Genomic DNA, 68154 nt, shown 5'->3' on the forward strand with positions numbered 1-68154 from the left:
GCGTGTGCTGGTCCTGGGGGGGCAGAAATAGGGCTGGGAGGTGGGGGCTGGGCGGTCACAGCAGCGGGGCAGGAGGGCACGATGGGTCGGGGGGCAGCGGGCGCATCCCAGCTACACCAGGCGTTTAGTTCGACGGTGGATGCAAAGTGCAGCCGCCTCCTCCCCTGAGCATTGCTGCCTTTCTCCGCTTTTGTGCAACAGCCTGCGGGCCCCCATCTCCAAACAGCCCCCCAGCCCGGCCCGGGACGGGGAACCGCAGCCCGTAGCCGGGCTGAGTGGAGGCGGAGGGGGGGAAACTCTGCACCCCGGGAGCGGCACAGCGGGGTGAGCCCAGGGTGGGTGTGGGCAACGCTCAGAGCGCTTCCGCCTGGCTGCGGAGAGCCCCACGTCCCCAGCTCGGCGACACAGAGACCGGCGGCAGTGGGGGTGCCGACCCCCTCCCTCCCCTCCAAGCCCACGCTCCCCTAAGCTGGGAGGCGGGGAGCAGAGGGTGGGGCCTCATTTTGGGTACCAACGCCCCCCCCCCCCCCTCGCCGTGCCGCTCCGGTTCTCCTCCCAGGCCAAAAATATTTGCATGCTTTTTCGAGCAGGACTTCCTGATTGCTCTCTATTGGCTGCAGGTAGAAAGCTGTGGGGAGACGGAGGCACGGACAGCCGGACAGATCTCATGCAGTGCTCTTCTTGAGCCTCTTCCTCCCACACTCCTCTTCCTCCTCCTCCTCCCTCCGCTGCCCGGCTCCTTTGGCTCGAGTCCTGCGCGGCACATGTAAAAGTTGAGCGAGAGCGTCCCGCTCCCCTCCGCTGCTCGAAGGGAACGGGCGAGGGGTAGAGGGCGAGAGCCGGGCTGGGAGAGCCCCCGGGCACGATCCTGAGCCCCGCTTGCTCCATGGTGCATTCGTGCCCGGGGAGGTGACGTCGGGAAGAAGAGACGCGGTGCCGACTCGAGGGCAACCATGAATGAGATGTCGAGTTTCCTGCACATCGGGGACATCGTCTCCCTGTACGCCGAGGGCTCCGTCAATGGTTTCATCAGCACTTTGGGGTGAGTGAGCCCTGTCCCGGCACTGCGCGTTTGCTTCTGGGGGGAACGGGGAAGGGAAGGCAGTGCCGAGGCTGGACTGGGTGGGAAGAAGGGATTGAAACCCCTTTACAGGTGTTGGACGTGGGGAGGGCAGGATATGGAATCCTCTTTGCCTTTGTTGGTTGCTGTTAGGGCGTGATTTGGCCCTGCAGCTCACAGCAGCCGTTGGCAGAAGTTGTTTTCCCATCTTTGGAGGGTTAAGGTGGGCTTGAACAGCAGGAGGGTCCGTGGGGCTGTGCATAAGGCTGATCGGGATGGTTTGGTGCGGATGGCAGAAGGAGGGTTCCCAGCCTGGCCTCGTGTGGCCACAGGCTGCTGTCCTGGCATCAGGCAATGATGGATTTGCTGCTCATCTCGAGGACTGGGTGCTTGGGGGAGCAGGGCATGGCAGAGCTTTCTCCTTGCAGCCCCCAGGCACGCTAGAACAGAAGGGGATCTTGCAACCCGACCTCAGGGACCTGTCCCTTGTCCCTGCTGCTTTTGTGTTAAAATAACTTTGGGGCAAAGCCCCTGGGCTGCACATAGCAGGGACCCAAACCTCTCCTGCCTCCCTGAGCACCAAGCCTGACGCTGCTTCTAGGACGGGAGTCTGTGCTAGTACTTGCCCCACAGTACATGTAGGAGAGGCTGAGATCAGGCAGGAATGCTGACTTGGATGGGATTCCTGGGGCAGGAGCTGCCCGGCTCTATAATCTGTGCTGAATGCACTTGCTCCCACATGCCTGTGTAGAACTGGAGACGTTCATACGTCGCCTACACGTGTACACATACCCACTGTGGGGCACACGCAGCCTCTCGGATGATGCCCGTTGGAGCCATGCCCTGGCCAGCAGCAGGAGGCTGCCCAAAGCTGTGCTGGTGGGCGCAGGCACAAAACCCCGTGCGTGCAGCTGTGTACGGTGCTGACGTCGGGTGTGGGATGCAGCAGCGTTGTGCTCAGCCCTCAGCCCGGGGTCCTGTTGGGGTTGGTCTCTGTGGTGGGGTCTGTGTGCTCGGTGCTCAGCGCCTTCCCATCCTGGTGGTGAGATTGGAGGTGGAGGAGCTCCAGCAGGGCCAGCACTGGTTATTAGCCCACGCAGCATGTCCCGATGGCTTGCAAGGAGCCAAACAAAGAGATGTTGAGATACTTTCAGGCTCCAATCCCTTTGTAGCTCTGGCTCACTTTTCTGCAGGGTGCTTCTCTAGTCCTGCTTACACACATCTGGAAGGCAGGCTGTGCTCCCAGGCCCCTCTGTGGTTTTTGCTGGACCCGCTTTTCCCAGGGCTCTGTTTTCTCTGGTTTATTTCCCACCCTCTGTTTTCCTGTTTGCCCCATGACTTGGGAGACCCAACCGCACCTTAAATCACTCCTGCGATAATGGACTGGGTGACTCACTGAGAGTGCTTCTCCCCAACCCTGCTGCTGCCTGCTTGGGACCTTATTTGGTTCATTTGCAAGGCAAATAGCTCTGCCAGCCCCAGCTGGGTGCTGCGTGCCCTGCTGAGCATCCTGCCAGAAGGGCTCCCTTCATCTTTCCTCCCCTATGGCAGAGGTTTTGGGGTGGGGGAGTCTGTAGTGGGATCTTTATGGGATGATGTAGAGTTTTCAGGTGCTCTGTTAGGGCGTGCACCCAATGTTCTGGTTCTGGGGCTTCCCTGTGCCAGCATCCTGGTGGGGAGGTGAGCTCTTCCCAAGTGCATTTCTTTGGGGTTTCTTGGATGATGTGGGTCTAAATGGCACCTAAATACAAACCCAGTGGTGCTTGCAGGTGCTGCTACAGGATGCACAGGGCTCTGTCTGCGTTTTGGATGCAGCAGTGTTTGGAGCCACCACAAGCTCTTCTTGGATGGATATGGCTGCAATGTCTGAAGCAGTGTCTAACTCTGCAGCCCATGCCTTGCATTAAGGCCAGTAAGCCCAGTGTTTTGCTGGTTCTGGTCAGAAGCAGTGAGTGGGAGAGTCTTTTGTCACCAGCCCAGGGCAATGCCCTGCTGCAGAATGGGACCAGCCAGCACATGAGGCTGCTCACTACTCAGTCCCACCATCTGTGGGATCTCACCAGGCTCTTAGCAGCCTTTTGAGCTGTGATGGTACCCTGGCAGGGGGGGATGTTGGGAGCCAGCAGCCCTGCTTCTCGTTGTCAGTGGGATGCTCTGGAAAGCAGCAGGGAAGCAGAATCAGGCTGCTTATCAACACTAAGCCTTAAGTTTTGTTAAAGTGGTTTCCTTTCTCCACGCATCCAGGGGGACTTGCTGGAGTGGTTGGGGCAGGAGCAGCCCCCCGGCTGACCTCCACCTCTGCTCCCAGCCCCACTCACAGTGGGGGCACAAAGCACTCCTCCCGCACCCGCAGTGGGTGTTTGCTCTGGAGGAGGAAAAACATCACACTGCAGGGTGGGGAGTGCTTGTGTGCTCACAGCAAGATGGGGGAACGCCGAGCCAAAATACCCAAACATGCTCAGATGTTGAAGACGGAACAAATAGGAGGAGGCTATTCGAGAAGCACGGGGCAGGAGCTGATCGAGGTCGCATCCCTTGGTTCAGTGCCCTGAGAGCAACGCGTTCATTTTGCGGAGCTGGGGGCAGTGGGACAGCTTGCTTTGAGGCAGGGAAGGGCTCTGCAGGGCTGCAGGTTTGGGGCATGGGAAGTTGCCCAGGAGGTGCATGGAGATGTGGGACCCAGAGTTGGCTCATCTGCCCTCTGAGCTTGCTTTGAGGCAGGGAAGGGCTCTGCAGGGCTGCCCAGGCTTCGCTGCTGCAGGTTGAGGGTGTCTGAGGAAACAAAAGCTTTGTGTTCAGAGGAAATCACAGGTACCTCCTGGGACTTTGTGCTAAGGGAGCAGGAAGTTTTGGAACTGGGTCTGGAATGGGGACGCAGCTGCTGTGGTGGAGTGCTCTGTGGGCATCATCTATACCAAGCAAATCAGTGCCAGGCCGGGGGGAGGGGTGGGAGACCTTGCTTTGGTTCCTGCTCCATTGGTGGATGTGGTGATGCTGTGTGCCCTGGGAAAACCACAGCCAGCGATGTTCCCATCTCGGCTTGTGCTCCTGCTGGGCCAGCACCAAATGGCAGGAGCCAACCAGGAGCAGTGAGATGCTGCTCGGGATTGAGCTGCCCTGTCCCTGCCATCCGAGGAGCTCAGGGACTGGCAGAGGTGGCAAACCCGCCCAGATGGTAGTTGGCTGTTTAGCATAAAACAACACCTTTGATAGCTGTAATTGCGATTGCAGGTGGATGTACAGGGTGGAGCAGCTGAGGGAAACACAGCTGGTGAAAGGGCAACTGCAGCCACACTGGGTCAGGACATGGGGAGGAGACACTCGCCAAGCCAACAGCAGCATCCTCGTGGTGCTGGGACAGTGGGGGCAAGGCTGCATTTTTGTGGCTCACTTGCTTTATTTTTGCTTCATTTGCACTGCCAGGATGGCCGCCCCGTGGGCATCGTGCCCATCCCAAGCCTGAGAGGCTGACCCAGCCCCGTGCCTGGTGGCAAGCTCTGCTCTCCTCCTCTTCCTCTCCTCCAGGACAGCCCCAGCCGGCCGCTGTCCCCGGGGGTGTCAGGAGTGTCCAGCAGCCGCAGATTGCAGTGCTGGAAGAGCTGCTTCCCCTGACCTCCAGCAAAAGGCTCTGCCTCGGGCTGGCTGGAGGCCAAGGAATCACTTTGTGCTCGGTTTGGAAGCATGCAGAAAGCCCTGCTGGAACTGCTGCAGGGCTTAAAGCTAACCAGATGCTCGCACGCGCTGCATGCATGCAGGGCTGCAGGATCACATCCCAGGGCGCCTTGAAGCTGCAAAGCACAAGGTTTGCAGCAGTGCCCTCAGCCTACAATGTCTTCCTCCAGGGGATCAGACACTGATGGCATTCTCTCATTAGCACCTGGGAAATGAAAGCCAGCAGCCCCGCTGTTCTGATAGCACAGGGAGCTCTGCGTGGCGCTGGGGGAAGCACGTCCCAGCAGCAACCCAGGTGACTCATGTCCACCGTGTCAGGATCCTTTCTGCTTTCAGCAATTCTTAACTGAATAATGCTAGTCCGGAGTATCACTTAAAGAAAAATAATACTTTGCATTCCTGCAGAGTGTGTAATTGGAGCATTAAAGACACAGAAACTGCTCTGAGGTCATTAACTAATTAAGACTTGCAGCTTGGCAGGTCGCTGTCTGCGCTGCTGCGTGGCACAGTGGTGGCACTTGGTGCAGAAGCTGCAGGAGATGGAGCTGGCACCTGTAGAAAGCTCCTGTGTTGAAAATGGGCTGCGTGGGTCAGATGCTTCCTTGGAGACCTTTAGACATGGTGGAGAACTTAGATATTGAACGTTTTTTTAAAGAGCAAAAATGAAGGCACCCTTCTGCTCCTGTAGGGGGTGGTGGAATTGAATCAGGCACTCACTGAGAGCTGTTGCTGCACTACGTAGCTCTCATTTGACTCAGGCAGTATGTGTGCCAGGCAGCACTGCAGAGTAATAGAAACCAAAAGAGCCTACAGCTGGCATTGGGCTGGCCTGAGGCTTTGCATATCTCCTGCGCAGTGAGATATGTGAGAGGATTTGTCCCCTCTTTGCCACCCTTCTCGCTGTCCCAAATGCCCACAGCAGCATGGGGACAGTCCCAGCTCCTTCCCAGTTGTTGTGGAAGCAAGGGGCCAGCTGGGGAGCCCAGCACCCCACCACAAGTGTGAGCCAAACCCTGCCTAGCAAAACACCCGATGTCCGTTTATCAAAACCTCATGCGTTTTGATTGTCCAAAATCTGGATCTTTTCTCATAGTTATTAAACTGCTGCTGCCACCAAAAATATTCGAGAGATTGATTTTCTTTCTTTACTTGAAAGCTAAATTGAATCCCCCACGAGCCCCAGAAGCTGCAGCTTCAGCAAACCTCTCTCCTGGCAGCACCACGACGCCCAGTGCTGCAGCACAAGGCCTGGCTGCATTTTGGGGTCCTAATAGAAGGTGAAAGCAGAGGTCCCGCTGTGCTCTGGGCCGTGCATTGGGACATTGGCTGCTGCTCCAGCTCCACTGCCAAGGACGCAGCAGCACCAGGGTCCCTGGGGTCCCAATCCATCAGCGCTTAGGCCAAATTCCTCTCTGCCGAGCGAAGGAGAGGAATTTTCCCCTCCTCCAGAGAGCAGCTGGAGCTGCAAGTGGGATTTTTCTTGTTGCAAGCCCTCTGCAGCACGACATGCTCAGCTCCAGCTGCACTTTGCTGTGTTTGTCAGCTGCATCGAGTCCCCAGGGCAGTGTGGTGCCACATGCCCACTGCACCTGTCCTGTCCCCAGCTCTGCATTCCCCCCTGATTGCGTAGTTGCTGCATTCCTGCACCGCTTCCCAGCAGCCCAGACTCAGGTGGGGGCACGCTGCTCATTTCCTCGCCCCAGGCACAGCGCGGTTTCTCTCCTTGCCTTACTTCCCAGGGGTTGGCAGAAAGCAGACGAGCGGGTCCAGCCTGTCCCACCACTGCAGTGTGTTCCCTTGGAAGCCTCAACCTCCTGCAGAACCCGATGCCTGCTGGCCCTCGGGCCTCTGGGGCCAAGCAGAGGGATGCCTGGTGTCTGCCCGGGCTTTGCTGGTCTCAGTGACATTGCAGCGATGTCCTGAAGTTGCAGGGAAGGTCCTCAGTGTGCAAAGCTGAGCCTGCAGGAGTCTGGGGAAATGAGGAGGGTGGCAGGGAGGAAGCACAGAGCTCTTTGTGTCTGATGGGTAGAGCCAGCACCTCCAATCAGATAATAATAATTTCAGGGGCCGTGCCACCTCCTGCAGCAGTTTGCAGCCTGTGCATCCATAGGGTTAGCTCCCAGCTGAGAAAGGAGAACCATTATGTGAAAGCTGAACTCATCACAGATTTCCAGACTGATGGCAGCACGAAGCTGTGGGCAGCATCCCCACCCCTGGCCCAGGCAGCAGCCTGCTTGTGCACAGTGCCCTCACCCCAAGGCAGATTTGGCTCTGCTGGGCACAGCAGGACCCACTCCTGCAGAGTGAGGGTGTCAGAGCCTCCAGTATGGATCGCTGAGCAAAGGCCCCAGGACGCAGCTCAGTGCTGTGCTGCTGTGTTTGCCCAAAGGGGCCATAAGGAAAAACCCATCAGTATCACCTGGGGGGTAGTGGTGAACAAGGAGCAATGAGATGCATTCAAGGCAGGCGCCAAGGAATGGCTGCTGGAGCTGAGCATCGTGCTGAATATTGGTAGAGTGCAAAGGGGTAGAAAACAGAAGACATGAGTTTTGATGCTTTGGAGCCAATGTGTGTTTGCTGCTTTGCTTGCTCGAGCCTTGCTGCTGCCTTTTCTCAAGCTCTGCTCCTGCTCTGTCCTGCAGGCTGGTGGATGACCGGTGTGTGGTGGAGCCGGCAGCTGGGGACCTGGACAACCCTCCCAAGAAGTTTCGAGGTGAGGTGGGGCCAGGTTGGGGCAGTCCTGTCACTGCTTGGGAACAACTGAGCATCCATGCCAGGGGTGGGGACTGCAGCCCCAGCTCGCCAAAGCTGGGAGGTGCTGCTTGCAAAGGACTTCAGGCAGCTTCTGTAGGCCACCACTTGGCCAAACCACTGACCATCCTCTCTTTGCTTCTGGGAGCATTTATGCTTCTCTTGGAACTGCTCCCAAGTAGGATGGTCCGTGGGACCCCACAGCCCTAAGGAGCAGAGGTGGCTGGAGGCTGTCCTCTGCAAAGGTGGGTCTGACTGTGCCTAAACACATCCTTAAGGATGTTGGCAGCATCACCTGGCTGCGAGCAGGGGACAGAGAGGGAAGAAAGGGCCCAGGAGGGAACAGAGAGAGTTGCAGTTGAAACAGATAAACTATTGCAAGGCAGGTCTGTTCTCACTCAGTACTAATTACATCTGCTGTGCCTGGCTGCACCTCAGAGTGAACCAAGGGATTAAGCCGCTCTTTTACAAGGCATGCAGGGCGAGATGGTGAATCCCTCCCCATCCTCAGTGGTCACGTTTTGGGCTGTCTCCTCGGGGCTGTGCTCACTGCTTCCTGTGCTGGCAACCCTGAGCAGGAGTGGGCCGTCATGGCCAGTCCAGGTGGAAAAGGAATGAGTCAGTGGAGGGCTGGGACAGATGGGAAGCTAAGACAGGCTGCTGGAGGGAGCAGCTCCTGCCTCCCCAGCTTTGCAAGCCCTGGGGCTGAGTGGTGATGCAATGTGACCCTGGGGCTGTGCAGGGAGCAAACTGCTGCACCAAGTGCTGCATCTACCTGGGAAATGCTATGCTTGTGCCTGGCTGCCCCATGCGAAATACAGGAGGAAGGTTGTGTCCCAAAATGCATCTCGGATGGGCTGAGTGCCCAGAGCGGATGGCGTGGCAGTTAGGGGATGAAACATTGCTATGCACTGAGAAACCCCCCAAGCCAGTGCTCACACTGCTGGATTTGAGGTTTGGTTTATGGCAGCCATTCATTTTACACCAGGTACCATAATTTCAGACCCCCTTTCTCAAAAAAAAGCAGCTCTTTAAATATTGGTTACCCACCCTGCATCCTGCCCCAGCCCCTTCCATGGGCGTCTTTACCTCCCTACAGCGGAGCGCCCTGCCGGTGCTGTCCCCTCTGCCGAGCAGTGACCTCCCTCTCCATAGGACCATTTGCCCCTCCTTTGTGCATGGAGCCAGCTCCCAGGACATCTGCCAGCCCCACAGCCCTGACACGCCCCACAGCTTCTCTGTTCTTGATGGACTTTCACCTGGGAAGAGCCGGGAGCCATGGCAAACCCCCAGTCCTTCCCCTGGTCCCAGCAGCCACAGCGTCTCCCTTCCTGGATGTGGGTGGGTGCTGAATCTCTTTTCCAGACTCAGGTCTGCTCTGGGTTCAGCCCTGCTCCATGCAAACCCTATCAGGATATCCAGCTGCTTGTTTTAATGGCCGGAAAGCGAGCGGTTTGCCTTCTCAATAGCTATCACTGCGAGGGAGGTAAAAACAACTGGCTGGTGCAGTTTCCCTGCTGCAGCAGCAAGAGGCTTAAGAGGGCTGTAATGGGCTGTTGCCATCCCCATATCCTGCGGCTGGACCCTGCCCTTCCCAGCTCAGCTCCCACACTGCTCAGTGGGTTTGGGGCATGGTGAAGGGCATGGGGCCTTTCTCCTACAGACCTACACGGTTTTTGGAAATGCCCAAGCCCATCGAGGAGCCTTTCATTGCTGTTTTCTTCCCCAGCCTTACATTCTGGTACATCAGGGAGAAGCAAATAGGATGTTTCAGTCCTGCACTCAGCAGGATTTAAGCCCACCATCCGTCTTGAAAAAGATCCTTGGTACTCAGTTTCAGGGTCCCAAAACTCCAAATTCCAACAAGAATTTCTTTGGAGCTTTCCTCTGTGCAGCCAACTCCGTGCCTCAGTTTCCCTCCTTGCAACACATTGCTAAGGGACAGGGAGGTCGAGCAGCTCCGCAGGCAGGGAGTGCAAGCAGCCAGGGGTTTGATTTGCTTCTGTCTCTTAATAGCTATGTTAGATCTCTTCCCTCCCTGCTCAGTTTCTCTTTTGCACCAGGTCCTTTTGCAACCTAATTAGCAATTTAATGAAAACAACTCAAGGTGCTGCAGATGGCCCTGTGGTGCTGCTGGGAGGCAGTGGGAGAATGCAGCCAGGCATTGCAGCAGCTGCGCTGAGTCCCCGATTAGAAGCCCAGCATCACAAAGCCTCCTTGGCACAGGACATGCCATTAGCAAACAGACCTGTGAAATGAAATGTGAAACTTGGCTTCTCACCAGCATCCCGAGCCGGTGAGAACTGTGCTCTGGGCTTGTTTGTTCGTCACTCCCAGGTAAATAAATACGTGCTTGCCAGCAAGCCGGGAGCAGGGCCAGAGATAGAAGTGATTTTTCCTTTTGTGTCTGAAGTTTCTGCGCTGCTATTTCAGGCGTAATTCGGATGACCCAGGCTGAGGGTCCCTTCCTGCCCCCATCCCCACACAGCTTCTAACCCGAATCAGGGCTCACAGTGCAGCTGCAGTCTCCTGATTTCCACAGAGAGCTGCTCTGTGCTTTGATTCACAAAGCCTGGTCCTGGACGTCTATCCTGACCACAGCATGGTGGGGAAAAGCATCCAAACTGGAGCACTCTGCAGGTTCCATCCACACTGCCAGCATTTGGGCGGACCCAGACCCGTGTCCTCTGCGTCACCCAACAGTCTCTTTTAGGGTGGGCCTGCAGCTGTTTGCAGCACCAATTTGTGAAGCCCTTGGTTGGAGCTTCCAGCACTGCCCACTGAGCTGTGAGCAGACACAGGACTGTTGTGGAGCTGGTGTGTCCTGGTGGCACTTCACCATGGGAACAGCATCCTGCAGGGACATGGGACATCAGGGCTGTGGGACGGCCTGCTCCTATCCCAGTCCTGCAGCCTGCGCTCCTCCTCCCAGCAGGATCTGCTCCTTGTGCAGCCCAGCTGTGCCTCATCAATACATTTTCTCCCCATGAAGCTTTCCTCCCCGAATTACAAGGCTGTTTCCGATGGGAACGCTTTTATTGCTGCTCCAAGAAGTGGAGTCACTGCTGAATTTCTCTTTTCTCTGATCTGCAGCTTGTGTGTGGGCAGTGTGACCCTCTGCCAGGCTGCCTTGTTGCTGGGGGAATGGAGAGCACTGCAGGGATGGGAGCAGTGCCTGGAGCAGTGCTGCTCCTCCCTGGTCCCATGGAGGACCCTGTGAGGCCATGCAGCTGATGCTCGCCTTCCTCTCCTCCTAGATTGCCTCTTCAAAGTGTGCCCCATGAACCGCTACTCCGCCCAGAAGCAGTACTGGAAGGCCAAGCAGACCAAGCAGGACAAGGAGAAGATCGCAGACGTGGTGCTGCTGCAGAAGCTCCAGGTGAGCGGAGCTCATGGCTACCAGCATTGGGATCCAGTTGTGAGCAGTCCCTGGGCAGAGGTTGGCCTCCAAACCTCTCACCCTGCAAACCCTCTGGTGTTTTGCTTCCTGGAAAGCTGCACGGCCAGCCAGGACCATCTGGGTTTTGCTGTATTCAGATGTTCTTCTGCTGTCCCACTGCCCTCTTCTTGCTGTGGATCTTTGTCCCGGGGCAGAGCTGCACAGAGGGACTGAGCTGTGGGGAGGAGGAGATGCTGGGGTAGGGGATGGCATCTGTCTGGCCATGCCCAGCCCTGTGCTGTCTCAGCCCCATAGCAGAGGAGCAGGGGGAGCTGCTACAAGCAGGACCTGCTCCAAAGGGCTGGGGAAGCGAAAGGCTCCTGTTGACTTCCATAAGATTTGGAAAAGGCCCATTTTAAACATTGCATAATCTCCTCAGACAGCTGGCGAGGCCCTGAGGATGATTCATAGAAGTGAAGCTCAGGCAGGATTCATTAAGTCATCTCGTTGGGCTCCGAGCCGGGCCTCTGTGCTCCCCCAGTTTTGCCTTTGCTGAATGAGGACTGAAGCAGCATCCGGCCAGGGCTGGGGGCACCAAGACAGGGTCAGCACTGCCATGACCATGCACACAGCTACACAGATCCCTGCCCTGCTGGGCCTGTCATGTTGGCAGCTGCACTGGCCATGGCTGGACAGAGAGGCTCATTTCCGAACTTGATTGATTGAACCTTGCTTTGGATTTGTCTTCAAGAGGTCCTGTGATTTCCTCGCTCCATCCCGCTGCTCCTGGTGCTGCGCTTTGGGCTCAGCAAGGTGCTACCTGTGCTGCTGTGCAGGCTTGAGCTCCATGGAGGCTTTTGTCCTTCTCCTGACGCTTCTGGGGCTGCCAACCCCAGTGCGCATCCCTGATGCCTCTGTCCCCACATGGACAGACTGCCCTACAGACTCAGGGCAGCCCATTCCCACTCAGTGAGAAAAGAATTTGTCCTTGTAGACCACCCACCCCATCCTCCTGCAGGGTGCAGACTGCAGCAGGATGGACAGGGATGGATGCTTCCCCAGCCCCGTCCCTCACTGTGGTTTCCCATCTCAGCTGCATAGGGCTGATGCTGCACCCTTGTGTCCCCAGAAACAGATTCCTGCCTTGCTCTGTGCTTGCTGACAGCTCCCCTTCCACTGCCAAAGCTGCCATGGAAAATACCTGTAGTTTGGAGAGTGGCTGGTGGGCTCAGCCTGCTGCAAGCAGGGCCAAGCAATTACAATAGTTCTTGGGTTTTTTGGCCTATGTGGACCTCTCCACATCCATCACGGCAGGCACAGACCTGCCACCAGCTCCAGGAATGGCTCTGCCTACTTGGAGCTTTCTTTTTTTGCATGCTTGTTGGGGTGCTGCCAGGAGTCTCTGGTACCAGCAGCCCTGCTGGGTGGAAGCATCGCTCGTCCCCAGGTCCCTTTGGAATGCTGCCCCATATTGGGGAATTCTGGAGAAGCTTGTCCAAATTTTAAAGCTTGCATAGGCTTCATGTGGCTGTGCAGGGCCACAGCAAGGTGCTGGGCTCAGCCCTCAGATGCTGAGAACCATCTTATGGCTCTGGATGGTGGTCCTGGGGGACAGCAGGAGGTGTCCCCTGCACTTCCTATATCTCGGGGTGCAGGTGGTTCCCCAGGGTTCACACCAGGGACAGGAGGCTGTGACCATGATGAGCTCTTCTCCTTTTGGCATTCAGCATGCAGCCCAGATGGAGCAGAAGCAGAACGAGACGGAGAACAAGAAGGTGCACGGGGACGTGGTGAAATATGGCAGCGTCATACAGGTATGGGCGGCCCTGGGCTGTGCTGGTCGGTGGTTTGGTGGGAAAACACTCAGATCCAGCGACTGCAAGTTGGGCGGCTGCTGGGAAGGGGCTCACCGTGTCCCTGCTGGAGGTCCAGCCCTGGGATCTCACACTTGTGGTTGCCTCCTCAGCTCCTGCACATGAAGAGCAACAAATACCTGACAGTGAACAAGCGGCTGCCAGCCCTGCTGGAGAAGAATGCCATGCGGGTGACGCTGGATGCCACCGGCAATGAGGGCTCCTGGCTCTTCATCCAACCCTTCTGGAAGCTGAGGAGCAATGGAGACAATGTGAGCGCAGGGCTGGAAATTCCCCCAAAGCAGATGAGTTCTTGGTGTTGGCCCTGCCAGGGCTCACCTCCCTGTCGGGTGCCCATCTCATTCTCTGTGCCCTGTTCCCATTTTGCTTCCCAGGTAGTTGTGGGAGACAAAGTCATCCTGAACCCCGTGAATGCTGGGCAGCCGCTGCACGCCAGCAACTATGAGCTCGCTGATAATGCAGGCTGCAAGGAGGTACGGGGCTGCCTGCAAAGGGCCTGGCTTGGAGAACTTGCCTGCTTTTTCCTTTTTCCTTTTCCCTTTTCTTCTTTCTTTTTCATTTCCCTCTCTGGGATCATGACCTCATTCTCTTGCTCCTTAGGTGAACTCGGTCAATTGTAACACCAGCTGGAAAATCAACCTCTTCATGCAGTTCCGTGACCACATGGAGGAAGTGTTGAAGGGGGTAAGGAAGGAGGGTTGGCCACTGGCCATGGGGACACCATGGGGTCAGAGGACCCCACGCTGATCCCTTGTCAGGCAGGACATGCAAATAGCTGCTTGGCAGTGAGACAAGGGCAGCATGCCTCAAGGATCTTGATTTGCAGGAGAATTCATCACTTGGAGCACCTAACAGTGTGCTGGAATTGGGGATTTTAGTACCCACTGTCAGCAGGTACCCCAGAGGGCATCAGGTTTCCATCTGCCTTCTTGTATTAAGTTGTCTCTTGAGGACAATTTGAGGCACACATGGTGCCAGCAGTGTTTCTAGCCACAGGGACAGCTTTCAGCTGTTAAGCCATGCAGCAGGGCTGGCTGCTGCCTGGGAAAGGAATTTTCCCTGCAGAGCTATTGTTCAGGTCCTCCAGGAAGCAGCTGGATGGATATTGATTGTGAGGACCTTGCAGATCCCCATCCCCAGGCGCCTGCTTATCCCTGGCTTCCTCTGCATCCTCCTGCTGGGGCATGAATGCCATGACAGCACTGGTGAGCGGAGCCTCTGCCCGCTCCAGAGGTGCAAAGTGGGGAGTAGGAACAGAGAGAAGCAGTTTACACAAGTAAACAGAGTGATGGCATTGCAGAGTAAGGGTATCCCATGTCCCCACCACTCTGTACATGTGCAAGGTGCTTTCCCTCAATTCAGAGGGTATAGGATGGGTAGGACTGCAAGAGCTGGCAATGCCCTGCAGCCAGGAGCTGCACCCTGCTCTGGGCCACGTGTGGGTGATCCCAGCCCCTTTGCAGGGCTGTGGGGCCAGAGGAGGAGCTGCACTGGCTTGCAGGAGGTGAACCACAGCCATGGGGCACGGAGCGAATGCTGCCTCTGTGTCCTCACTGTCACATCCCGGTGCCAGGGGGACGTGGTGAGGCTCTTCCACGCCGAGCAGGAGAAGTTCCTGACCTGTGATGAGTACAAGGGCAAGCTGCACGTCTTCCTGCGCACCACCCTGCGGCAGTCGGCCACCTCAGCGACCAGCTCCAATGCCCTCTGGGAGGTGGAGGTGAGTGGGGCTGAGGGATCTGGGGAGATTTCATAGTGCAGGCTGCCCCCCTCCAGCCCCTCGGTGGCTGTCTCGGGTCCGTGCCCAAGTTTATTGACTTGTGGGCACTTTTGAGGTAGGATGGATCTGCGTTGTTGGGGTGTTTGCTTGGGCAGCCCCACTCTGAACCCTCCTCTGCTCCTTCCAGGTAGTTCACCACGACCCGTGCCGAGGAGGGGCTGGGCACTGGAATGGCTTGTACCGCTTCAAGCACCTCGCCACGGGCAACTACCTGGCAGCAGAGGTAAGGGGGCAAGCAGAGAGGTGTAGAAAGATGCCCTGACTTGAGAGGCTGCAAAAACACCGTCCCTTAGAGCAGTGATGTCCTGTCTTGCCTTGTCCCCTCATGCCACGACATGGGGGCATTTGCAGGACAGCACCCGGCTCTGCTCCCATTTGCTTTTGCAGCATTCTGCCCTTGCAGGTAGAGATGCTGACACCGAGGCCATGAGCAATGTCGGGATTTGCCCGTTTGTCCCCTCCAAAATCCCCTGCCCTGCAGTGCTACATGCACTGCCAACATCACTTCTCCCTCTGACCCTGGCACACAGAACTGGGATGTGGGGGGGTGGCTGGGATTTTCCTCTGTTTGCTCACCCTGGGCCAAGCTGTCCCAGCACAACCTTGTGAGATGGAAGCAGGAGATAACTCATCCGGCTGTGTTTAACTCTTCCTGACCAAGTTTTACCCTTCCTCATCCTCTGGTATCCTAGCCAGGATGCTAGGGGAGGCATGGACAAAATCTGAGCCTGGAAACACCATCTGCCAGGTGGTTTTTGCTCCCATTTAATTGGCTCAAGGCCTCCTGATAAAGATGCAAAGGGGTTTCTGCACTTAAAGAATGTGGTTTATATGACTGCTGCCAGGGAAGCAAGGCTGTGCCTGAGGGTGCTGGGTGCATCCCATGCCAAAGGTGTTCCAGCATTGCAAAAGATGACCAAAGGCAGTCACCCAGGGCCCCTTCTGCCACTGGCAGGTCTGCCTCCAAAATGGCTGCTGAACTGGTGTACTTTCAACCATAAGGCATGCAGGTGGCATTGGAAGAGGAAAGAAGATCTCCTCTCAGGCTGCTGCTGCCTGGCTTGCATTGCTCAGCGAGACCCCAGCCTGGGGCCTCAAGGGATTCCCAGCAGGAGCTCATCCTGCTGCAGTGCAGAGCCCCAGCTGTGAACCAGGGCTCAGCCTCTCCCTCTCTTCTCTCATGGGGCTGGAGCACTCTGCACTGGGGATGGGTCCTGTCCTCCAGCCCCATCTGGGCAGGTTTCCTCTCCGCACTGTGATGAAGCAAGGCAGGAACAGGGCCTACACCCCACACTCGGGGCTTTGGAGGGGCCGAGGGGGAGGGCTGATAGCTGTCTTTCATCTCCCTCTTTAACTTTTCAGGAAAACCCAAGTTATAAAGGAGACGTGGCTGAGCCCAAAGCAGCGCCCACGGTGAGCTGTGTGCAGCCTCGCTAGCAGAAATGCTGCTGCCGCTGCCTGAAACCACGCTGCCTCTTAGATTCTGCCTGAAAACAGGGAAATGCTCCAAAAGAGAGCCTGTGCCATGCTGCCGAGTCCTGCTTGGTGGCTGCCCCACCGCAGGGCTGCCCAGCAGAGCACCCCACATCCCGCACCGCAGAGTAGCATCCCCATGTCCCGCTTGCGAGGGGATCCCACCCACATCTGTTGGAGGGGTCCCAGTGCATGTTGGATCACCAGACCACGGGGGTGTGCAAGTGAAGCGCTGGTAGAAGAGTGATTTGGACTTGCAGGGGTTTTTTCTCATTGCCCTTAGTGAGGTTTGGAGAAGGGGTGGCCTCGTGCCGTGCTTGTGCTCTTGCAGCCCCTCCGTCTCTGCGCTGCAAGGCTCAGCTCAGCATCTGAGCAAAAGCTTCTGCCCTGAGCATTGCTGCTGTGTGTCCTCCGATGCCATGTGTGCAGGGAGGCCGGGCTCAGTGGGGTGGTCACCCCACGCCTGGCTCAGAGCCGTTTCCCTGCTGCAGGGGGGGAGCAGCCGCTCCAGCCGCAGGAACACGGGGGAGAAGATCAAGTACCGGCTGGTGGCCGTGCCCCACGGGAACGACATCGCCTCCCTCTTCGAGTTGGACCCCACCACGCTGCAGAAGACAGATTCCTTCGTCCCACGGTACGTGAGCATGTGCCAGCATGGAGGGGTTGAAATAGAGAGGGAGGGTTGATCGTGTGCTGCGCTGGGGCCCAGTCTGCTCCTGGAGGGGCTTTGCTGGGTGCGCTCACCGAAGCGTGGTGCCGTTTGCAGGAACTCTTACGTGAGGCTTCGCCACCTCTGCACCAACACCTGGATCCAAAGCACCAACGTGCCCATTGACATTGATGAGGAAAGACCCATCCGCCTCATGGTGCGGCCCTGTGCCCTCCTTCCTTGCACAGATTTATCCCCCTGCTCCATCCTCCTTCCCTCCTGGCTTTACCCAGTGGCTCCCCTGGCTTCACCTGGGGACTGAGGTACCCTGATGGGCACCAAGTCCACAGCCTCCCCCAGTACCTCGAGCCCATCCTACTCCTTTCAGGAGGGACCAACTGTGTTCCTGATGTCATCTCTGTGGTTGGCAGCTGATGGAGACACTCACCGCAGCCCTACCTGTGTGACACTGCTTCTCTGTTCCTTCCCAGCTGGGCACGTGTCCCACCAAAGAAGACAAAGAAGCATTTGCCATTGTCTCTGTGCCTGTGTCTGAGATCCGGGACCTGGACTTTGCCAACGACGCCAGCTCAATGCTGGCCAACGTGGTGGAGAAGATGAACGAAGGTTTTCTTAGCCAGAACGACCGGAGGTAAAAAAAATAAAATAAAAGTCATTTTCCCGTGGAAATGGGGCCATGCCAGGGTCTTCCAGTGTTGCTGTGGGACGGGGCCCCTGGCTGGGTCTTGGTGCCAGCGCTGCTTTGCTTTCCTGCCTGCAACCCAAATCCACGCCTGCTTCTCCCAGGGGTCTGGCGAGGAAATCAGATAACACCACAGACCCACTCCGGCCCCTCCTTTGCTGCTAGAAAAATAAGCGAGGGGCTGGGAGATGGCCTCGTGATAGGGGCAGCCCAGTTAGTCACGGTGTTATTTTTAGGTGGGTGGGTTCTTGGTGTTTCCTGCACAAACAGAGATACTCTGTGGGACGGAGCGAGCCGCTGCCGCCCTGCCAGCCCACTGCTTTGCAGTGCTTGCTGTGATTGTGACTCAAGGGGCAGAAGACTTGCACACAAAACTCCAGCCGTGAATCACAAGCAGAAGCCTGTGGTGTTTAGCCTGGCACCTGACTCACAACAATAATTTCCTTAGGAAGCGCAGGCGCTGCAAAATCTCACGGTTGAGGGCAGCTGCGGGCCTTTCATAGATGGGGAGGATCAACCAGCAGTGTCCTGAGCCCTGAGCTTTTTGGCCCTACACAATGTGCCAGCGGCATTGCGGGGAGCTGAGTGTGGGTGGGGTGTGCAAGTGGCTCCCCTGACTGGAGGGTCCCACCACCACGCTGTGCCCCTTTGCAGGTTTGTGATCCAGCTGCTGGAGGACTTGGTGTTTTTTGTCAGTGATGTCCCAAACAACGGCCAGAACGTGCTGGACATTGTGGTGACCAAACCCAACCGGGAAAGGCAGAAGCTCATGCGGGAGCAGAACATCCTGAAGCAGGTGAGTGGCCCTGGGGCTGTGCACCCAAGGAAGGCGGATGTCCTCAGAGGCCTGCTGCCCTGCCCTGAACCACAATAGAGACTATTTCCAAAAAAGCCCATGGAGGAAGTGGTACTGGTCTCCAGTTCACGCCCTTGAGTTCTGCCAAGCCATCTTGGGAGGCAGTGTGGAAGGCATGCAGCATTTATTTCTACTTTTGGACAGATCTTTGGGATCCTGAAAGCCCCCTTCAAGGACAAGGGTGGGGAAGGGCCCCTGGTGCGGCTGGAGGAGCTGTCGGACCAGAAGAATGCTCCCTACCAGTACATGTTCCGGCTGTGCTACCGTGTGCTCCGGCACTCCCAGGACGACTATCGCAAGAACCAGGTGGGTTGGGGGTGTCAAGAAAAGCCCCCCTCCCATCTATGTGTTGCACATCTCCAGGGAGCTGAAGAGGTCTTGTTGGGGCGGAGAGGGCATGGACAGATCCTGATGCACAGCTTTGAGTGCTCACTGCTCCTCTGCTCACTCCAGGAGCACATAGCCAAGCAGTTCGGCATGATGCAGTCCCAGATTGGCTACGACATCCTGGCCGAGGACACCATCACAGCCCTGCTGCACAACAACCGCAAGCTGCTGGAGAAGCACATCACCAAGACCGAGGTGGAGACCTTCGTCAGCCTGGTGCGCAAGAACCGTGAGCCACGGTGCGTGTCCTGCGCCCCAGCCCAGAGGGCTTTGTGCAGCATGGTGGTGGGGTGTGCTGCAGCAGGCTGGAAGTGGACCCCCCCTTTCACAGCAAGCTGTCTCTGCCTTGCTCTCATTCCCAGGTTTTTGGACTACCTCTCAGACCTGTGCGTGTCCAACCACATTGCCATCCCCGTCACCCAGGAGCTGATCTGCAAGTGTGTGCTGGACCCGAAGAACAGTGACATCCTCATCAAAACAGAGTGAGTAGCCCAGCAGAGAGGTTTCCTTGGCTGAGTGCCTGCCCCTGCCTGCTGCCAGCTCTCACAGTGGCCCCATAAATCCCATAGTACCCCCGTCACCTCTTGAGATGCTGCATCCATAGGAACACCTCCAGGTTTACTCCTTTCCCACTGCAGGCTGAGGCCGGTGAAGGAGATGTCCCAGACCCACGAGTACCTGAGCATCGAGTACTCAGAGGAGGAGGTCTGGCTCACCTGGACAGACAAAAACAATGACCACCATGAGAAAAGCATCCGGCAGCTGGCGCAGGAGGCCCGGGCTGGCAATGCCCATGATGAGAATGTCCTCAGTTACTACAGGTGGCAATCCCATGGTATCTTTTCCCCAGACAGGGTGAGGACATAAGAGTTGCATAGCCTCACTCTCTCCTCCTCGTCCCCATGCAGGTACCAGCTGAAGCTCTTTGCTCGCATGTGTCTGGACCGCCAGTACTTGGCCATCAAGGAGATCTCCCAGCAGCTGGGTGTGGACCTGATCTTCCTCTGCATGGCAGATGAAATGCTGCCCTTCGATCTCCGAGCGTCCTTCTGCCACCTCATGCTGCACGTGCACGTGGACAGGGACCCTCAGGAGCTGGTGATGCCCGTGAAGTTTGCACGGCTCTGGACTGAGATCCCCACCGCCATCACTATCAAAGAGTGAGACACGCCGGGTCTCGCTGCAGCTTTGAGGGATATGGGATGGCAGGTGCCATCCTCTGTAGGGACTGGATAGGCACCAGCAGGGACCGGGAGGGGGGCACCTTCCCGACTGCTCGCTGCCCTGTGCTCACCCTGCTGTCTCCCCACGCAGCTACGACTCCAACCTCAACGCCTCACGTGACGACAAGAAAAACAAGTTTGCCAGCACCATGGAGTTTGTGGAGGACTACCTCAACAACGTGGTGAGCGAGGCAGTGCCCTTTGCCAACGAGGAGAAGAACAAGCTCACCTTCGAGGTGCGAGAGCTGCCGGTGTCACGTCGTGTTGTGGGATGTGGCATTGGCCGTGGAGGCCATCGGCCTCATCCAGACCTTGTGGCTGCCTCTGTGACATCCCATGTTTGTTCCTCCTGCTCGTCCCTGAGCACAGCAAGGTCTGGAGTTGCCTTGTCCTTCCCCAGGTCGTCAGCCTTGCCCACAACCTCATCTACTTTGGCTTCTACAGCTTCAGTGAGCTGCTGCGCCTGACGCGCACGCTGTTGGGCATCATCGACTGTGTCCAAAACCCCCAGCTGATGATGCAGGCGGTCTACAGTGATGAGGTGACAGGTGAGTCCGTGCTCTGTAGGCAGGCATGGTCCCAGGGCAAAATGGTTTCTGCCCAGTGCTATCCAGTTTGGGCTGCAGGAAAACAAGCCACCCATTTGATCACATGGAAACTTGGGCTGGGGCTGAAATGAGTCTTTGTCACCCATTGGCAAGTCCTGTCAAGCTCTTGGCCATGGCTGAGAAGAAGCGAGTCCTTCCTGCTCATTTTCTGGTTAACACCCATAGTATTTTCCAGTCTAAGTGGGTCTTTCTGTTGGTCCTCTCCCGCCTCTCTGTCTGCCTTAACTCTACAGGGAAGAATGTGAGGAGGTCAATCCAGGGCGTTGGACAGATGATGTCCACGATGGTGCTGAGCAGGAAACAGTCTATCTTCAGCCCTCCGAGCCTCAGTGCTGGCTCTGCCCCAGAGCCTGTGGACAGGGGGAGGAGCGTCGAAAATGAGAACATTGTGGTGATGGAGACCAAGCTGAAGATCCTGGAGATCTTGCAGGTGGGAGGAGAAGCATCATGAAGTTGCAAGGGGATGAGGGAGACATGGTTTTCTGATGCAAAGAAGCAGATGACGTGATCAGAGGACTCACTTTTGCTTTCTTCTCTCTCTGCTTCTGCCAGTTCATCCTGAATGTGCGGCTGGACTACAGGATTTCCTACCTGCTTTCTGTCTTCAAGAAAGAATTTGTGGAAGTCTACCCCATGCAGGACAGTGCAGCTGACGGGACGGCTCCAGCCTTTGACTCCACAAGTAACTCTTCCCTTCGCTCCTGGCACAGCCAGGGACATGGGGGGGGTAGCTCCAGCTGCAATCCATACACTGGCAGGGAATTGGGGGATTGAAGTTTGTGCAGGATAGATGAGGGGTCTCGTGTCCATCATGGGTGCTTGGACCGTGGTCTGCAGGGAGCTGGGCTGGCTCCTGCAGGAATTCTGTTGGTGCACGGGGGTCACGTTGGTCTCCCCATTTATCTCCCTTTCCTCTCCCTTCAGCTGCAGCAATGAACTTGGACCGGATCGGCGAGCATGCAGAGGCCATGTTTGGTGTGGGGTGAGTCCCTGCCCCTGGTGCACAGTTAGCCTGGCTGGAGGGCTCTTCCCTCTCCTGCCCATACTTGCTGCTGGGGCTCAGAGCTGCAGGTGATGAGGAAGATGAAACTCTGAAGGCCCATGCAGCTGTCCCATCTGTCCTGAGAGGTGACAGAGTACATGCCAGCTCCCACGTGGCTGCTAACACAAGCATTTTTGTCCTGGCTCCAGGAAGACGAGCAGCATGCTGGAGGTGGATGACGAAGGAGGGAGGATGTTCCTGCGGGTGCTGATCCACCTGACAATGCACGACTACCCACCGCTCATCTCCGGCTCCTTGCAGCTCCTCTTCAAACATTTCAGCCAGAGGCAGGAGGTCTTGCACACCTTCAAGCAGGTAACCCTGGAGAGGCTGCATCTGCTGGCCCCTTTGGAGGACATCTGGGTGAGGAGGGGAGTGGGGCTTATTCTGCAAGCAGCTGCACAGGGAAGTCCCTGTGAATGTCACTGCAGGTTCAGCTCCTGATCTCAGCCCAGGATGTGGAGAACTACAAGGTGATCAAGTCAGAGCTGGACAAACTGCGCACCATGGTGGAGAAATCGGAGCTGTGGGTGGACAAGAAAGGCAGCGTCAAAGGAGACAGCAATGTGGATGGGAACAAGAAGGAGAAGAAAGAGGTGAGAGCTGTGAGCAATATGTGGAACCAGGGTGAGTGAGCAGCTGGGGACAGACCTCTCGATGGAGCATGCCCGGTGCTCTGGGAAGAGGAGGGCAGAGAGGGTCCTGTCACTCTCCAGGCTTTGGGGAGGTGTGGTGGGACCCTGAAGCCATTTCTGTCCCTTGCAGCACACTGCTGATGAAGAGGTCATTGCTCCAGGAGAGAAGAGCAGCGAGAACTATCAGATAGTCAAGGGGGTAAGAAAGACCACAAGCTAACCCCAGAGCTGGCTGGTGCACCAGTGAGAAGGGAGAGAGGGAAACTGAGGGGAACTTCAGATCTCCTCAGTGGTTCAGTAGAAATGAATCCAAGCCAGGGCTCATTCCTGCCAGCTCAGCACACAAGGAGCCCATTAAGTCCCTGGGTTTGCAAATGAGACTCACCCTGGTGACAGTGGAGGGTAGGGGGTTGGTGATGAGTACAAACACTCTCTGCTTTACACTTTTAAGAAAGATTTCCGAGTGGAATGCTGCGATCTGTGAGCGATACCCAAAGCTGGGCTTGAAGGAACCATCTGGGCTTATGATGGGCACATCTGGGTTTCAAGCAGGTCCCCAGGGCTGGTGGCCTGGGGCTCTCAGGCTCAGTTCCCCTTTGGCCACTGTCCTTCTGTCCCCAGATCCTGGAGCGGCTGAATAAGATGTGTGGAGTTGGAGAGCAAGTGCGCAAGAAGCAGCAGCGCCTGCTGAAGAACATGGATGCCCACAAAGTGATGCTGGATCTGCTGCAGATCCCTTATGAGAAGGTGGGGGGACAGAAGCCAGCTGGTTTCAAAGTGCACGGAGCAAGGGGTGGGAACATGGGGACATCCTGCATAGTTGGGTCCTGTTCTCCGTTTATTACCAACCCCAAGTGTTTGTCCTTTCTGCCCTTCCTCAGGGTGATGCCAAGATGATGGAGATCCTCAAGTTCACCCATCAGTTCCTGCAGAAGTTTTGTGCTGGCAATCAGGAAAACCAGGCTCTGCTGCACAAACACCTCAACCTGTTCCTGACCCCGGGGGTAAGGAGAAGAGACCAAAGGACTTTAGTATCAGTCCTGGGATTGAGAGCAGGAGATAGAAAAACCAGAAGAAGACACGCAGAGGAGGCAGGACCAGGACAGGAGGGGAGGCTGTGCCTCGCAGCCCCCGGCCTCACTCTGTCTCCCTGGTCCCACAGCTCCTGGAGGCTGAGACAATGCAGCACATCTTCCTCAACAACTACCAGCTCTGCTCAGAGATCAACGAGACGGTGCCACAGCACTTCATCCACTGCGTGGCCACCCACGGCCGCCATGTGCAGTACCTGGACTTCCTGCACACCATCATCAAGGCCGAGGGCAAGTACGTCAAGAAGTGTCAGGACATGATCATGACCGAGGTGAGCACCTCTTCTCCTGCCCATGGGTTGTAAGCACAGGGGTCCTGGGAGGAGCGTGGTTATTTTCTCCTTTGGGCACTAGTCTTCCCAACCACATGTTGGTTTCTCCCTGGAGTTGGAAGAAATACCTCTAAGAGATGCAAGGTCTGAGAGCCAATAAACACTTTGGCATCCTACAGGTTGTGATTTTTGATTGCACTGCAAACACCTGATTTTCCCCACGAATACACAACCCTTTTACCTCACCCTGGGTGCTCCATCTCATCGCCCCAGTGCAGAAGATGTCATGGTGAGGTTTTTCATCCTTCTCTGGAGCAGTGACTGGTGACTCTTCCCAACAGCTCACCAATGCTGGGGACGACGTGGTTGTTTTCTACAATGACAAGGCATCACTGGCCACCTTGTTGGAGATGATGACAGCAGCCAGGGATGGGGTGGAGGAGAACAGCCCGCTGATGTACCACATCTCGTTGGTGGACCTCCTGGCTGCGTGTGCTGAGGGCAAGAACGTCTACACTGAGATCAAGTGTACATCCCTGCTGCCCTTGGAGGACGTGGTGAGGGTGGTGACCCATGAGGACTGCATCACGGAGGTATGGGCTGCCCAGTGAGGAGGGTGTTGGTGGCTTTGTTCTGTTTTCTATTCCTCTGACGGTGCCTGCACCCCACTCCCTCCCTCCCTGGCAGGTGAAGATGGCCTATGTGAACTTTGTCAACCACTGCTACGTGGACACAGAGGTGGAGATGAAAGAGATCTACACCAGCAACCACATCTGGACTCTCTTTGAGAACTTCACCCTGGACATGGCCCAGGTGCGTGGGTCAGGCTGGGAAGGAGGGACACAGCAGCAATGGCTACTGTGCTCTATGGGGAGAGCTTGGTGTCACCAAAGCCCCTTGACAAACAAGGGGCATGGGCACGACAGAGGCTTCTTCAGCCACATTATGGGTAGCACTCTGGCATAGACCCAGAAGCTGTGTCACCACCCATGCCCCCAGCTCAGCAAGGTGCCAGCAGTGTCCAGCTGTGCTTGTTCACCTGGTTCCGATGCCGTCAGCATCCTCCCTTCTCTTCACAGATGTGCAAAAAGCGAGAGAAGCGCCTGCCAGACCCCACTCTGGAGAAGTACGTGCTGACAGTGGTGCTGGACACCATCAATGCATTCTTCAGCTCTCCCTTCTCAGAGAACAGCACCTCACTGCAGGTAACGGGGTGTTGCATAGCCAGGCCATGCATGGAGTGAGCAGAGGGCTCACCCTTTGGGAAAAGGACTCTGCGAGCACCTTGTACTGATACAGAGCTGCCCATTCTCTCCTTCAGACCCACCAGACCATTGTGGTGCAGCTTCTCCAGTCCACCATGAGGCTGCTGGAGTGCCCCTGGCTGCAGCAGCAGCACAAGAGCTCAGTGGAGGCCTGCATCCGAACGCTGGCGATGGTCGGTAAGGAGCTGTGCTGGAGGGATGCCCTGCTCCCTGCCTGCTAGAGGGATGCAGCTGTTCCAACTGCTTCTGCTCCAGCAGCAGGCAACAGCCATCATTCCTACTGCAGCCATGGCAGGATGCCCTGGGGAGGCTGTCTGCTGGGAGCAGGGAGCTGTGGCTCTGGGATGTGCCTTTTGAGCTCCGTGTTTTGTGTCTGGTGTGGCCAGAGGAGAGCTGAAGCTTGGGCTTGGTTGGGGAATTCCTGGTGTGTCCTTGCTGGTGCAGAGCCCAGAAAGAATGCTGGCGTTTGTGGCAGCTTTCCCTCGCCAAGACTTTGCCCTCAGCCTGCCTGCAGCTGCCTTACTCAGGACAAGGGTTGTTAGCACTGAGTCACCATGTGGAAAGCATTGCTTAGATGCTGGGTGGAGACACTGGCCGGAGATGTAGGATTCCCCTTTGTAATTGCAGCCTCTCTGCACTGGGCTTTTCCAACTGAAAACCAGAGGCGGTGCCTCTTCCCACCCCGTGCTGGGCAGTGGAGGCTGTAGGCAATGGGTGCTGCACTGGGGAGTGGAGGGTGGAAGTAGCACAGGCACCACCAGTCTGGAGGGCTTTTCTCTTGTATTTTATTCATATCTTCTTTACTGCAAATGAAGAGCAGGTGAAAGGGTGCCCAGCCTGGGGCTGTGTGGTAGCCGATGTGGCAGCTGATGATTCATGGCTGTCCCCAAACCCTTCCCCCTGTCCTGCAGCCAAGAGCCGCTCCATCGCGCTGCCCATGGACCTGGATGCCCACGTCAGCTCCCTGCTCAACAGCAGCTCCACCAGCACCGTGCAGAGGAACACATCCAGCTACAAGACGGCCACGCGGACCTTCCCCCGCGTCTCCACCACCCCCAACCAGTGGGATTACAAGAACATCATAGAGAAGCTGCAGGTACGGGGATGCGTGATAGCAGGAAGGTGTGGGCATTGCAAAGTCCCTGTCGTGCGCCGACCTAAAGGTGTGCGCTGTGGTTTGTAGGACATCATTAATGCCTTGGAGGACCGCCTGAAACCGCTTGTGGAGGCTGAGCTCTCTGTGCTGGTGGATGTCCTCCACCGGCCAGAGCTGCTCTTCATGGAGGGCACAGAGGCGTATCAGCGATGCGAGAGTGGAGGTTTCCTGTCCAAGTGAGGATGCTTTGCAGTTGCCATGGGGTTTTTGTGACAGGCTGGGGACCTGCATCCTCGGTGGGTTGTGCGTCCTGGTGGGTTGTGCATCCTGATGCGCATCTGCAGAGTGGAGGGGCGGTGGGATGGTGCCCCTGGGGACCTCCTTGTCCTCTTGGCTACGTGGTGGTGACTCTGCTGTGCATGGCCAGGTTGGTGCAGCACACCAAGGACCTGATGGAGACGGAGGAGAAGCTGTGCATCAAGGTGTTACGGACCCTGCAGCAAATGCTGGTGAAGAGGAACAAGTATGGTGAGAGGGTGAGCATCGCGGCCCTACGGCACATCCCCAGCTCCACTGCTCAGCTGGCAGCTTCCTGCCCACTGCAGTTCTCCAACGCCAGCACTGGCGTTGGGAGCCTTGTGACGTTTATTTGTCTTGGCAGGGCAACCTGCTGCGGAAAATGCTCCTGAACAATTACCTGCAGAACAAGAAGTCCAGCTCCAAAGGGGAAATCGTGGATGCTGCTGGGGGAGGTGAGTGCCCCTCTCCTGCACCTTCCGTGTCTTTCTGTGCTGCTTGTACACGCCTTGAATGCCTGGTTCCAAACCATGGTAGGATCACACCCATGTATGATCTCTGTGCTCCCACCTCCATGGGAGACAGAAGAAAGGATGGGCCTGGTAGTGAGTTGGCTGTGCTTATTTTCCTTCATCACTGCAGCATCACATCCATCTGTGTCCTCTCCTGCAGGCCAGGACCAGGACTGGTCTGCTATTGCTGCTGTCCAGTGCCGGCTGGACCGAGAAGGAGCCACCAAGCTGGTGGCTGACCTCATCATGAACACCAAGAACGAGAAGATCTTCCAGGAGAGCATCCTGCTTGCCATTCGGCTGCTGGATGGGGGCAACACCGAGATCCAGGTGCCTGTGGTGGCCATGAGTCCATGGGATGGTTTATGTGTGCATTGTGAAGCACATATGGGGACATATGCAGTATGGGGAGGACAGGTGCAGAGCAGTCCCTGGTCCCTGGTTGGCCTCTGGATAGCAGACTTTGCCAACATTTGGACTGCATATGTTTGCTCACCATCTGGGGGAGGAACTACAGACATTTCTCTGTTTTGGAGTTTTCCTGCTTGGTGACTGGCTAAAGCTCAGGGCTGGATGCTGAAAGGGGCAGGTTGTTGCTGACTGTTTCTGGAGTAATGCTGATGCCCTCTGCTGGGTATCACAAAAATGACTCAGAGTTGCAGCTCTCTGTTGATAACTTGTAGGTTATCTTGAATTCTTTATCATAGGGAAGCCAATAATGTGCAAAAACCTGTGGGGTTCCAAGATTGCGGCTGCTGTAACTGCTGCTTGCTCTGTCCCTAGCCCTGCTGTGGGTAAAGGAGAAGAATAGGCACAGGGCATGCTACACCCCCGTAAATCCAAAAGATTGCAATGCCAAAGGCATAGAAAGTAAAAGATTTAGGGAGAGGCTGGTAGTTGCCTGGTTACTTTCATGGTAGGCTATCCCAAGGTCTGAAGTGCCACAGGCTACCAAACCAGAGGGGCGGTCTGGGGTGGAGACTCCAACTGTGCTTCCTCCACCCAGAAATCCTTTTACAACCTGATGACGAGCGACAAGAAGTCCGAGAAGTTCTTCAAAGTTTTACACGACCGGATGAAGAAGGCTCAGCAAGAGACCAAGTCAACCGTGTCCGTGAACATGAGTGACATTGGGAACAAACCTCGTGAGGACAAGGACGAGCCTGACCCTGGCACCAAAGGTATGGAGCCGTGTCCTCCCAGCAAGGCCAGTGCCTGCCTCGTTGGACAGCCTGATGCTAATGGGGTTGGTTTGCCCCTAGGACGAGGAGAGACCTTCATGATGCCTGGCACCCCCTCCCGATACCCGCTGGCCTTAGGGTTTCGGAAGGGCCACGACGCCGGGGAGCAGGGGCAGAACAATGAGATGGGGGTGACGGTCCTGATTATGGAGCCTATCCTGCGATTCCTCCAACTGCTGTGTGAGAACCACAACCGAGACCTTCAGGTTGGTGCTGGGGGCTGCTAGGGGCTGGGGCAGAAGCCATATGGCTGGGGTGCGGGTTGGATGGGTTCTGCCTCCATTGGGTCCAAACAGGCACTGGCCACTCTGTGCCTCAGCTTCCTATGGATATAACCACCATTCCATCTGCTCGGTATGCTGGAAGGAGCCAATCGGGGCACTCCTGTGTCCATGGGAGCAGGTGCTGCCCTTGAGGGGTCTGCACACACTATAGGAACGGCCCTGGGCCTGATTCTCCATCTCTGGAGGGGACTCTGGAAAGGGGGGTCAGGACCTGCTTCAGGCTCATAACTGCAGGCTTTGCACAACAGAATTTCCTGCGGTGCCAAAATAACAAGACCAACTACAACCTGGTGTGTGAGACACTGCAGTTCCTTGACATCATGTGTGGCAGCACCACGGGTGGGCTGGGGCTGCTGGGCCTCTACATCAACGAGTACAACGTGGCTCTCATCACCCAGACCCTGGAGACCCTGACTGAGTACTGCCAAGGGCCCTGCCATGAGAACCAGGTCTGTGATGTTGTTGTGGGTCTGCATTGTTCCTGCAGCATTTCACCATCCGTTGGGGTACCCAAGGGGGGTTTGGGGGGGAATGCATGGACAGCAGCAGGGATAAGGCCAGTTTTGGGATTTGGGGCATGAAGGAGAGCAGAGCATGGGGAGAAAGGGTACCATGGTGCACAGGGATGGTGCATGGGTTTTCAGTGACTGCTGGGCAGTATAACATTGCATATAATGCTTAAATAATGCTGTGATGGAAACGGTGTCATTGCTGGAGAGAGAAGGGGTTTAGGGCTCCTGGTTCAGTGCTGTAGGCAAGCCACCATTTTGGAGCTGGGCTGTGTTGGATGGTGAAGCTGGGAAGGATGGCAGCATCCATGGGACAAAGAATTGCATTGTTTCCCTAGAGCTGCATCGTGACCCATGAGTCCAATGGGATTGACATCATCACAGCCCTCATCCTCAACGACATCAGTCCCCTCTGCAAGTACCGGATGGACCTGGTCCTGCAGCTGAAGGTGGGCAGAGCCTGGGGCTGGGGTGGGTGGCACATGTGTGAGTTCCCTGCTTGCTGGGCTGAGCTGTGGAGTAAGGCGAGCACTGGGCATGCATCAGGTCTTACATACATGAGCTGGGATAGGGCTGATGCATCCCCACCACAGAAGGTTTGGATGCCTTTAGCACAGGGGCATTTATGACTGACTGCAATGCAAGGGATTTCTGCCCATCCTGAGGTCCTGGGCAGAGCAATGCATAGCTCCTCTCATCAAGGACTGTGTCCCCACCAGGACAATGCCTCCAAGCTCCTCTTGGCCCTCATGGAGAGCAGGCATGACAGTGAGAACGCCGAGCGGATCCTCATCAGCCTCCGCCCGCAGGAACTGGTAAGGGCTGAGCGGGGTGGAAGGGTGAAGGACCCCTGTGAACTTGCTGCTGGACCTCTGCACTTCCAGGTCCTGGTGGGGTTTCAACCCAAACCCACGTTGGCTGCTGCCCTACCAGCAGTCACACACCGCTCTGCACCAGCATCCCTCCTGAGGAGGAAAACAGGGTGAGGGGACCAGGACAAGCTCACTCACCCTCTGCTGCCTTCCAGGTCGACGTGATTAAGAAGGCCTATCTGCAGGAGGAAGAGTGTGAAAACGCCGAGGTCTCCCCTCGGGAAGTTGGCCACAACATTTATATACTGGCACTGCAGGTACTGATGCTGCAATCTGCTGTGACAGCAGTGACCCACCAGGCTGGGCTCCCACTCATCCATTTGCACATCTTATTTATCTACATTTCCTCCAGCCAGGCTGAGAGATGTGCTTTTTGCATTCCCTGAAAACCCGGCATTGTGACTTATTGGCCATCCCACTCCAGTGCTGCAGAGGCTGCTCCATCCCATGCTAATGCAGCTCTTGTTGTTCCTTTCCAGCTGTCCCGACACAACAAGTCTCTGCAGCAGCTCCTGAAGCCGGTGAAGCGAATCCAGGAGGAAGAGGAGGAGGGCATCTCATCCATGGTACAGAAAGTCCTCGGGCATGGAGGCTGCCCCGCTGCTCATCAGCCAAGATTTGGTGGCTTTTGGTATTCCCAGGGTGAACTGGAGAAATAGAGGTTTATAAATGCCCATGTAGCCAAATCAGCACGCCCAATGGCACGTGCATCTGTGTAGCTCAGCTGTTTGTACAGCTCCCTGGGGAAGGCTCAGCACTAGCTGACATCCTGTGTGCTTCAGGGACGGGCTGTGCCTTGCCAGGTTTTCCCCTGCTCCCCTTCTCCTGCCCTTCCCTTCAGAAAAGGAAGGGCTGAGTCCCTCTGCTGCCATTTCTTCCTACTGTACCTCAGCTCCTGAACGAGATTCAGCAGTAATATGATTTCCCTGGGGTTTAGGGGCATTGATTTGTAATTTGTGGATTAGCAGCTTTTGGATGTAATTATTGCAGGGAATCGAATGTCTGTCACCTCAGGGAGCACTTGTACCCCTTTGGGAAGCTTTAATTCATTTGCTTTCTCCTGAAACCTCATCAGGTTCGGTACAATTTGAGGAACAATGTTGTCAGTGCAGTTAGACTTGAACCCCCCCCGGCTGTCCCTGCTCTCACCCTCTCTCCTCTCCCAGCTCAGCCTCAATAACAAGCAGCTGACGCAGATGCTGAAGTCGACGGCCCCAGTCCAGGAGGAGGAGGAGGACCCGCTGGCGTACTACGAGAAGCACACGTCCCAGATTGAGGCAAGACCTGTTTGGGTTGCTAGTACACACAGCTGATGGATCCCACGTGTGCTCTGGCTGCCTCGTGCCCCGTTATTCTGCACCAGGAACCTTCCCAGCCCGCTGCCCATAGGAAGCAGCTGCAAAGAGCTGGAGACATTAGCAGAGCCCATAGGGAGATGGGGGTACGCATGGACCCCCCCCAGGCCCTTCCTCCCTCTCCCCAGAGCAGATGGGATGCAGGCAGTGGGGCAGCCCAGTCCTTGGTTGCTCCTCCCAGCATAGATAGCCATGCAAGTTTGTTGGGTTGAGTCGTAGCATTAGATGAGTGGTGGTGATATTTGGATTTGGGGAGGTACGGCTGGGTGTAGAAAAGCAGGAAGCCCAGCGTGATACAGGCAGGATGTAAAGGCACCTTCCTCCTGCAGATTGTGCGCCTGGACCGCAGCATGGAGCAGATAATCTTCCCAGTGCCTGGCATCTGTGAGTTCCTCACCAAGGAGACCAAGTACCGACTCTTCACCACGACGGAGCAGGACGAGCAGGGCAGCAAAGTCAGTGATTTCTTCGACCAGTCATCCTTCCTCCACAATGAGATGGAATGGCAGAAGAAACTGCGCAGTAAGAGCGAGCCAGACCTTCCCTTTGCAGCAGAGCAGCTGTGAGCTGGGGGGCAGCCGTGCTTTGAGGGGGCTGTGACCCCCCGTGGCAGACTGGAGACCTCCTTGTGCCCTTGGGAGGTGTATTTCCTCCACACCTGTTAGTGTAATTCCTCATAGCCTGAGAGCATCTTCCAACACATTCCACACCTGCAGCTGTGCTCACCTAGAGAGCCCTCTGTTTGTTTTCAATTGGCTTCTCCCAAGCCAGCATCTAGTAGCTACATTTTTGTTGATAAAGGTGCTTTCTTTGCACGATGTGGATCTCCTTAGGTGCTTTCAGGGCTGCACCAGGACGGACTTCCTGGCTTAAAATATCAGCAGCTCAGTCAACAGTAAGAAGGCACACTATAAATACCGTGCTGTGGCTCAGAGGTAGCATGGCAGCACTGAAAACATTTGCAGATCCAGTCAAAACTATCTTAGGAATTCAGCAGGAAACACGTTTCCAGTATGGATGGGAAATTGCTGGCTGTGTCTCCTCTGGGACAGAGAATCAGGTTGCAAACACAAAGGCACTGTTGTTTGGAAAGGCGTGAGGATATAAGATGTGGGAGACAGGGAGGAGGGTGCAGTGATGAGTGAAGCCAATCAGATTCCAAGGTGCCAAGGGAGGTCAAAGGGCCCAGAAAGCACAAAATGTGAGCAGAGACATTTTGAACTTGTGTTCCTGTTACAAGAGATGAGGAGGAAGCTTTTATCAATGGCGTGAAGCGAGGGCCTCACTGGCTCAGTTTGGGTGTCTGGGAGGTCACAGCCGTCCCTGCTGGCACGAGGTTGGCTGAGATGTGTGTCTGCCTCCTCTCCCCGCAGGCATGCCGCTGATGTACTGGTTCTCCCGCAGAATGACTCTCTGGGGAAGCATTTCCTTCAACCTGGCTGTCTTCATCAACATAATCATTGCTTTCTTCTACCCTTATGTTGAAGCCACTTCCATGGGTAAGTGCCCCAGTAGCTTCTGCTCCTTGAAGTAGAGGAAAAAGGGGATCCTGGTGTGCAGGGAGCACTGTCTCTTGTTTGTGTCTCCTTGCCTTTGTCTCCTCTTGACTCCTAAAGCCTTTTCTGTTGGTCCTGGCAAGGGACTGAATCGAGGTTTCAGTTGCCAGCCCTCCCACGACTTCCTTCTTAGGGAACAGGCTCTTCTCCCTGGGCTGTACTTTCCCTATTTGGAAAATGGGGGAAGTAAGGACAGAATACGTACCAGCTGTCTGGAAATCTTAATGATCTACCGTGGTTTTGAGATCTCAGATAAAAGATGTTAGAAAAGCATATCAGCAAGGACCATCTCTCTGCAGTCAAGCACAATTTCTTTCTTCCTTCCCTCAGATAATCAGCATATTGGGTTTCTGGATGCTTTGGACAGTAACATGGTGTCTGATTGGCAACATGCATTTAACCTCATGCCATTTAATTGCTGTGGATCATCTCTTCCCAGGAGTGCTGGATTCCCCATTGATCTCACTGCTCTTCTGGATTCTGATCTGCTTCTCCATCATGGCCCTGTTCACCAAGCGGTACGGTGTCAGACCGCTGCTGGTGGCCCTGATCTTGCGATCAATTTATTACTTGGGGATTGGACTCACACTGAACATCCTGGGAGCTCTCAATGTAAGTTCTCAGAGCGCTGCTAGAAAAACAGCATAGCGTCCGATGGCACAGGAGGCTGTTCTGCACTCACAAAGCACAGCAAACCTCACTCCCTCCCGTTTCTGCTTGCTCTCCAGCTGACCAACAAGATTGTGTTTGTGGTGAGCTTCGTGGGTAACCGTGGGACCTTCATCCGAGGCTACAAGGCCATGATCATGGACGTGGAGTTTCTTTACCACGTTGGCTACATCCTGACGAGCGTCCTGGGGCTCTTTGTGCACGAACTCTTCTACAGCATCCTGGTACAGTAAACATTTGGGGCACAGACACAGCCAGGTTGAGCTGTTAGGAGCTAGAAGTTTCCTGTGACACCTTGATCGATAACAGCAGTGAGAACAATGCCCCATGCTTCAATATTTGCGTAGGCTGATCTTTCTGCCTTCCGACAGCATCTATTACTGTCTCTCTCCCAGCCTTTTGCTATCACTCTTTTTCTAATCTCTGCTGCGTACTTTATCTGGGTCAGCAGGGAGACAACGTGAAGGCAGAGGCAGGGGGCATGCGTCCTATTCTTGGCTCTCCTGCTGAGCTTAAGTTCACTTCATTCTTCTGCAGTAAGATGGAAAACTTGAGTGCTTTATGTGAAAGTTAGTCCATGTCTACTGAGCGATCCTAGATCTCGGGATAAAAGGGACGTAGGTAGGCCAGGCATTGTTACAGAAAAGCACCCTGCAGCATTTCTTTGCTCCTGGGTCCTTTCAGCTGTTTGACTTGATCTACCGCGAGGAGACCTTGTTTAATGTCATCAAGAGCGTGACGCGCAACGGGCGCTCCATCCTGCTGACTGCCCTCCTGGCGCTCATCCTTGTCTACCTCTTCTCCATCGTGGGCTTCTTGTTCCTGAAGGATGACTTCATCCTGGAGGTGGACCGGCTGCCGGATAGCAAAGCCCAAGGTGAGCCAAACCATGGACTGGTGTCCGTGGTGCTTGGGCTGGAGGGGACCAGCAGAGCACGGGTCCTTCGCTGTGGCTGCACTGCTGGGTGCAGTCGTTGATGGGTGGTCACACACTCTTGGGGGAGCTGGTTTTGGGGCCGGCAGAGAAGAGTCTGCCTGCACTGACATAGAGATCTCACGCTGCAGAAAACAAGGCCTGGGGGCTGGAGGGACTGCAGAGAAGGAAGTGGGCAGATAGGAATGAGTTCTGTAGCACTGCAGAAGTCTTACTGAAACTCGAGCAGAAAATGGATGACACTGATGAAACTGTTGCTCTGGATGTTAAAAAAACAAGCAGCTTGTGTGTCAATCATAACACAGGGCTTTGGGGTAGGCTTTTACTCCTCTTTGCATCTGAAGTCTTTTTGGTATGCTTTTACAATCACAGAGATAAGTTAGCATGGAAAAAATATGCTCGGATTATTTGAATAAAGTACAGGTTTTTAATATACTTGGACTACAGTACAGTAGTTTGGAGATTAGAGTCAAAAAATCTGGATGTTTTAAAGAGAGAATACCCTTGAAAAAGCAGCTGGTTGGTGGTTGCATCCAAGACTCTTAACTTCAAAGGATGAGAATATGGTTTTTATGCATCTTAGCCTGGAAAACTGGCAGCTCTTTCTGAACAAAGTTGGGATGTCAGTGCGATGATTACCCAGCCCATGACAGGGCGGTTGGAACTAGATAATCTTTAAGGTCCCTTTCAATCCAAGCCATTCTATGATTCAAAACCTAGAAAAGGCTACGAGAACGGGGATCAAGATTTTTTTTTGAGTTGTTTGAAAGCTGCAATGAGATGCAGGTGAAGAACACTTGTGACAGGAGCAAAGAGCTGATGCTCTGACAAGGCTGTGGGCTCTTTTACTTGCAGATGACCCCTTGGGGATGCATAGGAACATGGAGACCTTCATGGAGTCCTGCAGTGGTGACAAAATTAGCTGCTCCGCTGAGCCCACTGCTTTGCAAGGTAAGTGAGCTCATCAGAAAGGTCAGTGCTGTTAGCAGCAGGGTAGCCTTACGGCCTTGTTTGTCAGCGAGCTCTGAAAAATCCTACAAAGGACTGCAAGAGGGAAGAAATAGCCCACTTTTTGGCACTTGTTAAGCAAAATTCTGCACTCCTTTACGTAAAAATGTTGAAATATTGATTTAATTTAGTTTAATTAAGGAAATCGAGTGCTTTGGGGATGCTCAGCCAAACACCTCCATTGCGAGGAGGAAGATGGAGGAGATGCTGGGGTGCCTGGGAGCTCCCATCTGGGGCACTGCATCACTGCAGCTCATCCTGGAGCTCTGGGTTCTTTGGGACGGGCTGGTTCTTCTGCCCTTCTGCGCTCTGGCTTTGTGCTTTTATTCTTCCCTCTGGTGTTGTAGAAGCAGACACTGACCAGTGGGAACGAGCCTGTGACACACTGCTCATGTGCATTGTCACTGTCCTGAACCACGGCCTGAGGAACGGAGGGGGTGTGGGGGACATTCTGCGCAAGCCATCGAAGGATGTGAGTGGGGTCCCTTCCTTCTGCCACTGCAGAGCTGCCCTTCCTCCCTCAAAATCACTTCCAGCTCTTTCCCCCGCTGCTGTCCTTCAGTGCTTTTGCCCATCGCACCCCCACGCCTCTCCTCACCTTGTACCCTCAGCCTATGGTCCTTGCAGGATGGAGGGGAGGTTTGCAAGACATGTTTTTTCCTTTTGTCCACCTCAGGAGTCCTTGTTTCCTGCTCGGGTTGTCTACGACCTCCTCTTTTTCTTCATTGTCATTATCATCGTCCTGAACCTCATCTTTGGGGTCATTATTGACACCTTTGCTGACCTGAGGAGCGAGAAGCAAAAGAAAGAAGAGATACTGAAGACCACTTGTTTCATATGTGGTGAGTGCAGATCCTTGGCTCTGCGTGTGCAGGAATTGCCCCCACGTTGTTCCTCTCTTTAAGGTCAGCCTGTGACATGAGGGAAGAAGTGAAGCTTCAACCAGTTTTTAGTTTTCATTTGGTTCACAGCACAACTTAAGTCTGTTCACCAGTAGGTCACTACAGTGTGAGGAGGCTTAAACAAGGACACAAACCGAGGGGGGAAATTATCCCTGTTCCTCCTGGCCTTCTGTTAATGAGGTGTTACACTGAATGCTGCATTGTGGTGTTCTTGTCGCCGTGCATCACTCCTGGGACCAGCATTTATCAACTGGAAAAAAAGCATATTGCTAAGGAAATAGAATAGAGGAAAATGTTCCAGAATGCTTTTGGTCATAGGAAGGCATCCAAAAAACCAACCCAACCATAAATATAGCTTCTTTTTTTCTTGTAAGATCCAGTGGGTGCATTGTGTTCTTTTAGATTATATAGGCAGGAAGCATAGCTAGTAGAACTTTAAATAGAAGCCTCCTGAATACACAACTGGGTTATTTTCCCTCTGCTTTGGATTCTTGTAGTGTGCTAAATGCCAACTAATTATTAAAAGCACTTCTTGAAAGTCACACCTGGGACAGGAGGCAATTATCTGTACTTCCTTTCACATTTGTTTGCTTGCTCACTTCTTACCTTTGCCTCCCCTCCTTTTCTCCTTTCTCCACCTTCTCCACACTTGACTGCCTTTCCCAGGACTCGAACGGGACAAGTTTGACAACAAGACAGTGTCCTTTGAGGAGCATATTAAGTACGAGCACAACATGTGGAACTACTTGTACTTCATAGTGCTGGTGCGAGTGAAGAACAAGACAGACTACACAGGTCCGGAGAGCTACGTGGCTCAGATGATAAAGGTAGCGTCCTTTCTGAGCAGCCCTGTTGCACCCTGCCTGCCCCAGAGGGATGTTTGAGAACACTGGGTTTGCCAAAAAAACCCAACGAGTTTTGAGAAGGAACTTTTGGAAAATATTTAAGAAAGTTGCTGTTCCGTAGTTCGTTCTTAGCTGGTTAATTCCCCTGTGCAATCTCAGCCAACGACGTGCTGTTTGATGTTGTGTGCTGTGGATAGAAGGATTGTGCCAGGCAGTATGGACTGTGTGACTGCAAGGTGATTTCGAGGCAAAAAGGGAAGGCAAGGAAATTTAGGAAAAAAACCTTCTGAACCTGGACCCAGACTGGGGGGGAAAAAGGTTAAAAGGGTTGGTGGTGGGAAATGTGCAGAGATGCAGACAAGCCTTTGAGAATTCCTTTAGTCCCTAAGCATAGGCCATGGAAATCAATCCCACCGGGTCTTTTGTCTCCTTCTCACCCTCTCCCATTCTCCATGGTCCCAGAACAAGAACCTAGACTGGTTCCCCCGGATGCGAGCCATGTCTCTGGTCAGCAATGAAGGGGAAGGGGAACAGAACGAGATCCGAAATCTTCAAGACAAACTCAACTCAACGATGAAGCTGGTGTCCCATCTCACCTCCCAGCTGAATGAGCTGAAGGAACAGGTACTAAATGTTATAAAAACAGGAACGCTCCAATTAACACCCCACTGTATCAAAAAACCCTCAGCCCTTACCAGAATAGACACCCATTCCAAGAGCAGGAGGCAGAACCAGCCCACTCCTATTTAACTATGGATACAATTCAGAGGGCTCTTTTAGCTCTTCTGCAGGGAGTTGAGAATACTGGAGTCGTGTGCTTTTTGATACCTCCTCATCAGCTGGAGCCCGGCTCATGGCGTGTTCTGGCAGATGCTTAGAGCAGCCCAGTCAGTCACACACCTGAGAAGCACACTAATGAACAGAATAACAGCCTGGTTTCCTACCTCACTTGTGTCCTTGTTTGAACTCCAGATGACAGAGCAGAGGAAGCGCAGACAAAGGATGGGGTTTGTGGATGTCCAGAATACCATGAACCATTAAGACACAGAAAAAGGATCAGCTTCACCCCCTGAAGGACTAAACACACCTATCAGATGATGAGGCTGCTTATCCCTGGGTCCCACGCATGGACATCACTGTCAGAGAAAGCAGGACCACGTGGAGGGGCTTCCAAGTCAATATTCTCCTTAGATTGCTTGTAAGCAATTCAGGAACCAATGGCTGGCGAGGATTCCTCACGATTCCTGGACCCACATGTTACTCCATGCCCTTAGAGGAAGATAAATTATACAAGACTTTTATTCCTCATTGCAATAACTCTTTATTTTGCAAATGTAGGGGGTTGTATCTTTATCTCCATGTGCTACATCTGGTGGCCTCCACCCAGGTGTAGTGTAACTAGCTGTAGGGCTGCAGTATTTAACTTATTCCAGGAGCATCACTAGTAAACGTGGAACTTTGCAGACCAGCCATCGTATTTGCTGTACCTGCTCCATGCTGCTTCCTGTCCATTTAAAGAATTCTGTTCATCACTTTGGTGCAGTAAAAGAGGAGCTAACCTCAGGAGATGGATTTGATAATTTAGCTCACCAAATGAGGATGAGAATCTAAGGTAGTACTATGAGAACTGGCCTTTTGCCTTCTGTGGACAAAGAATATCTGGGGAGTAGTAGTAGGAAACTGCAGGTTTACAGGAGTTCACTGTGAAGGGGTGTCCTGTGGTTTAGATTCATCTCTGGTGTAATGTTTTACTTTTGTTGTTGTTACTTAAGAACTAAAGTGTAAATTGCCTTAACTAAATTAAAGACAAAATGAAGTTATAATAAAAACTTAAACATGGTAAAGAAACCTCCCTTCCTCTGGGACGCAGGGGGGCTGTTGTGAATAGAAATAAAGAGCAATTCAGATACGTGAACCAATGCAGGGCTGTATTACCAAAGATACCACAGCCCACTGCCAACAACGTTACTGTGAAGAACTACCTGGAACACCAGCCTTGCATTCCGAAGCGTTCGATCAGAGCATCCTGCAAAGTTTCCAATTCTTTCGCTACTTGCCAGGAAAACAGACTTTGAACACATGGAAAGGAGCAGCTGTTCGAGCTGCCTGGAGCCAAGCAGAGTCCTGGCATAGCTGTGTTCTAGACACTCATCATTCTCCAGCCAAGCAGTGCTGCAGCCATCCCAGCTACAATCCTGCGCCTCTGCCTCCCAAGAACAGAGGTTGAGGCAAGCATCAAAGATTTAAAAAGCAATAAAAATAGGCCACAGCGATGGACTAATCACACCTGAAATTAATTTACGGCCCTATAGAGCAACACATCATGACAACCTATCTTCATCCCTCAGATCTGCAGTAACCGACACAGAGCCTTCTCTTCCCGCTGGGGGCAATCTGCATTGTTAGCTGAGCCAGCACCACAGCAATGCAGCACTGCAGACAAGGTGTGCAGCTGAGATCTCATCTGCACTCTTCTTACACTGCTCTGCTGTCACCATGGTAAACAGTCACCTCAGTGCTTTCTTGTGCCTTCCCAGGCTACTTCTCAAAAGCACCACAAACGTGATCATTAAGTTCTCTCTCCCTCCATTTCACTGTTAACAGTGCAAACACAGATAAGCACAGCTACCTGCCATCACTACTGTGTGCTGTCTTCACAAGCAGATGTAAAGCTTACATGGTTGTACCTCCTTGCTGTGCACTTCCTGATGGTCTGTTTCTTATAATACAAATGATCTGGTCTAACAACACAGAGCTTTTTCCTTTCAAACTTTTACACCGATCCCATATGCCTTCATTGCAGATGTGTTACGGTAGGTCCTACATTTCCAAAAAGAAAAGAGCAGACATTACAAATGAAGGGTATAAAGTCTGAACAAAAAAAAAAACCAACGCTGTTGCTAAGAGGAATGAATGGTTTTATTCATCATGGCAACACAGAGCTATAGGAATATATACAGAGGAGAATCTGGGAGTCAGCCTATCACTTCGAGTCCTCTTCAGATTTCTTGGCGTAAAACCTTTCTCGCAATTTTCTCCACGTCCCTTTTTTCATGTCTTCCATCTGTTTCAGAATGTCTGCAAAAGGAGAAGGGGGAGAGAGAGAGATGGGGAAAGAGGAAGAAAGGCAGGAAAGCAAAGGGCTGACGGCCCTCTTATAAGAGCTTTGCCTTACAAACGTTTTCTTTTTTTGACTTTTTGTCTTAATGAATTTCTATTTCAGGGCCTGAGGCAAGTTTGTTTTCCCTTTCAATCAATTGTGCAGGGAGTCCCTTATCTCTAACAACTAATATTCAGTTGCCACGCACCACAGTCAAAGTTAGGAAGTGGAGCAGAACAAAACGGCATTGGCTTCCTGCACCGTGCTTAATAAATGATTTGGCTGAGAGTCTTTCTGCATTGTGGTACCCTGCTTTCTCTGAGTCTAACACGAGATAAGAAGCACTGAAGGGAATTTGAACATGATGAAATGGAAGCCAAGAATTTTTTGAGCCACGTAGCAAATGTGGATTGCTTTCATGCAGCTCCTGCCATTCTGTCTCAAAGAGTCTCACAAACCCTCTGCCATTCCTGCCCACTGCAAAAAACACAATTGACTTTTTGTCCCAATCGATTACTGAGACTCTCCTCAATTATGCCTGAACTTTACACCTTTTTAACCATCCTAATATACCTGCATGGCAGTCCCAATCAGTCCTTTAGTCACAAGTGTTTAGTAGAAGTGATGAAGTGAACACCACAAAGAAAAGAATGTAATTTATCTCCTGCACTGATTTACTCCCAAGTCACAGCATTAGTACCTGTTGCTAGGATCATCTTGCAATCTTGCACTGTCACTCCAGTGAAGCTTGTGTCTTTCAGGCGTGGATACTTCTCAAACAAGCAAGTAGGTGTGAGAAGGAGAGACAGAACAAGGCATTACTTGCAGTGCACAAAAGAGGTAATATGCCACCAAATAACAGAGCCCTACTCATTTTCGGTCAAGAACTAAGAATTGTGTTCATCCATAGCAAAAACCACCATCAGCACTGTTCAGACATGCCATGAAGGCCAGCAGTAAAACCAGGAAGACCAAAGGGACAGGCAGTGCAGCATCCATCTGACTTCTCATTCGCCTGCTGTATGCTCAGAGCCCCTGCTGGGAAGAGGCAATGCACTGCAGCAGGTGGTGACTGGCTCACTAAAGGGCTGGCAATGGCTAACAACAAACCTTACCTTGTTTTTGTAGTAGTTGTTGTGGATTCTGACTAAGCTCTCATACATTTGGTCACAGGTCTCAGGATCAGCAATCTGGAAAGTGACAGAAATATTACACAAGTCTTATTTTAAAACCTGCAGAGCAGAAGATGTCATTTGAGCTGAAAGTCTGCGAGAAGGACAGCAGAAGAGAAGCTTAGCAAGCTCCCAGTGCAATGCTGGATGCTGGTGACCCCTATTATGCTGCTCCTGAAGGCAGAGCATTTTCTTTCTCCTCCACTTCTGGCCAGCTTGGCCTACAAGAATAATGAGGCACGTAAGTTCTAGAAGGGACTTTGAGTTCTGCTCACAAAGATATGGCAGCTCAACTGTGAGTGCACAGTGAATGTGAAGATAGCTGGATGGTTTTCCTCTTGTGCTTATTGGCCAGCACTGTGAAATCTGAGCTTTCTCTGCTCAGAGGCAGGTTTTGCCTCCTGTTTCATTCTAAGGATCAAACAGGATGAGGTACCAGGATGGAAGGTAGAGAAAATCCTGGTGCAGGCTAAAAATAGTTTATAATTGATTAGGGAAAAGCAGCACTGAGCAGCTTGCGTAGGGTAAATGGATTTCTATTTTGGTCCAGTAAGTTGGAAAGATTTTGCTAATACCTAAAACACTCCTCGGTGCATCCGACAGGTGCCTCTGCCTCACAGAGTCTGTTCAGCACCATGTGTGGCAGGTCGTCTTGTTTTTCTAATTTATAGTGGGAACCAACTTGACCAGAACTCTGCACTGCTGGCCAATGACATCAAACGCCAACGATTAAAATGGATACGTGAATAAGAATAGCATCAGCCATAACAAGGCGGGATAAAATGACACAGCTCGTCTGTCCTTGGGGTGCTGGCATGGGTTCAACACAAGAAGGGTAATGCCTCCTCTGCACCAGCTTGGAACCCAGGAAAAGGCTCTCCTGCTACAGCACGCGATGGCTACCGGAGAAGAAGGGATAAAGGCCAGACGGGCTGCCAAGCGCCACCAAACTGCAGGTGATTTTCAGCTTCGCATATTTTACAGCCACTTTTCAAGTGACCCTGCTGATGTTTTCGTAATGACAGCAGAAATAGCCATTAAATAGTACTGCCTGAAAAAAAATATCAGCAAGTCTTCCTTCACCTGAATAAAACAGACATTTGGCTGACAGAGTATCCTGTAAGGCTCGAGCGCTTCTCTCATACATTCCTCCTGCTGACTGCCAGTACATTTCCTTTCGCTGTATTAAGTCTTTATACATACAAATTGACATCACTGCTGCAGGCATCAATTTAGGTTTTCAAGACCGGTGGCAGCTTGGGGATCTTGTGACCAATCGGTGCAGCGCATTCAGCTGTCCTGAGCGTGTGGAAAAGCAATAAGCACTTCCTGCAGTGTCTGCTGCAGATTATCCTGGTGACCAATATGGAATTAGGAGCTTGTAATGGCACACTGCAGTAGAAGGAGCACATCTGGAACAGCGCTTTTATGCTAAGAAAGGGCACATCAGATACGTGAGGGGAAGGTTCTGTTTAACTGACTTCATTTCCTTTTATGACAAGGTCACCCATCCAGTTGAGGAAGGAAAGCCAGCTGATGCTGTCTTTTTGGATTTTGGTAAAGCTTTTGATACTGTTTCTCACAATATCCTTCTGGACAAAATGTCCAGCATAAAGCTAAACAAGAACAACCTACGGTGGGTGAGCATTTGGCTGATGGGTCGGGCCCAAAGGGGACAGATCAGGCTGGTTGGTCACTGGCACTCCCCCAGGGCTCCATTTTTAGGCTAGTTCTCTTCAGTGCCTTCATAAATGATTTGGATGTAGGACTAGAAGGTATTTTGAATAAGTTTGCTGATGATACTGAGCTGGGAGGAGCTGATGACACAGCTGAAGATGACTTCCAGAGAGATTCAGGCAAATTAGTGAGGTGGGCAATCAAAAACCAAATGAAGTTCACCGAGAGCAAGTGCTGGATTCTGCACCTGGGAAGAGACAACCCTGGCTGTACATACACAGGGGGGATGAGACTCTGGAGAGCAGCCCTACTGAAAGGGACATGGGAGTCTTGGTTGAAAGCAGGTTAAATGTGAGCCAGAAGTGTGGCCAGATGGTCAGGAAGGTCAACTCTACCCTGGGTGCACTGAGCAGAGCACTGCTAGCTGGTTGAGGGAAGGGACTGCCCCACCATGCACTGCATCAATACGGCCTCACCTTGAGCACTGAGGGCTGTCGTGTGCTCCACAGTACAAAAAAAGACATAAAGCTACTAGAGAGCGTTCAAAGGAGGTCTACAAAAGGTGAAGGGTCTGGAAGGAAAGATGTATAAGGAGCAGCTGAGGTCCCCTGGGTTAGCCAACAGATGAGCTGAGGGGGGGAGGCCTCACAGCCCTGCAGCTCCTCAGAGAGAGCAGATGGACAGTGCTGAGCTCTGCTGATCGACCACAGAACGTGAGGGAACGGCTTGGAGCTGTGATGGGGGAGGTCAGGGGGTGTGAGGTGAAGGTTTTGCACCAGAGGGTGGTGGGCATGGCACAGGTTCCCCAGGGCAGTGTTCATGGTTCTGAGCCTGCCAGAGCTCAAGTAGCATCTGGACAACGTGCACATGCCCTGATTTTTGGGTGGATCTGGACTTGATGTTATGAGCATGGACTGAGAGAGCTGAGGCTGTTCAGCGTGGAGGAGAGATGGCTTTGTGGGAGATGTGATAACAGCCTTTCAGAAATTAAAGCAGGGCTGTAAGAATGGGACAGACTCTTTAGCAGACAGTGATGATAAGACAAGGGAAAATGACTTCAAACTCAAAGAGGGGAGATTTAGAGTGGATACAAAGAAAAAGTCTTTTACAATGAATGACGGTGGTGAAGCACTGGCACAGATTGCCCAGAGAGGTGGTGGAAGCCCATCCCTGGAGACATTCATCATCAGGATGGACATGGCAAACAGCAGCCTGATCAAGCTGTAGATGCCCCTGTTCAGTGTAAGGTGACAGAATGGCCCAGGTTGGAAGGGACCTCAAGGATCACGAAGCTCCAACCCCTGCCACAGGCAGGGCCACCAACCTCCCCATTTCATACCAGCCCAGGCTGCCCAGGGCCCCATCCAACCCGGCCTTGAACACCTCCAGGGATGGACGGGGCATCCACAGCCTCTGGGCAGCTGTTCCAGCACCTCACCACTCTCTTAGGAAAGAACTTCCCCCTGACATCCAACCTCAATCTTCCCTCCCAACTTCAAACCATTTCCCCTTGTCCTGCTGTTATCTCCCCTTCCCAAGAGTTGATTCCCCTCCTGTCTGTAGGCTCCCTTTAGGTACTGCAGGCTGCAATGAGGTCACCCCGCAGCCTTCTTTTCTCCAGGCTGAACAAGCCCAGCTCCCTCAGCCTGTCTTTTTGGGGAGGTGCTGCAGCCCCCTGATCATCTCTGTGGCTCCTCTGGACCCCCTCGAACAGCCCTCTGTCCTTCTGGTACTGGGGGCTCCAGACCTGGACGCAGCACTGCAGATGGAGCCTCACAAGAGCAGTGCCCATTAAAGGCCCTTTCCATCACTAAGGACTCTATGATTCCTCCCGGTTCCCTTCCAGCTCAGGATGCCCCACGATCCTGCCGTTCCCCCCACCACCTCCCACGCTGTAAAGCACTGCAGCCGCACATTTCATTCCCATTCATTTCAGTTTCAATTCTGCACCACGCCCCGCCCCGCCCCCACCGCTAGGAGCGCCACAATGCGCATGCGCGGTCCCGCCCTTCTGCTCCCCCCCTTCCAGTTCCCGCTTAGGCCTTCGCCGCCCTCCCGCTGCATCTCCCCGCTCTCACCTGCGTGTTCTCCCCCTCGCGGAAGGCTTGAGCCACGCGTTGCCGAATGAAGACGCCCAAATCGCGCTGCCGCTTCGTCTCCTCCACCGGCCACTCCTCGCAGAGCCGCAGGAAGCGCCGGTACCTGGTGGCTGCCATGACGGTCACGTGACCGGGGCGGAGGGGCGGAGCCGTGCATGCGCAGTGCCGCGCAGCGTGGTTCGTTAGCGGGTGTTGTGCGGCTCAGCGGTGTCTCTCCGTGTGCGACGTTGGGCCGGCAAAGGTGCCTCGCTGCTGGGCTGCGCGGAGCCCGTTGGCCAGCAGCGTGGCGTGAGATAGCTGCTTTGGTGCTTGGTTTTGTAGGAATGGAATGGAATGGAATGTTGTTTCTGCGTTAGATATAAAAAAAAAAGGGGGGGAGATTGATCTGAAGTAGAGCACAGTGTGTTTTTGTTTTGTAACTTGTCCTTAGAAATGTGGTGTGAAAAGGTAGAAATACCATCTATGTTGGTAACATGCTTTAGGAATACAGCTGCTGAATCACGTGATCAATTCTTGCTTGCAAAATGCAGTAGTTTTTAAATGTTGCAAATAGTGTAGGTATAGTGTGATGGACTAGAGAGCATGTTGTAGGGCTGTTCTGTTTGGATAAGAGACCCTCAGCAAAAGAAAAACAGACTTAGCAAACATCAAAGCAGGCAGGGCTGCACACTGGCTGGCTTGCCTTGCTCTGGGCAGGTTGGGGTGCAGCAGGCAGGCATCAAGGCCCTCTGTCCTCCTTCCAAGCTTATCTGTATGCAAGGACGAGCAGATGTGCAGAAAGAGGACCGAGTGTTGAGTGAGCAAATGTGAGAAGTTACTAATTAGCAATACATGCTCAGCTGCAACAACTGATGTTTAGCCAGTATTTGTGTGTTCAGTTGAGCATCAGGAAGACTGCGATCCTGAAGCACTCGGCCAATGAGGAACCAGGGGAGAAGGAGATAAGCGTCGAGTAATAGGGCATAAAAGATGGAATGCTGTTTTCTGGGTGCTCTCCTGCCTGCAGGAGGCCCGCCACTGCAATTGTGAATAAAACCTGCTTTATCAGAGATACCGTCCTGATACATTATTTGGGTATTTCCAACAGTTTCTGCCTGCTTCACAACCTAGGGAGACCTGGCTGGTGTTCATAGAGCTATGGGATGGTTGGAGTTAGGGTTGGGAGGGAAGGGACCTTTTAGGTCACCTCATTCCATTCCTTGTTATAGGCAGGGACATTTTCCTCTTACTCAGGCTGCTCATAGCCTAACCCAGCCTGGCCCTGAGTGACCCACAGGCTCACTGGGCAGTGTGTGCTGTGCCCCACCACCTCACAGTAAGGAATTCCTTTTTCTGCCATCTCCACGGAGCACATGACGTTATGCTCACAGTGGTTAAATACTCAGTAACTGTGCTGGTATGTAAGGGAGGAAAAAGGGAGCAGGGTGATGCCTGTGCAAGCAGCTGGGATGCCTCCATTTCTGCAGGAGAAATGAGGGATGGCTGGGGATCACACATAGCCCAGCTGCTGGCACCTTGCTTAGAGCCTTCCTCATCCTTCCCTGCTTGCAGATCCCACGTCCTGCCCTCCAGAGGCTCAGCAGCAGTGTAAGGGCTGAGGTAGGTCTGCATGAGCACAAAAGCTGTGAGGTGTGGGCCACAATCAGCACTGACCACAGCATGTGAGTGTGAGCCAAGGCAGTGGGTGATGCAGGCTTTTCACTGCTGAAGCAATGTTTGTGGCTTTTTTAATAGTCAGCAGTGCTTGTGGGCAAGAAATATGCAATACCATGAACAATATTCAGTAAATAATGAGATATTCCCAGATGCACTTCAGGCCAAGTAAAATATGCAGCTGGGCCAGATGACTTAAATTTTCCAGCTATAAATTGCAGCAATTCTCCAGCTGTATGCAGTAAAATACAAGTGAAGGGCTCTGCCTTCAGATCTGGTATTTAAACTTGTGGGAATAATGGCTCTTTTGAAAACATGCAGCCCTAAAGAAAAGATAGCATGATTTGAGGATGCTCTGGGAGTGAAAACGAGATGGACAACAGGTGAGAGTTGCTTAGACAACTTTATTTGTATTCCCACTCCCCAGTAACTGGGTTCTGTACCCCTGTTCCTTGTGTAAGGACTTCCCCTTCAAGCTTCCCACACCATGCAGGAAGGAATTATGTTTGTTCCATAACAAAGTCTGTCAACAAAAGCTGTAAACATTGAATCAGGTTTTTTTTTGTTACCGTTTCCTCCAAACACACACATTATATTGGTACCAAAGAATTTTTAGGTAACCTTTAATATCCCGTCCCTGACATTTTTCTTTCTTGAATTCGAAGCATAAATACCTTGATGTGAATGACTTTTTGACTACTGACAGAATCATCAGCCCCTCAGGAGCTTCTTGCTGAGAAAGTTCTGGAAACATGCTCTGTTATGACCCACAGGGGGTATTAAACCCTTTGCAGGGTCCACTTTTGGTCGGAGATCTGCCTGCTTGTACACCTTCAGCAGGACAGAACCAGGAGCTCTGCAGCATCTGGCATATCTGTGCTTTAAGAAAGCACCGTGCACCTGCGCTGTGTGGAGAAGTGCTTTGCAAGAGCAGCTCTGTGCAGGTGGAGCGTGAATGTCAGGGTGTGCATTTTTCTTCCCCTTCTGTCTTTGTGTTCAGCCCATAGCGCTGAGCATGAGTTGAAAGTAATGCTGCCATCTGTTAAGACCTGCCAGCTCATTTTAATAGTCTCACTTAAATGCACAATATCTTCTCAGCTCGCTCGGCTTTGTGAGCGTGGTGGAGGTGAGCAGGTCCTATTTTATCATTAAGACTCTTTCAAGTAATGCTTTCTTTTGGCTTACAAATAAATCAAGGACAGCAGTAAAACAAGAAAGGAAAATAAATCTTCTGATTGATTGCAGACAGAACAGATTCTTTCAGCTCTTTGCTTTTTACGGTTGAGTTCAGTAATGGCACGTAGCAGTTTTTGCACTTTCCTAGCAAGCTGTCCGTGCTCTCATTCCAAACCATGCACGTGACATTCTGCAGCTGGGAGGATCCTATGGACCCAGTGCGGTGCTTCTCAGGGCCAACTCACAGGATGTGTCATTTTCCTTCTGAAATGTTCTGCAGGATTTTGATGAGGTTCTCTAAACCGAAAATATAGCCGTGGTCCGGCCCGTCGTAAGTGGTGTGGTTGCATTTGGAGCCTTTAAAAGTGGTGTGGGCAAAGTCTATCATGCGGACGTCGACTCTGGAGTGCGACGTGATGCAGTTTGTTTTTTGGAAGTGCCCCTGCAGGTGATTATCCAGAGGCGCCGTGCTCTCCTTGTGCTCCAGTCCATCGTAAATGATGAGAAGTGAGCTGGAGTAGAACCTGTAAGAGCTCTGCTTCTTAATGACGGAGAGCAGAGCTCTCAGCTTCTGGATGAGGGGCTCCAGGACGTCCGTTCTGAGATGGTTTCCATTGCACAGGAACTGCTGCAGGGTTTGCCTGAATCCCTCGGGTGAGAGTTTCCTTCCATAGTATTTATCCTTGCAGAGAAAATGGCCAGCATCCGCTTGGTAAACCTTGGGGAAAGAGAGCAACAATGCAGATTCAGTGGCTGCCTTGCTGTTCAGTTTTTTCACATGCTCTGGATTTCATCCTAATTTAAACATTTGGGACCCAGGCTGAGAAATGGGGCACGGATCCCCTGCGATGGAGCAATGCTGGCAGCGCACTGCAGGCTCCTTCCTTACTGTATCCCACCCCCTGTCTTTTCTGGAGATTTAAACTATTCAATTTAAGCCACTGGTGCAGATTCTTTTTGCATTCCAATAAATTACTCCTCTGTGAAACCTGTAGAGCTGTAAGTCATTGCCATGTCATTACTGATTTATGGCATTTTCCCTCTGGCTACGTTAGGAGCCTGCAGTAGTACAGCAGTGCCCCAGCCGTGTTCCTGCTCTCAGTACAAGCAGCAATAATGCTGTTCTCTTAAACAGAGAGACAAGAAGATGTAGACAGAAATTTGTATGTGTGTGAGGCATTGGTAATCCTGAGTAAGAACTGGAAGAGTGAATTCAGAATTAGCTCACACACCAGTTGTATTTTAAAGGATAATCTGCTCAACAGAAGGATGGCAGAGACCAGGAAGGGACACAGCATTCGACGCTGTTTACATTGCTGTGCATGTTCTTTGTAATCATCGTTGTCATAATTATCCTTCAGGCGCAGCAGAACATTGTGAAACCCGTTTGAAAACTGTTGAATGGAAAAAATGTGTGGTTTCAGTTTCTGGTTTCAGTTTCTGGGAGGGAGGGCAGCGATTTTAATCGAGAGGAACCATAATATTTAGCAGGAAAGAAACCCTTCCTTCTTGCAGCAATAGGATGAGGCAGCTCAGTGAAGGCATGTGCAGGGCAAGGGATGCCTGCTGCTTTTCCTCGTGTCATGAGCTGAGCACACAATAGCAGATGCTGCTGCTGTGTACAAGCTGATCCTCAGCTGCTCCTACAGACAACCACCACCTGTGTAAGTAATCCCATCTCCAGAAGTCAAACAGAGCACGGGGAAAGGTTTGCCCTCCCTGTGCCGTATCCTATGCTGTCCCTGAAGCATCCTGTTTAAGGATGGGATGCACAACCACGTGGGTAGCTCTTGCACTCTGTGTTTGTTGGCAGAAACCAATGAAACGAGTTCAATTTACACCAACAAAGGGGAGAATCCCTTCAGATCTGCAGCGGGGTTTCGAGCTGTGCGTTGGGCGAACAGCCGGAGGAGCAGGGCTGCCCTCACCTGCATCCCACAGATGCGGACGCCCAGCGATGCAGAGGTGCTCTGTTCACACTTCTTGATGTGCCGTGCTTTCTTCTCCTCTGAGGCGTCGTCCCCATGCTGCCGGGTTCCCATCTTTAAGTCCAGGATGCAGGGGTAGCTGTATTTCGACACCACATTTTCAAGCAATAGAAACTCTAAACATGAGTTAAGGGAAACCCAATACTTTTAAATTCTAATTGAAAGAGGTCTTAAATCAGAGCAACTGCTGACGCTCTCCATAATAGCTCACAACTGTAATGAGACTTTCTGAGCCAATTTTACCAACATGTCATTGCTATGGGCCCCTTGCTGCCGATTGCAGTTAATTTACTGTAGTACAGTCCTACCAATTAAAGCAGCAACAGCTCCATTCTCCAGTGACACCGCAGCCCCGGGCTGTCGATCCAGCGCCTCTCCTCAGCACTGCACTTACTCCAATGGGTGTGGGGGAAGTTGTTGAACTATTACTCACATGACTGGTGGGTAATGAAGTGTAATAGGAAAATAAAAGGCGAGGCAGCTGCTAATTCCCATATAGTGGGATATAGGGGATCTTTGACTTAAGCTTGGATGCTCTCTTATGGGAAATGCTTTTTTTTCCCCTTCTTATTCAGACAGTGGGAAAGAGGGGTGCATGCTGCTGCAATAAACCAGACCTCGATTATGAGCTCTTATCTGCAGCCAAAGCAATGCTGGAGGAGAGGGGGGAAAAAGGATACGATGCAGTTTGTTCTCGTTATACTTGGAGGACATGCGGTTCAGGTGCTGTCTGTGACAGTGCAGTCCCCAGGGGTTGGAGCTGTTTTTTTCTGTCTGGTTTCTGTTTGCATCTTCCAAAAGTGAATCTGTGCAGTACTGAAGGTCTGTCCTCAGTCGCATCCTGCCCGGGCAGCTAGGCAGAACACACAAAGGAATGTATTTGGTTTATGAGCCCCAGAAGAGAATAGTCCCTCTCTTCCCCCTCCTCCCTTTTGTAGAACCTCAAATTTGACGAGGTAAATTTTCTGGGGCTCTCAGAGGGAACTTATTCATCATGTCCAACCTGCGGAGATCTTTTGTTACTCCGCAAAAGTAATTTTCGGAAAGGCAGCTATTGCTGGATGCCAATATTTTCTTTCATTATAATTTCAAAGTGTGCTTGGCTCCTATGAAAAGCACCATTCATAGCATCAGTGCCCAGGGATCTCTATCTACCGACCAGGCACAACACAGGCAATTGTCCAACAATGGGAATGCTTCCCAGTTTGGAGGGGCTAGCTTTGGGGAAGGAAGGGGGGGAGCAAGCAGGATATTTGCTCTCCTTGCAGGGTCATCTGTCGGCCTTGCCCATCCACAATCCCTAAGTGCTCACACTGGGGGCTGTGCTTTCACGGGAGCAATATTGCACCCTTCAGTCACAGCTGACCTAAGCTTTTTCTGAACCAATCTGAGATGAAAGATGTCTGCTGGAAAGCCTCCGCAAGGCCTGAGGTTGGGCTGTGCTTGCAAGCACTGCGATGCCCATCAGAGCCAGCCAGGGATGGGGACAGGATGGAATCCCCCTCGATGTGCAGTTGTGTGGCTGAGCTCTGCCTGCTTGGCAGCAATGGGGCCACTGTGCTCAGCATCTCACCTCATGGGGCCTCCTCTCATTTTGGAGCTTGCTGGGTTTGGAGGCAGCAGCTTTAAAGCAGAGTTTGAAACATAAATTTGAGCGACAGCATCTCAGCCATAGCTGAATCTTCTCTGCTCTACCCATAGGGGGGAGGTGAGCCATGAGGCCAACGTGCTGGATGCAACTTTTTGCTCTCCGAGGCTGGACTTTGCTTTAAACCAGTTGTGCCACCAAACCACTCCTGCTCACACCCCACCGGGACCGGGACGGTTCCAGGCGAGGACTGGGAGAACATCAGCAGGGAGCATCCTGCCCTCGGCACACCCTCACCTGTCCTTGAAGGTCTTGGTGAGCTGCGTGTGGCACCTCTTGACGAGCTCGGTGCCACTGCTGGCGCTGGCAGCCCACTTGTATTTGTGCCATATGTCACTGCTGGTGTTGTCCAGGCGGCCGCAGCCCTCGGGCTGCAGGTTGGGGCTGGCGAGCAGGGTCAGGTTGCCAAAGCTGTCCTTCTTGAGGTGCACTGAAATGACTCCTGAAGGGAAGGAGGCAAAGCAAACCGGAACGGGGTTAACCCTGTGACACCGTGGGTGCTATGAGTCCTCCTGGGCTCAGCTGTTGCCTCGTACTTTAGTGGCCTCACGCTGAGCCCAGGCTGATTTGAGACCCAATAAACACTATCAGTCTGAGGCTCTGGAAAACAGCCATGAGCTTTTCTAATGTTCCCTCCCCTCTTTCTGTGAAACCTGCCTGCTCTGAACACTGTGTTCCTTCATTCTCCATTCCTTCAGGCTCCGTTATGCAGCAGCTGACCCAGCACAGACCCCCTGCCTTGGATCAGGAGCTCCTGCCTTATTTATGACGAGGGATTTAAGTTGCACTTTTGAGCACAGGGCAAGGTTGGAAATGCTTTGCATTAGTAGAAAGCAAAGGGAGAGTTGGGGAACAGGAATTTTACAAAGACAACCAGCATGCCAACTACTTCATTTAATGGCAGAGCCCACAGGAGCAAGAGCAGAGGTATGCGTGTGGGCTGGCAAAGCTGCAAATGAAGGTGATGCCATATGTTGTCATGGATGCATCCTTCCCCCAGCACCGGATGATGGCAGGGACTGGACCCGCACGTGGAAGAACATGACCAAGACTGGTGATTATTAATTTCCACTCTCCGTGCTCGAAAACGCCATTGTGTATTTTTTCCCTGACTCTAATGAGGATCACAGGGCACAAATGCCACTCAGCCCATCACGTATTTAGCCCATCTCGGCCCATCCCTGGCATCAGGAGCGCTGCCTCCGCGTGTCAAATGACAGCACAGGAATGGCCGTGCCTGGCGCAACAGACGGCTCTGACCTTTCTGGGAAAGGCTGATAACAGCAGTCCTTTGCTCGGGGCAGTGCTGCTCCTGCAGCCTGTCAGGGCTGTCTGAGCCTCTCAAGGCAGTGCAGGCACTTTTAGAACATCGCCCTTTTGCTCGCAGAGGGGATGCAGCCACGTGAATCATTCCGCCCCAATGCTTTCAGGTCTGGCTGCAGCAAGGCAGATCCAGACAGGACGGTCAGGGATGTTGGACCAACAGAACTCAGCGCTGGAAAGAGGCCCCGTTCGCAGCGCATGGAGCTGGGTTGGGTCCAGCTGTCCCCAGGGTTTCCTCGTGCAGTCTGTTAGTCATTGCGGGGAAATGCGTCTCTGCAGCTTACAAACAAGGCAGCTCTCTTTGCCCGAGCCAATTTGCCAAAGCAAATAAATACACAAACTGCCTTCTCTCCGTTTGAAGCGAGATTACAGTGAGCAAACACAGATGGGAGGATTTGCAGGGCCATGGCTGCTGGGTTTTGCTGACTGAGGGAAGATTTCCTTCCATGAGATTTGGGGCGCCCATTCCTTCCCCGGTCCCACACCTCACAGACCTGCAGGTCCCTCTGCCCCACAGCCCACATGCAGCCCACAGCCATTCCTTTCCCTCACTGTAAAAATCAGCATCACTCCAACTGGCGTGCCATAGAGGTTGGGTCAGATCTGAGCTGAAATGAGTGAGGAATACACGCAGGCTGCTCTGCCCGTGAGCTATAGGGCTGGAAAGCTTAATTAGAGGGTGAGTAATGTTTTCAGCTCTCTCGGTCCTTTGCTCGCAGTTATCACGAGTTCAGGAGCTGTGCTCCCAAACCCCAGCATCACCCACATGGTCCCTAGCAGCGCCCCGCTCATAGGAATCCGTATTACAGATTACAAGAGCAAGCAGAAGTCCTGCCCGCTCCAGTGTTTGCTTTGGGATTTCAGGGGAGGTGGACATGAAGAAAAGAAATATATTTTTTGCCTGAATAAAAGCAAACGGAGCCCTCAATTCCAAGCACAGCACTGTGCACTACAGCAGTGTGTAACCTTAAAATCTGCCCCAGTTCCATGCCTGCAAGTCAACAGAGCTGTGCTCATTTACGCAGTGCTGACAGTCTGGCCCTAAAAACGTTCTATACAGCATGAAACAAGTTCTTAAATACCTCACATTAATATGAAAATTAATGGAGATGTTGTCAAAGGCAAGGGAATGCGATCACCTCCTTCCACCTGGGAACTGCCTTTGTAAACCCACATCTCTGCCTTAAAATGACCTTTGTTTCCCCATGTGCTTCCTTAAGGGGTGAGCAGTTTTGCATATGAGCACTCAACACTTTCTCTTCTGTTGCAAGGAGAAAACACCTATCTGGGAGCAAAGATGTCCGTAGGTCCTTGGCTTGCATTGTCACCCACAGTGCAATCCCATTGGGTTGGAAGGGGTCAAGGGCAGCTCGGGTGTGAGGTTTGAATGGTGACATTTGATCAACGCCGTGCGTCACATCAGCAGCACACAATGAGCCCTGAGCAATCCCCCAGCCTAAGAATAGAGGTGAGGAGTGTGGATGCCTATGGGTGGGGGTGGAGACCTCGGGATTGTTCCCTCTAATGCTCATCACCCCCATGGGAAAATGTTGGCCCTTGGCAGACATTCCACGTCTTTAATGTGCCGGGCTGGGACAGCTGGAAGCAGGGAACAAAGTGTGTCTCCCTGATGCCAAATTGGAGGAGAATTGGTGTTTAATTACCCCTATTGTGCTGGGACTTGCAATAGAAAGAGAGGATAAAAAGGTATTAATAAGCTCTGAACTGATAAGCTGGGATTGCTTAATGTCTTTATAACAGGAACGGAGCAGGACTCAGCTCTCTGGCACTGAACCCCAGCACCTGCTATAGGAAATCGCTCAGAGGAAGCCTGGTTTTCTTTCTTAAGCATCTTTTTAATATTGCCCCATAAATCTACGGAGGCCCCTGACTTGGTGGGAAGGGAGAGATTGGATGGGAGACCTCAGCTGACACTCGAAGCTCCTTTCTGTACTGCTGAAGGACCAAGAGATATTTTAAGCTTTTATGTGACACCTGAGCTTCTCGACTCTCACCAAACCCAGGGTCAGGAGCAGCAATAAGGAGGGAGGAAGGAAGGGGGGGCATCTTAAAAGAAAAAGAATTAGGAGGATTGCGCTTGGACCCTCTTGCACTGCACTTGCATCAAGCGCTGCATTTCAGCAGCTAAATCTGAGACACACGGACTTGAGTTTTGTCTCTGCTTTTCCAGGATCAGTGCTTCCAGGAGCACCACAAGCAGCACCTGGTGGAGCAGCCGTCAAAGAGATGCTCCGTCCCCCCGGGCTATTTTTGCCTTGGTATGTCACCCCGGCTCAGAGGAGCTGCTCTATCCCGGCTGTGAGCCCTGCCCTTCCCTTGCTCTCCTCCTTTCTGACGCAAACCTTCACCTCCCCTAACACCAAAGGCCACGGGGCACAGGCACCCCTGAGCCCTGCTCCAGCTGCCGGCCCTTCCTTCTCACACGCCGCGATTTCAGAGCAGCTCTGCTCTGTGCTGTGTGGTCCCAAGTGCACGGGCAGCTCCTGAGCTGGAACCCACAGCATCTCCTTAGGAAAAGGTCATCACAGTGCTGAGCGGGAGCAGGCTTCCTAATTGGGGTTAATGGAATGTGAACGGCATGGAAAAAGAGGTCTATTTGAGGGCTAGCACCCACAAAGGAATGAAAGGTATCCCGCACATGCAGCCTGCTTTGACTCGCCATAACAGAAATAGGCAGCACGTCTGCCTGGCTGCAGCCCTTGGAGTTGGCACAGCAGCACGGGGCAGTTTGGCGTTGGCCACGCTCTGTGTCGTTGCTTTTCAGCCTTCCCAAACCCGTGGCATCATCCAGCAAGGTCCCCAAAGCAAGCCCTGGTGGAGGAGGCAGCCACTGTGCGCCCTGCCAGCAGCCTCGCCAAGCACAACCTGCTCTGCTCTCCTCGAGGAGCTCCCAGCTCAGACCCAGCCCAACCAAACTGTTCCCCACCGTACCTTTGTACTGAGGGGTGAACTGCCTCATGGCCAGGGGCAGCGACTCGTAGAAGCTCAGCTCCTGTGAGACCAGGGGTTTGCAGACCGTGTGCTCGTCGTACTTCATCATGCTCATGTGGCCGCCCACCTGGTGCACGAAGGGCTCCAGGAGCACTGCCCTCCTGCCCTCGCTCTGCCCCACCATGCTGCTCGGCCAAGGCTGTGGGTCAGCAGCGTGGGGAGGTCGCAGTGTGGGTCATTCCGTGCCCCTGCAGCTCCTTGACGTGGTGTCTGCAAGCAGAGGATATGGGAGAGTGTGAAGGCAGGGGTGGGGGGATGGACCACTGCAAAGCCACCGCCTGCAGTGGGCTGGGAGCAGCCTGGCCTCGTGTACAACACGGTGCTGGCGGGGAGCCCTGGTGTGACATGTCCCCAAAAGCCCCGATTTAGACCCGTTGGGGGCAAAGGAAACAGAAGGGGATGACTGAGAAGAGCTATCAAATTAACGCAGCAGCCTTGTGAAACCAGCTTGGATCAGGGCGTTCCTTGGGCCAGCAATGCTGGGGTATTAATATGCTGTATTAATAACAGCCCTGCTGTGAAACAGCCTCAGTTTGCCTGATGAGACAGTGCTAATGATGGTCTTAGCCTTTCCCCAAGCCAGAACATTCCCTGTGAATGAGGTTTCTAAATAAAGCCTCTGCAAAACCCCCGTCCTTGCACAGCTCCCCACCTCTCGACGCTACCAAAGGGGGCAGCAACATTCTCTACACCTTCGAGAGCACCATCCGGAGGGGATGTTCCCAACCAATTAACACCGTTGCACTGGGAATGCTTCCTGCACAAGCATGGTGTGAGGATGCATCACAGCAGCACCCACAGCTCCCATCTGAACACATGGATTTGGGTCCCAATTCCATGCCCAGGGAGGAATCCTCCCATGGCTGTGGCAGGAGAAAGGAGCTGGTATAAGGGGGGGAGAAGTAAGATGGGAAAGGCACAGAAGCAGAGCAGCAGCACCTCAGCTTTGCTTTGCACCCAGCAAACCCTCTCCCCTCCTTGCTTTACTCTTTGCAAGGGGCTGAGGATGCTCTTGCTCTGCAGAGGACTCCTGTAGCCACTGAGACAGACAGAAAGATGGCAGAGCTAACATTTGTGAGGGTTCCATGCCATCAATGTTCTAAAATCAGAATAAGACATTCCAGATCCCAAAATGTAACTGCTGGGGAAAAAAAAAAGACTGTGCATTATCCTTCCTTTGAGGGCAGCTCAGCGTTCCTGCAGCCCTCCCAAGGCAGAGTGCTGACATGGGAGGCTTTCCCCCCACTCCTTCAGCCTGGGGAGCTTGGCATCCTGTTTGTGCTTGAAGGAACCCTGTGCAGTAAATGTGACACCTCTGAAGGTTTGTTTCCATGCACCAGAGCTCACAGGGCTGTCCGTGAGTATCACCACCTTCCATAGCCAAGTTCAGTAGCTAACAGACAGCAAAGGTTCTGCACCTGGAGGAGTTGGATGCAGTGGGCTGGTGGCACAAGGGGAGAAGGAACGCTCCTCCCTGCACAGCTCACTCCTTCAACACCCCCCGAGGTGGTTTTTCACCCTCTCTTCTCTATTCTTTCATCACTGCACACCTCAGAGTGGAATCTCTGCTCTACAATTAGCAGCACCAGCTCAGGGAACAAAGCCGACCCGCTCAGATGAATGCTTTGCAGCCCAGGAAGAAAGCAGCACTTCATAGACTTTCTAGAAGTAAATAAAAGCATTTAGCGCTGCGTTCAGTTGAAGCAGCTTTTAAGGAGGATTCTCCCTTCAAAGATGAAGGTTTGCTGGATTTTTGTTGTTGTTGTTGAGAAAAGCAGAAAGCAAGCAGCTCGCTCCTTGCAGACCTCAAGCTCCTCTGAAATGGGACACTGGGAGTAGCTCCCATCTACAGCTCGAGTGGTCGTGAATGCCAACAGATATCCACAGCCCTAAAAATATACTGAATTGCAGATTAATCTGTGTCCCTGACAATAAAACCCAAAACCCTGGGTGATTTTGTCCTCTAGCAAAAGCGAGACAGCCGCGCAGGCGCTGTGGGTGGAGATGGGGCTGAATATTTGGGGGTCTGCAGTGCTCACTGGGCAGAGCTCCTGGGGACACAGCATGTCAGGCTCTGTTCTGGGGCCTGGTATCAGAAGGCGCCGTGCAAAGAACTCTGTTTACAGCACAGCTTTAATGCAGCCCGATGGAACCAAGCAGACGGCGTTCTCCAAGCGCCTGCCCCATCCCACCCTACTCACAACGGGGTGAAGCACAGCCTGGTCCTGGGAGCAGCTCTGCCCCAGGGTCCCATTGCCAGAAAGGCTTTGGAATATTAAAAAAGAAGAAAATCAACATGAAAACAAGTGCCCATCAGCACAGCCCCAGCTCAGTGCCGGCACTCCGGGGCACCTCGAGGCGCTGTGCTGCACAGTCAGGCTCTGTGCACTGCACGGTGCTGCTGGGTTGGGTTGATGGTTTTTATTTTGTTTTATTTTGCTTTAATTAAAAGGCAAGAAATGGACTTGGCTGTTAATTTGTGGAGATCCTCATGCCTGCAGCTCTCAGGTTGACCGGGATTCCTGGCCAGCTCCTGCACCCAACACCAGCACAGCCTGCAGGAGTGCTTTGCGGAGCCCAGTTACCCCATTTCTGCCCAGTTTCTGGCCTTGTGCCTCTGAGCACCTCGAAGCATTGGCCACAAGGAACATCCGAGTTCTCCCAGCTCTGTGCGTTCCCAAACAGGGCTCACAGCAATGGGCTCCTCAACCACAGCCAAAGTCAGCACTGTGCCGGCAGCGAAATGTTCGGCTCTTGGCATGAAACCCAGCTCTAAGCACCCCATAAATCCTGATGTGCAGAAACCCTGAGCTCTTTTATCTTGTATTTCCTTCCTTGAAAGAAAATGACTTTCATAAACTTTACGGCCAGTCCCTGTGTCCCTCATGAATAAGATGCAAAGATGCAGTTTGCTGCACCAAAGGATTTATTTGGCGGCTCTGCCAAGCGCAGGGTCATGGGTAGAGGGGATGAGAGCAGAATTATCCTGGATGGAATGGCTGCAAAAGCACCCAACCCCAAGCTGGGATCTGGGCGTGGGGATGCACAGTGCCCCATGGTCTGCAGCACCCACTGTACCCACTGTACCGACAAGTGGGCAGAGGGATGGGGATGTCACCTCCCCACATCCGCACAGCTCTGGGATGCACGCACCGAGCTGCTCCTGAGCCCTGAAAATAATCAGCTTTTCCACCACCATCAGTTGTTTCCAAGAAACAATTCTGCACCGATCAATTGCTCGGGCACAAATCAGAGCAATATAAGCACCCAAACTCTATCCTAGCTCTGGGATCTGACCTGCCTGTCCCCCCCCTGACCTTCCAACCAGTAATTCTGGGAGCTGTGCACACAGACTTGGCTCAGAACCTCCCTCCACTCCTCCGCACTCCTTAGCCCCACAGTACTGTTGAGCCCATTCCAGCACAGCCCCGTCCAGTCTCAGCCTTGCAACTTGTCTCAGCCTTGCACCTCAGCCAGAAATGCTGAGGTTCTGACAGGCTGACTCCTGTTCTTACCCCTGCCATCAAAATGGTTCCAAAGAATGTTTATCAATCAGGTGATAGGCGCTTTATATGTAAAAATATAAATATAAATATATATATATAAAAAAATCAACCCCCTTCTGCCCCCCACCAACCCACCCTGTGCTTTCCAGCAATGCCACGAACCCTTCGGAGAACTCAAAGCCAACCTTAAACCTTAACTCAACCCTGTAGCTAACCCAAAGCAAAGCAATGCGATGCAGCCAAACCTGAAGCCACAATGCTCACTTTGCACACACCCCAGCTTGCTGCCGTCCCCTCGCTCCCCCATCCTGTCCCACAGGCTGTGGCCATGCTTGGAGCACTTCTAACACCGCTCCTGGTGCCTCCAAGTGTTCCGCCATCCCCCGTCCCCATCCCTCACCTGCTGGCTCAGCCGCTGGCTCTGGGATCTCAGTGCTGCTCGGTGTCGCTCGAGGATGGGAAATGAAGGAGCAGGGGGAGCCTGCAGACATTTGGGCCATCAGCTGACACTGCAACATTTCTGGCAGCACTCCGGTATGTCCAGCTGACAGCTGAGGTTGGGAGGGGGAGAAAACAGCCCCTGGTGTTAAAGGAAAACAAAGCCGTGGGGTGAGGTTGGGGCTGAGGAAGCCACGTGTGGGGCTGTATGAAGCATGGCCACACTCTGCCTCCCTTGTGCAATGGCTCCAGAGGGAAATAACTGCAGCTTTATTCTGGTGCATGCAAAGAAGCGATGGTGGTGTAAGGGAGCAGGCTGGAGCCTGCTGTGCTGCTGGGATGAGGATAGGTGCAAACCAACCCTGCAGCTGCTTGCTGTGGGAAATGGGTTGGGATGATGCAGGGAATGATGGAGCAAAGGGGCTGTGAGTGCAGGGAAGAGGCAGCAGAATGAGCGGGGATGCTGGGGATCAAATGAGTCGATGAGCTAATAGGGCTGAGAATGGAAGAGGTATTTTTGGGAAGGGGTGAACCATGCTGTGTCCAATGCAATGCAGCAGCTGAGAGAATTGGGGCACAGCGCCCGGCCCTGCCAGCAGCCTCATGCAGGAAACCAAGGCCGGGAGCAGAGTGGAAAAGTCCCAGAGCATTTCCTGCCAGCTCTGCGGGGACAGCGTGTGCCCCACGCTGTGCACCTGCCAGGAACCCAAACAGCCCTGTGGGATCCTTGCATGCTGCAGCCAACCTGGCACATCCCCACAAGACCCACTGCTATTTTGGGGTACATGCAGTCTGAGCACCCCATGCTCACCCCCACCCCGTCCCCCATCAGTCCCAGTGATAATTCAAGGGCATCAACAAATCAGTGCCTGCAACAGGGATGGTGCTGGAAAGGGTGGGAAGGAACTCTGCTGCTGAGGAACCAATCAGTGGATGCAGTAATAGCCGCTAATTGGAGGGGAGCAGACAGGACCGAGCCCAACTTCGCCCTGGGAGCCCTGCATGGTGCTGGCACACACACCTCCCCTGTACAGAGCCTGCCCTGCTGGATGCCATATGTATTTTTAATGGTTATATTAATTGCAGTGATCTCATTTTGATGTCAGGAGCACTGCAGTGGCTGCTCCGTTCAAACCAGCACAGCTCGAGGCTGCTGCATCCCAGGAGGTGCCCCCACCACAGCTGCAGAGGCAATTACTCAGCCCCTTGTACAACACAGAGCACTCTAAGGGGAAAGCAAGCCCACCTCATATTAAAACTATGCTAATTAGGAACTAATTACAGGCACACAAGGATATTATTACCCCGGCCAGCTTGAAAGCTGCAGCCTCCATCAGATGGAGACGTGATCCTAAGAGTGAATGCCCCCCAGCTCACACTGGGATGCCACTACAGCTGAACCTCGTGCATTCCAGGCTTCACGTAGGAGTGGGTTCCTTGGTAACGTCCACACCGCAGAAGGACCTCGGCCCAACGTGACCCGGCCACCCGCTGAATGTTTTCCTGTGTTGCTTCAGCTTGGACACTTGGAACTGTTTTGGAGCAGCGACGTAAACAGCACGAGCCCAGCCTTAAGGGAGTGCTGTGAAGAAATGCAGGGCAGGTGATCTTCTCCATCAGAGGGGAGGTCACAGAGACCGGGGGTTGTCCTGCCCACAGGAGCCGGGGAACACAGGGGCAGCAGAGGTGCAGAGCACACAGCCACCCAGATCCCAGCCCAAGCGCAAGGGCTGCTCTTGAGAAGTTGAACAAAACCACGGTGGAGATTCCAGCACAAGCCCTGCGAGAGATTGCCTGAGATGGGGGCAGTGCTGGAGGGAGGCGCCCTGGGGCAGAGCTCCCTGTCTGTGCTTCTGCTTCTCCAGTCCACGCTGATCTTTCCAGGAGAACTGGCACAGCGCCCCGACTCCGCATCCCATAAATAAGGCTCAGCATCAGCTGTCATGTCAGCGGGAGACAAAACATTTAATGTGAAAGGCTTTAAATGGAAGCAGGAAATGAAAAGATAAAGGGCAAATTTTATTTTAGATTCCTTGTTGGTACATATTTTCCTTCCTGACAGTGAGGGGATGCGATGGCTTTATCGGCCCACTGCTCGAGAACCTATTTATGGAACCCTCACGCTTTGCAAGAAAGTGGGAGCGAATGCAGGTTGGGAGCAGAGCAGGGGAGGGATGAACCCACTGTCCCCTCTTCCCTGAGTGGATTGGGAGGCTGGGAAAATTGCTGGTGCACAGGCTGCAGGGAGCGGGCAGGAACACGGCAGCAAGAGCAGCATGAAGCCACCTTCCTTGCTGCCCATGGACACAAGGTGGGCTGCCACAGCAAACAGCCCCCAGCACGTGCCATCACACCAAACAGAAGATTCTTTCCTAACCTCAAAAGCGTTTTGGTTGTAACTTAGCAACCCGTGTTGGGTGAAAGCACCAAGGAGGAAAGCAGGTACTGAGGAGAGCTGGAGCCCCACGCTCCCTTTAGTCGCATACCTTAGCAACAGCTCAGTACCAGCAAGGAGGTTGGACGAGCAGGGCCGTCGCACAGCCAGCACCTCTCACTGCTGGGAAACTGCCCCTCTGTCATCCAGACCTACACGGTGAGATTAACGTTTCTTCCACCCAACAGCAGTGAGTCAGCCCTGCCCGTCACACAGTGATGATTCAGAGCTCTGTCGCTGTCTCACGGGTGGATTTTGAAGAAGTGGAGGCTCACAGTGCATGTATTGTGAGTCAGTGACACTCAGGTGAGAGAGGAATCGAAAGCAGAGCCCAAGGACAACTCCAAGGACTCGCCAAGGTTTGCCCACGTGTCCTCTACTCACCAGGCAACCTTGGAAACCTTGGGTATCTGGTAAATTATCTGAAACGACTTCTAGCCTTCATCCTCGATATCAAAATCCTCCCTTTCATAGCACTGTGTGATGGCTTTGCTTGAAGAGCCTTAGCCCTTGGGACACCAGGAGGGAAGTGCTGTGCCCAGGGTCAGGCACCAGCCCGGGGCCGAGGGCAGGAAGGGATGTGTGTCCATCCTACCTCTCCTATATGACACCTGCTACTTCACATCACATCCCCAGAAAAGGACCTCAGGATCCTCAGGACCACGACCCGAGGACGCAGCCGTGCTCAGGACCTGCAGCAACTTCAAGGAGAACCAAACTTCATGCAGAGGCTGCTGATGTTACACAGCCAATGCACAAGAGATCTGCCTGCAAAAAAACGTGGGAAACTCATGATGCTCCCCGTTCCCACAGCCTTACAGCTCTGTGCCATTCCCCATCTTGAACCAACGCTTTACGAAGGACCACAGGAAAACCCATCAACCCACTGAGCTAATAATTGCAGTACCCCAATCCTCAAAGCTGTCAATCTCTTCAAAATGCAGCTAAATGAGACAACTGCCTTCCACGCACTCCTTAATGCCACCTATTCCCAGAACACAGATTGAATTTGCAACTCAACACTTGAGCCTGCTGGCTATTGAGATCAGCGAGCGTCACAAGGATCCATGCTGTCTCATTAGGCTGTCATGCAGTCCCATGCCATTTTCAGGGCTATACTTAGAACCCACCGTCTCCTTGGAGCAGGATCTATTTGATCTGCGTGACCAAAAGCAATTGGAACAGCCTGCAACTCTTCCACAGAAATAAAAGGTAACAAATCATTCGTAATAAATTTATTTTATATATTGGTTTACAGAGCTAAACTGAACGGATAATAAACAGCACCAAACCAGTGAGATTTGTTCTACAAAACAAGTTTAATACAAAAAACATGACTGTAATGCTTAACTCCTCACTCTGTATTTGGATGGTTAAAAACAATCGTAACTCAAAACCTGCAAACAGTTAAAAAAGGCTTAATTACATAGGCACTGGTGTTTGCGAAAGCTTCTGTAACAACAGTGGAGATCTCATCACAATGCTTTAGAAGAATCAAGGCTGCCCTCAGTTGATTCCCTATTTAGTGGTAAACGACTAGAAGGCCGTTCCTGAGTCTCCTCTCTTGCTCAAACACCTTACACGTGCGACCAAAAGCAACCTATGGGCGAGGAGTGAACCCCCCACAGAACAGCTCTCGTGTGACTCCTCAGGCCTCCCTGCAGAAAGCTGCTCTCCCCACTCCCCCAGGCTGATGAGCAGCACCAGATATTGCCAGGTGCCCCTCCCACCCTTCTGCAGCAGGAGGCACAGGTGGAACACCCCACCAAACACCCTGGGGGGGGAGAGGGAGGGAGGAGATGCAGACTTCATCCTGGGATGCGGGCAGGGCGCCCACCCTGTGGGTGGCATCACCGATCTGCAAACCTTGCAGGAGGGCTCTGGCTGCCATCCTGAGCCCAGCTGCCCAGCAGAGCCTGGAAGGGAAGCTCTCCATGCATTCAGCATCAGAGCTGAATGCAAAAATCCACACTCTGCTCATGAAGCTGCTAAACCCACCGCTGACACACGCTGCCACTGGCTTCTCTCTGCAGGTTTTGTTAGCTTAGGCCAGAAATGAACTTGGTCCTCGCTGTCCCAGCGGTGTCCTGTCAGCGGTTTGATGACACAGGGAAGAACAGATTAACAGTATTTTTGCCCAGTCTAAGCTGCCACACTCTGCAGATATTTTCTTTGAAGAAAACAAAACAAATCAACACCCCCCAAAACAACAACAGTCCTACGCAGGACACAGAAACAAACTTAACTAGCTAGATGACTGCAGATACAAAACAACGCCTGCAGCACCAACAGAGGATGGGCTGCTGCTCCTTCCACCTGTCGTGAGGCTGCAGGAACATGGATTTGGCACCCCCTGACAATGCACGACCCCATGCATTGTACACCTCTGCTCTGACCCACAGCACACACATTGCAGCTGCCCAAGATAAACAAGTACATTCAGCCCCAATAGACATTCCAAAGCTGCTATTTAAAAGCCCATGAAGCAACCCCTTGTAGCCACAAGAAAGCGCTTCCTGAAGCTTCCTATATCCTTCACTTCCCACCCAAATTCCCCCCGCCCCCCAAGAAAACATAAAGCACAGAATTTGCAGACTTAAAAAGTGGAACAGGATGACAAATGTTTCCCTCCACACCCCCAGCCCAGCCCAAACCATCAAGGCACGTCAGACTGCCCTCCCTCTATGACTACCTTTGCCTCATTTTATTTTTTTCCTATTATTTTTTTCCCCCCCACTTTTGAAGGGTGAAACAGACACAAACATTCTCCCTGTTGGGAAGCAGCAAGTGCTCTCATCGTTGTCTCTGCACTGCTAAAAAACAAACGCTAACAAAACGCATCTCAGCTGCCACCCTAAAGTTTCCATGGGAAATGCCAACCTCCTTTAAACACGTTCCATGCTGGATGCTGCCTCCAGTTGGCTTTTGCACAATTGAGGTCAAATTTTAAGAACCATTGTCAGAGAGATCTCAGGTCCTTCAACATTTAAGGACGCGTTTTTTTAACACGCTGCTTTAGGCCTGCTTGCCTACAGAAGCCAGATATCTGCTGGAAGGTTAACTTTGGTGTGATTCTAGCTTCCCACCAGCTCAAGCCCATCTTCTTTCTAAGCCAACATTATTGCCCTGGTTGTTTTTTTTTTTTTGTTTGTACATGAAGATTTTAAGAAAGAAGAGCAAACAGATGCGTGCAATCCCCAACCCAAGGAGGTTGGGACCGTGACCTGCTCTTTCCCACCACCAGAGAAGGGACTGCTCCCTTGCAGAGGTCCTTTTCAAAAGTTGTTCTGCTTCTGCTCCTCTTTAGTGCTCTGAATCTGAGACATAAGATGGCTGAGTCCATCTCCATACGAGCATGTCCTCTCCTGCTACTCTGTGTGACTCCGTCTGAATCCGTGACTCATTTGAGGCCAGAAACTCCACAGCTCTGTTCCAGACGCGCTTCATTTTTTTCCTGTAAAAAAACAGCAATGAAAAAGAAAAATAATTATATTCTCAAAGTGCCTTCCTGCTTACAGTAATTGTAGCTGTTGATCAAGCCACTGCCAGCTTCCCATGCAGACAGTAAAGGAGATTAAACCAGAATTCAAGTTGAGAGGTGATTTCAAGCCCAGGACATGAAAGCACAAATCCTACCAGTGGGGAAGAGGAGACCCTCTGGCAGCACAAACAATTGATGACTGCCCTGAATGTCAAGCCCAATTCACATTGCAGAGGGATTCCATCAGCAAACTGCCCCCACCTCCAAAGCACAGGGAACTCTCAGGCAAGGGAGCACAAACTGGAGCTCCATCCAGTTTTGCAGTCTAGTAATTCTAGGTACTACACAGCTATCAATCAAAGCCAGCTGAAATAACTCCTGGTTGTATCGCGACTGACGAAGAGGGAGGATGTTTGAGACTTTGCAGCACGTGCAGCGTTCTGTGCTGTCTGGAGAACAAAGCAGCTGAGTCTAAGCAAAATGTTAAAAAAAAAACAAAAAATGTTTTGCAAAGATGAAGCATCACAACCCAGGCTGCTCCTCCTGCCCCACCAACTGCGGCGTAACCAACTGTGCTTCTGTTCTGAAAAGGCATCAGAATCAGACAGCTTGCTCTGCCTCCCATTCAGAGCTGCCTCATCTGAACAGGAAACTTTGCAGGCAGACAGTGCACAAAATCCCTTCAGAAGAGCCTCCCCAAAACCCCATTCAGCTCATGGGAAGGTTTGTTCTGTGAGATTGCAGCACCTGCCTGGAGAACAAGGCACAATGGCTGAGAAACAGGATGGCATCCTACATAGATTAGACAAAGGAGAAAAAAAAATTAAAAAAAAGATGCTCCAGGCCCAGGAAAAACAAAATCCAATTACTGTGTGATAGAACAATGACAATACACCAGTGTGACTGCAAAAAATATTAGCCCCCTGGACTGCCACATTAATCTGCAGCAGGTTAATATATAGCCTGGGTTTTATCAACATCCTTTATGAAGTGAAAGGCCAGACAGACTCTGCTCGCTTCCCATCAATTGTCTGCTCGTGGTCTGTCATCCAGTAACTACGGTGTTGAGTTGAGTCGAGTCATGCCATGCTGACTCCCTCTCAAAGAGCAAAGCTCACCTGCTCTGAGGAGGGATGAGGCTGTCCCGAACGTGGAGAATGCCCACATAGGGGTAGCGCTCCAGGTTCCGTTCCCATTCCTTGTAGTGGTCCTGGACAACAGCTGCAGGGCAGAAGGGAAAAACAAGGAGAGATTTCAACACTGCACAGAGGAGGAGAGTGTTAACTGGGTTTACAGAGATACTGGACTCTACCTATGATCTTCTTCACCATATCATACATGGCTTGCTCCTCTTCCTCCATCTTCCGCCAGCGATACCGAAGGAAGATCAGGATCCCCCACAGAGTTACCAGACCTAGAGGAATAAAAACAAACAGAATTCAGTAGGGACATGCACGTACTTCCTCAGTGCCAGCAGGTTTCTTTTTTTACAACTCTCTGGAGGCAGCTTTCCTCCTCCCTGCTTCCCAGGCCTGCTTGGAACTGCATCCGAGCAGTACATTTTGTTCCTGCAGCAGAAGAGCAGGTGTGCATGTGAGCAGAGATGGCCAGAAGGCCTCATCACAGACCTTCCTCCCCCCCCCCCAAAACATCAGCATGACCACAGGGCTCTAATTCTCTAAATCCCAGAGCTACCTCTTTGCTAGAGGCTTCCCCTACAATAATCACTTAGGAAGACTGTCAAGCTCCACTGCTCTGCAGATAGCTACTTGATAAGGAGATAAAGCCCGGGGCTCCAGTGCCAGCCTAAAATTCAGGAGATCTAAATTGAAGGTTTAGCACTGACAAATGTCCCCGTTACGACAGGAGCTAACTTTAGCATCTCAGTCTCTACAATAAACATAACTATCCCCTTTCACCCTCACCTCATCTGGCCAGATTATAAACTCCTCCAGCCAGCACTCATCTCTCATTATCACCTCGCTCAGTAAGTCCTCTGTCTCTGCTGGGGCGTGACAGACTCTTCCCATAAAACCTATAATACTTGAAATGCTACAAGTCATTACAGGAGAGTCCAGAAGATTTTGTAGTTTAGTGCAAGAAAAGAAAGAACAAATGAATCTTTTAGGTAGGTTAACATACTTATTTTGCAGACCGCAGTAATGGGTACTTGAGGAATACTCAGGGAGCTAATCAGCTTGCTGATTTAAAGCAAGTGTTAAGCACTCAGCACAAGAGCAGGGCTACAGGTCTCTTTCTGCTGCCAGAAAAAGGTTAATTAGAAATTAACTCGTTGGCAGATTTATTTCACCTCTGCCAGTAGTTTCATATGGCTGGAAAAATACATGGGTGCACGCGTGTTCATCTCTACAGCCAGCAAGGGGAGAAGTCGATCAGAAACACTGACAACTTACACCAGAAAAACAGGAACAGGTTCATGACAGCAGTGATCACCGCCCGACGGAAACGGCAGCTGAGCCCCATCTGAGGGTGGGCCGACTCCAGACAGACCACCTCCTCCACTCTGCTGACGGGTTCGGAGGGGTCTCCGCCTTTCAACCTGATGGGAAGAGGCAGAAAATCTTCACTGAAGAACGCAAACGCTCCAACTGCAGTCTTTAATCAAAAGAGGGAGAGGAAGCAGACT

The 68154-nt window shown here is 52.8% G+C and overlaps 4 protein-coding genes across 8 annotated transcripts in view; 1 reads left to right on the plus strand and 3 right to left on the minus strand.

Annotated features, from left to right (window-relative positions):
* Window positions 1-579: 579 nt before the first annotated feature.
* Window positions 580-39137, plus strand: ITPR3 (inositol 1,4,5-trisphosphate receptor type 3). 5 transcript variants are annotated; one of them, XM_042833549.1, is made up of 58 exons: window positions 585-1042; window positions 7375-7445; window positions 10741-10862; window positions 12590-12676; window positions 12829-12987; window positions 13111-13209; window positions 13337-13420; window positions 14310-14456; window positions 14644-14739; window positions 15879-15929; window positions 16481-16623; window positions 16756-16855; window positions 17130-17290; window positions 17996-18137; window positions 18342-18503; window positions 18651-18823; window positions 18947-19066; window positions 19223-19405; window positions 19493-19744; window positions 19899-20043; window positions 20208-20355; window positions 20649-20845; window positions 20968-21097; window positions 21340-21397; window positions 21607-21772; window positions 21889-22053; window positions 22223-22291; window positions 22714-22839; window positions 22974-23096; window positions 23255-23455; window positions 23797-24048; window positions 24143-24268; window positions 24535-24660; window positions 24777-24897; window positions 25632-25816; window positions 25904-26052; window positions 26244-26352; window positions 26478-26568; window positions 26786-26955; window positions 27632-27806; window positions 27888-28072; window positions 28399-28599; window positions 28998-29108; window positions 29379-29474; window positions 29687-29788; window positions 30011-30097; window positions 30698-30808; window positions 31216-31408; window positions 32260-32385; window positions 32882-33054; window positions 33171-33335; window positions 33796-33988; window positions 34901-34996; window positions 35401-35525; window positions 35730-35895; window positions 36622-36782; window positions 37263-37424; window positions 37773-39132. In XM_042833549.1, exons 1-58 carry the CDS (start codon window positions 954-956, stop codon window positions 37839-37841), a joined length of 7995 nt encoding a protein of 2664 aa, XP_042689483.1. In that variant the 5' UTR covers window positions 585-953; the 3' UTR covers window positions 37842-39132. The 5 variants fall into 5 exon arrangements, with proteins under 5 accessions (XP_042689484.1, XP_042689485.1, XP_042689480.1 ...); XM_042833546.1 differs by having other exon boundaries at window positions 584-1042; window positions 27632-28072; window positions 37773-39137; XM_042833547.1 differs by lacking the exon at window positions 15879-15929 and having other exon boundaries at window positions 584-1042; window positions 27632-28072; window positions 37773-39136.
* Window positions 39138-39701: 564 nt separating this feature from the next.
* LOC122168360 (ubiquinol-cytochrome-c reductase complex assembly factor 2) lies at window positions 39702-44979 on the minus strand. The gene is made up of 4 exons (XM_042833615.1): window positions 44828-44979; window positions 41016-41090; window positions 40601-40670; window positions 39702-39878 (listed from the first exon to the last, which is right to left on the minus strand). Exons 1-4 carry the CDS (start codon window positions 44963-44965, stop codon window positions 39784-39786), a joined length of 378 nt encoding a protein of 125 aa, XP_042689549.1. The 5' UTR covers window positions 44966-44979; the 3' UTR covers window positions 39702-39783.
* A 2951-nt stretch (window positions 44980-47930) lies between these two features.
* Window positions 47931-55772, minus strand: IP6K3 (inositol hexakisphosphate kinase 3). The gene is made up of 5 exons (XM_042833655.1): window positions 55589-55772; window positions 51551-51755; window positions 50346-50518; window positions 49606-49781; window positions 47931-48395 (listed from the first exon to the last, which is right to left on the minus strand). Exons 1-5 carry the CDS (start codon window positions 55770-55772, stop codon window positions 47931-47933), a joined length of 1203 nt encoding a protein of 400 aa, XP_042689589.1.
* A 7474-nt stretch (window positions 55773-63246) lies between these two features.
* The window catches only part of LEMD2 (LEM domain nuclear envelope protein 2), a 12292-nt gene continuing 7384 nt past the window's right edge, over window positions 63247-68154 (minus strand). The window contains exons 6-9 of the mRNA XM_042833479.1: window positions 67922-68067; window positions 66820-66921; window positions 66626-66728; window positions 63247-65480 (exon numbers count right to left, since the gene is read on the minus strand). Of these exons, the coding sequence (XP_042689413.1) occupies window positions 65330-65480; window positions 66626-66728; window positions 66820-66921; window positions 67922-68067 (502 nt within the window). The 3' untranslated portion in view covers window positions 63247-65329. The remainder of the gene's footprint in view (window positions 65481-66625; window positions 66729-66819; window positions 66922-67921; window positions 68068-68154) is intronic.

Source organism: Centrocercus urophasianus, unplaced genomic scaffold, assembly GCF_019232065.1.
Source record: "Centrocercus urophasianus isolate 14NV4802_14NV808 unplaced genomic scaffold, USGS_Curo_1.0 seq_42, whole genome shotgun sequence".
Classification (NCBI taxonomy): domain Eukaryota; kingdom Metazoa; phylum Chordata; class Aves; order Galliformes; family Phasianidae; genus Centrocercus; species Centrocercus urophasianus.

Excerpts from the sequence above, each read along its gene's own strand:
- LOC122168360 (XM_042833615.1), bottom strand. The coding sequence starts at position 44,965 with ATGGCAGCCACCAGGTACCGGCGCTTCCTGCGGCTCTGCGAGGAGTGG. Across the intron at positions 41,091-44,827 it reads GCGAGGGGGAGAACACGCAG|ATTGCTGATCCTGAGACCTG; the intron begins GTGAGAGCGGGG and ends GTCACTTTCCAG. Across the intron at positions 40,671-41,015 it reads ACAACTACTACAAAAACAAG|TATCCACGCCTGAAAGACAC; the intron begins GTAAGGTTTGTT and ends TTGTTTGAGAAG.
- IP6K3 (XM_042833655.1), bottom strand. The coding sequence starts at position 55,772 with ATGGTGGGGCAGAGCGAGGGCAGGAGGGCAGTGCTCCTGGAGCCCTTC. Across the intron at positions 50,519-51,550 it reads ACCAAGACCTTCAAGGACAG|CTGCCCGGGCAGGATGCGAC; the intron begins GTGAGGGTGTGC and ends TGTTCTGCCTAG. Across the intron at positions 49,782-50,345 it reads TAACGAGAACAAACTGCATC|AGTTTCTATTGCTTGAAAAT; the intron begins GTATCCTTTTTC and ends ACTCATGTTTAG.
- ITPR3 (XM_042833546.1), top strand. The coding sequence starts at position 954 with ATGAATGAGATGTCGAGTTTCCTGCACATCGGGGACATCGTCTCCCTG. Across the intron at positions 20,044-20,207 it reads AGAACAAGCTCACCTTCGAG|GTCGTCAGCCTTGCCCACAA; the intron begins GTGCGAGAGCTG and ends GTCCTTCCCCAG. Across the intron at positions 29,109-29,378 it reads ACCTGGTCCTGCAGCTGAAG|GACAATGCCTCCAAGCTCCT; the intron begins GTGGGCAGAGCC and ends TGTCCCCACCAG.